The sequence below is a fragment of the Scardinius erythrophthalmus genome, assembly GCF_964197995.2.
Source record: "Scardinius erythrophthalmus genome assembly, chromosome: 19".
Taxonomy (NCBI): Eukaryota; Metazoa; Chordata; class Actinopteri; order Cypriniformes; family Leuciscidae; genus Scardinius; species Scardinius erythrophthalmus.
Genome location: NC_138239.1, coordinates 11,373,816 through 11,443,697, shown reverse-complemented (window position 1 = coordinate 11,443,697; position 69,882 = coordinate 11,373,816). Strand labels below are relative to the sequence as shown.

The following is a 69,882-nucleotide window of genomic DNA, read 5'->3' as shown; positions in this document are numbered from 1 at the left end:
ACATATGGCTTTATAGAGTTAAGTCCTTATTCACTGATAAGGTATTCACTAAAACTGTTTACTGGATTGAGTCGGTGAGTTGAATCCGAAAACCAGATCTGCAAACAAATCTTTCTTTTGAGTTGGTTCTTTTCTAGGAATAAGTTGATCTGGCTCACCAATCGAACTGATGTGGGCTGTTTCCCAAAAGCATCGTAAGCATGAGTAGATCTTTGAAACCATTGTGGTCAATTTACAATCTACTAATACACGCAGCCCTAAAAGTTGTTAAAAACAACATTCCTGTACACATTTAAGTGTAGGCTATTTGTGAACGTATATTGTAGATCACAGTATACTACTAGAAAACACCAGTTTCAGCGTGTCATATATCCTGACAGATTTTCTGTGTAAAATGGTACTGGAGCGTCTCCTCAGAGACAGATGGGGTTTGTGGGTGGCAGGGCTGTGGGCAGTCCTTCCTGACTTAAGGGTTAATAGCCAGTCCACAGGGCTGATCCACCTGCTTTTTAATTAGTGTTTTCAGTGCTCACTCGCCCATGCCTATGTGGCAGGTTTGTGCTAGTATTACAGGTTCAGCAGTCAAGATTAAGTTATAGGCTAAATCAGTGTGACAGCTGAAAATGATAAATAAAACAAATAAAAGACAATAATCAAATCTGAAAATACTCATCACTGTGGAGCACAATGAAACAGAGTGGCATAGGTCGTGTAGCTTGAACCCTGCTGCCATGATTTTATTTATGCTAATCACAGTACATTAATTATGCCAAAGCATAAATTCACAGCTACATGCTTAATGCAGTGATATAAAAAGAAATCATTTTCAGCTATTAAAAACATATTGTCTCATTTTACTGCTAGGTAAACTGTTTTGCCAATAAATGTTTGAGTCAACAATTATGTATCATTTATTTATTAATTTACTTCTTTATTTATTATAGCTAATTTAATAATAAATAATAACAATTTAATATTTTATTTATAGAATTTAATGAAATTGTATTAATCTAGCATTTTATTACATTAATTGTAATTGATTTTGTGTTAATTTATTCATCACTAAATATGCACAACTTTACTTCCATAACAGTAATTGTGCAGATGTAGCCTCTGTGTAAATGCATTCATGTCAACGCTGTGCAGCAATAAGGAGTTTATATATAAGTTTGGTATATATATAATGCAATAATGCACAATATTGGAATAAACAAAATCAACCTCAATATATATATATATATATATATATATATACACTTCTATTCTATCTAGAGCTATACACACACACACGCATATATATATCATAGCTGTATCTAGAGTTGCATATATATATATATATACAGCTCTAGATTCTGTACCACTTTTACTTGTACAGAGCAGAACAGCTACTAACTGCCTGTGTTTAACTGCTTCCATTAATCACAGGAACAAGTTGAATATTTTATTACAATATTGTACATTATTGTAGTCTAAATATGCACAAATTATAACCAGTTAAAATAAATCCAGACAATATTTAGGTTTGTATATTAAAGTTTTCTTGAGTATTTTTTCAACATCAAACCATCCTCATCACACATACCGTAGTACCTTTTCATTCTGTAGCACCATCCTTACAAACAGGATTTTTGTTTCATTTTTTTTTTCTGCAGAGTGCCAGAGGGGTACAGGTGAAACGCTTGCCCTATGTGGCACTAAATAAATCAGCACAACCTTTGGCTTGACCTTTTTTCATCCTGCGAACTTTTCCTGACCTTACAAGACATGCTCGGATTAAAGGCTCTTTTCTTCTAGCTCACCGGTGACCCAGCACCTCCGCCCGTCCGCACCCTACATATCTCCCATCTGACTTCACTGCCTTCCCTCCCCTGTAGGCAGATGAAGTTCAATCCATCCCTACTTTTGTTTCATATCCTTAAGATCTATCACTTCAAAAGCCGTGGCTCACTGCGGCCACCACTGAACGCCGCGAGAGGCCACTCAAGAATCAACTCCATCAACGCTGTCAGGACCCTGAAGACCTTCAGCTCCACACTGGGGGCCCCTCCGTCTTCCTCAGGGGGCCCCCTAAGCCCTGTGGCACCCGGGGGCCCTGTAAAGGATATCAAAGATGAAACATCAATGGGAGCCACTTGAAGGATGCGCAACAGAACTGGAGAAAAGGCCACACCAGAAAATATGACGCCAGAAAACTCACCGGAAATCGAAGCGAGAGGAGGCGTTCTCCTTTTTTAAAAACCCATCATAATGCATTAGATAAATCACTTGTTAAAAGAGCTTAATGCTTGCGTTATGTCAAATAAGTTATTCAATAAGTCAATAAGAATTTTTTATTAAAGGGGTCATATAATGCCATTTTTGTACAAGCTAATATGATTCTTTAGGGTCTAAATGAAAAGTTTGTAATATACTTTAATTAAAAATTCTCATTAGTATTGTAAGAAAACACTAATTTTACCTGGTCAAAAACAGCTCTGTTTTCAGCACGCCGTTTCAGTGCATGTGTCTTTAAATGATAATGAGCTTTGCTCACCCCGCCCCTCTGTTCTGTGGGTACACCGTATTAGACATTCTCTGACCGTATCTAACACAATAACCACGTGTTATTCGTTATAAACGTGGGATTATGAATTATATTGAGAACGTCGTACATAGAAAACATGCCGTAATGTACCCCGAGTGTAAACCTTAGACGCATTCATCGTGAAGCCTGCAGCAAGGTTAGCAAATTTCGCAAAGATTAATATAAATACTAATATAAAGGTTAATAAAACATTACACTCACATCTTCTGGAGGTTCAGCAGAAACACGTTGGTACCGATCCGTTTTTTCTCGTTTGTAAAGCTGTCTGGTGTGAAATGATTCACGCAAACATGAAAGCACAGACGATCGTGGGGAATCCCCATGAGGGAATCCCCGCGTCAATGCTTCAAAAACAAAACTCAGCCACTGCTTCTTCAACGGCTCGGATTTAGGAACATCCAAATGACTGCTGTGTTCCTTATTACATCTAAGAACAGAACACCACAATCGCTTAGACGCCATTCTACTCCAGCATATCAACAATGGCGGACTACTATGACGACGGCTGTCACAGCTTGCTCAGGGCGGGTCTTGTGTTGAAACACGGCTGTCAATCACAATAGCGGGAGGGGCGTACGATCTTATGACGTCACAATATCGAACGGCTTGATTTCAGAGATGGTCAAACATATAAGGAGATTAAAACAAAACCACTGGATGGATTTTTATCATGATAGGATGGTTGTGTACAGGCACTGCCAACAGACATTTCAGTACAATCAACTTGTAAAAGTGCATGTACCATTATATGACCCCTTTAAGAAATTGATACTTTATTCAACAAGGACACATACAATTTATCAAAAGAGAGAGTAAAGACATTTATAATGATAAGGTTTCTAAATAAATTGTGTCCTTTTTAACTTTCTGTCTTTCACAGGATCCTGAAAAATATATCTGTTTCCAGAAGAAGAAAAAGAAAATATAATAATATGATGATAATAATAAGAAATGTTTCTTGAGCATCAAATCAGCAGATTAGAATGATTTCTGAAGGATCATGTGACACTGAACACTCACACTGAAGAAAATTCAGCTTTGTCATCACAGGAATTAATAACATTTTAAAATACATTAAATTGGTAATATTTCACGATACTGTATTTTGATTATTTTCATGATTTAGTATTTTTGTATTTTCTTCCAAAGATATTACAAAAGGTTACTGACACCATACCTTTTGGGCAGCTGAGTATGTGAAATATAAAACTTAATTTCATATAGTAGCCCGCAGGATTTTGAATAATTATGATTTACAAGATACATTAGTTTAATAAGTATAGTGCAAATTAAAACGAATTTAATATTAGGGCTGTCAATTGATTAAAATCAAATGAATTATGCAAAGTAATCAGAATTAATCGCAAATATCAATATTTCCTGAGAAAAGTCACAAAATATACAATAATTCAACAACATGTATGTGACAGAAGAAAGCACAAATACACATTACAAAATGTCACTGGCTGTCTGTCCATTCTGCACAGCATGAGTTTTTATATATTTCATATTTTCTTTTTTCTTTGGTGGTTTACATATGCAGATGGACGTTTTGGGCTGTCGAGTCACATCTTATATCATGACATTTCCACGTTATTACATAGGTGTCAAGAGGCACCATTAATTGTAATATATATATATACTGTATATAATTTAATTGGAAATCATTTTATTTAGTTTTATCTATTATTTTAATTTTACAGTTGAATCCAATTGAAATATTTTATTTGTTTATTAAAGCTGCAGTCCGTAGTTTTTCCTCTTTGTCGCCATCTCTGTTCGAAATCTGCAATTGCAGTTATTCGCGGAATTATTTATGTGCGTTTTGCCTCGGCGCGGCACAGCGCGGATGAATCCAATGTGTTGAGGAGAATGTGCGGCTGTCAGTCACCGCGCCGGTGTGGATACTGTCATTCGCAATCACAGATTCTACTTTTTGGAAGTATGACCAACCTAAGAATTTTCACCGGTTAATGTCATCTGAACAATTAAGTAACATCCACTTTTGTTCTGACCAACTAGGGAAATTTAAGGCTGCATTAAATCTAACGATCGCTTATCATATCATGTCAAACCGTGCAAATTATACTTTGTTCTCAAATTGTTAATGTTAACAACATCAGCATTGCGTGACTACATTTAACGCCTTTCCGATATTATCCTTGTTTTCGCATGAGCCCGGTTGCAGTCTGTTTTTTTCTGTGGCCACTCCGATGTCTTTTGCATTCTACAATGGGTGAATCTTCAATTGTCACTGGTGATTGTCTTTTGAACCTTTCTGGATCCGCCATCAAGTTGATAAGTTTAATTATATCAAGTGCTGTGAGAAAAGGCTATAAATCTCCACCTCCAACATCCTCACACGCAACATAGCCTACTAGCCGAGACGTCTTCTTTATGTGTGTACAGATGTGACGTAATGACGCAAAGACATGCTCGAATTTCCAGCGGAATTAAAAACATTATTACAAGCTTACCGTTTTGAATCTAGCTAAGGCAAGCAGAGAGTTTTGAACACTGGCTGGTTATGTACTTGCTCACATTTATTTTGGATAATTTTTAACCCAAAAAAGTTACGGACTGCAGCTTTAATAAAAAAAAATATACAGTATATATTTTTATTGCAGACTTGTATTTTGTTTACAGAAGAACAAGACGAAAACCATCTGTCACATAAAAATGAAAGAAAATAAAACAAAGAAAATAAGTCAATAAGTGATTCTAAACATGGATTACATCTTCCGGAGAAAACAGGCGACAGCTCTGTGCTGAAAAGGCAATCCTCTCAGTCTTTTGTGATGGCCTAGTTTATCTGAAAGTTGTCCCCAAGCAGCGGCTAAAGGAGTCTGTCCGAGCGATTGGAAAGCGACTAAAGGATCAGGGGCGCCTGATTATGATCCTCTGCACTATTCTACTCCAGCCTTCTGGGCCGCCCTGCTTACTTCCTTTTTTGCATTTAGGCAAGTGAACAAAGCACAGATCTGGCATTATGGATTAGCAATGTACCTTTTTTTTTACCTGACTTGGAAGCTCGTAGCGGAGAATGTTTTATCTGACAGCGCTATCCCATTAATATGGCTTCTTTTGTTTCTGTAGCCTTGTGTCCTATTTAAACCGGAAGGCCCGGACGATCTGCTTGGCCGGTCACTGCACCTCCCCACAATCCTTTGGAGGGTGCAGGAGGATCACCACAGAAATACACTGATTAGCCGATTGCTAACACCTTCAGGGGTGTCGGAGAGTCTCTCTGAGAGAGCCTGAGAGAAAATCTTCTACGTTGTCTGCTGCCGTCGTGATAACATTGTTAGCCGTTCTGAATGTGTCAATAAAAGCGTTGCTCCAAATTTGCAGATCGCTCGAATGCTCTCAGCATTGCTCCTCAAAAGCAGCTCATGATTTAGCGAAGGAGGGTGGAGGGCGGGCAAGTGAGCGGGCCATGTGTTTGCGAGAGGAGATGGCTCCCTTCGCGCCGCCACACTCACACACACAGACACACTAGCCAGCCTGCACTGGCCAGGATGAGCGGCTTTTTTGGAGCCAACGGAGAAAACATGGCACAATATGCTGCGAAGTCTGGAGGTGACGGGAGAGCGAGCTGATAAAGGATGACCCGTGAAATCCTGCATTTGCAAACAAACACACGGCTGTTTGATAAAGCTTAGTGAAACACAGCAGGCGGGGAGAGGGAAAACAGATATTACGATCAGGCCTCTTTTTCAGTATCTCTCTTGTGATGCAGAGATAAAGCTGTGCTTCTGATACCATGCCCAAACTTCCAGCCAATGAGAGCAGAGCATAGTTTTACACGCTGAAATTGAATCTTCTTCATTAATTGTGACATATCAATTGTCGTCGGTGCGTGCTTGTGTGGGTCAGGTTTGGCCTACAAGGAAAACAGCCTCATAAACATATTAAATAATGTCTTCATTTAAAATCTGAAACTCCAAAAAGAGTTAGGTTTAGGACACAGAAAATATAATTAGCTCATTACGAAAAACAATAGGATTTAATGATGTCAGCACTATGATGAAAAAATATACAGTGATGCACCAAAATTTTGACAACCAAAAATATTCGGCCAAACCGAAACAAGTTTTGGCCGAAAAATTACGTTTAATTAGCGCTTCTCCAATTATGCATTTTAGTGTGCCGCCTCTATTTTAAAACCCACCAGCCGCCACTAGTAGCAATAACTGTATATTGGCGGCTCATTGCATAAGACCTTTATCAAAAATGGTTTAATTTCTCACCTAGTACACACCACCCTGAACAGCAGTCTGAGTTTAGATTCCCAGTTACCCGAAATTCATTGCGGTTATGATTTCGGTTATCGGTTTTCACCTAAATGAAAACTTTTGGTGCATCACCAAAAATAAATGTGTTTCTGCAAATAAAATGTGACAGGAAGACCCCATTGTCTTTCATATAATGTACAGTACCCACTACTCCCAAATTGTAAATTTTGCTGAAAGGACTACATATCCATAACCCTGAAATGTAAAATCCAAGCAGTGCCAACGGTATCATTCCTCCTCATTCCTCTGGCTGCCTGGTGCCTCAGCCAAAATGGCTGCCATTCAGAACGGGCATGAAAGAGTAGCAATATTAGCATTCTATTACAGACAGACGACCATCAGATGAGTGAGTGTGTTTGTGAGTAGCATTCACAAAAAAGATCCATTGTCAATAGTGTAGTGATGAATGAAGCATAACTCACACAAACCAGGCATCTCACAGTTGGTCATCATGTTGAATCCATATGACCAATTTGAACATAAGCAAAATGTGTGGGAAATTTTTTGCCCTCGCACGAAACTCCCAATCACGCAAATTCCTATAGGAATGGCTGAATTGCGCTTTCAAAATTTCACAGAGCAACGGTAAATGTGACCAAACATTTATTGATGTGATTTTGCATTTCCGTTTTGTATATCACAACCTTATATTTATAGGGTACTTTTTTGATGCAGTATGAGGGCCAGTCTTCAAGTGAAAATATCAAACCATGGAGATTTGAATACATATTTAACATAATTATTCATTAAGTTAATGTGTTGGAATCTTTGGGGTGTAAAAAATTCACAGACAGCAGCCATTCATTCAAACAGAGTTATTTCAATTCACAAAATAATAACAAAGCTAAATGGGACATTTCTCATTTGCCAATGGGCTTCGTGATGTTTGATATATATGTGGTTGTTAAAGTCGGCATGAAACGGAAGTTGCGAAAGTCTTCCCTTATTGTGACGTGCTGAGCGAAGCAGCTTTTCGAAAAAAAATGTAGGGTGGGACTTGATTTTATCCACCAGGAATTGATTGGATGGTTGTGGTTTGTGATCTCATATGATTGACAGGTTGCCCCGCCCTCACGCTAGTCATCAGAGAAAAGATGGCGCTGCAAGAGGGAGAAGACATTTTTTGGATTAAAAATTACAAAGGCACATAAATTTTAAAATAATAATAACGATGTGCACGGATAAATAATTTAAAGTAAAAACTGCAATATTCCGTTTAAAATTTGATTTCATGGTGACTTTAAATAACTGATCATGTTCTATCATTATTAATAATGAAAGGGAATCAAAAATGTGTCATTAAACATGTATGTTTAATAGAGGTATAGGTATATGTATCACTAATGGCAATAATAAAAAGAAAAAAAAACTAGTTTAAAACCTAACAAACTTTAAAATAAATGTTAATTTCACTTGAAAAGAGTACCGTGTGATCTTTTATCTGATACAATGACAACAGTTCATTACATTTTAAAGCTGTTTATGCAAGAAGGGCACCTGTTCTCTTTCTTATAATGGCGAATTTGATGACATGTTTTTTTCTATCCTCTTTCACGCTGTTGTTTTCCAACAACATTCACATTCACACAAAACGCATGCTCCCATCCTCCACAAGGACGTCTAGAAGGCTAAAAGGCACAATCTGTTTCCCTTTGTTAAGATCGGTGTTAAAACAAAGCTGTGTCCGCCATCCACTTCGCCATGGGAAAAACAAAACGCGGATCGCCCGCATTGCAATTAAGATCTTTTAAAAGAAAAGCAGCAATCCTTCAACTGCGAGGCTTCACTGAGCACCTACGATTTGCACAAATAAGCATAAAAACAAACAAATAGTCCATTATCTCCTTTTGAAATCTATAATGTGTAATTTCTTTATCTTCCTGATTATGGTACTTTGTGATGCTTGAATGGGAAGCCTTGCAACCCTCCCCCTTACTCGCCACTACAACAAACCGCCAAAAAACAGAGTGCATTGAAATCCACGTGGGTAGAAAAATTGAAGGGGTTAGGGCGAGGAGCAGGGTGTAATGATAACCTTGTTGGGATGATCCTTTCGCTTCGGCTCCATTTTCTCCAGCTGCATCTATTCGCTCTCTCTGCATGAATGAAGGTAAATCTGCAAGAAACCTCCCACTTATTTTATTTTCAGCTCACTTTCCCATAATTCCAACCCCTAAAATTGTTTGCACAACAATGCTGCAAAACATCTGCAAAAACAGATAATTAATGTGTCAAGTCAAACTAATGCATTTTATATGAAGACTATGCTTCACTGGTTGTAATTATAACACATTTCTCTCCCTCAGTTACTCTCTTCCCACACACACCTTCCACCCCTCTGAAATGATTACTTGTTTGATAATGCCTGGCGTCACATGGAAGCACTTATTCATGGAGTGTGTGTGCGCTCAAATGTGTTAGCCACCTCCACCTTGATGGTTCGCTGAGCAGAAAATACAGTGTCCATCTCCAAACCTGTGCTCTGTGGTCAGTCTGGCCACCCATCATAGAGGACGTACTACAAAAGACAGAAGGTTTTTACAAAAGGTTTTTAACCATTTTTGTAATAAACTTTCATTTTTTTATATTAATATTCAAAAATGACTTTAATACTTTAAAAAAACATGTTTCTGGATATTTCTGAACTTAAACATTTCTATTATGTGTAACAGACTATTGTACAAGACATCTCTTATGCTCAAAAAAAAAAAGTCAGTAAAACGGTAATATTAATATTGAATATTAAATGTAATGCATTCCTGTGATGGCAAAGCTTTCAACAGCCATTACTCCATTCTTGAGCTCAGATATCATTCTAATATGCTGATTTGGTACTCAAAAAAAGAAAAGAAAAAAATTATAGCCTAATGATTATGTTGAAAACATTTCTGCTGCTTGCTATTTTTGTGGCAACCATAATAAAACAAAATCCAGGATTATAACGGAATATAAATATTGTCTTTCACTTTTTTTCAATTTAATGTGTCCTAGCTGAATCAAAGTATTAATTTCTTTAACCCTTTCACACGTAAGTTTAAAATATTCTATCTGACCCTCATGCTTAATTTTTTTTTTACGTAAAAACGTTTAACGTAACGTAACGTATCGCCTTATTATTTCCATGGCGATGCGTCATGCTTGTCACGTGACACACCACAGCCACAATATGGCTGATGTATCGCTTTTATTTCCTTTTTTATTCAAAATATTCACAAACTTTTTGGCATTGACTACCTGATATTCTGATTCTCAAAAACGTGTAGGTCAATGTGTTTATGTAACACACTAGAACGAACCTCATTGGTTCTTGCGGAAGCTCAAACGTGCTGCGTAACACGAGAACGAACCTCATTGGTTCTTGCTGAAGCTCAAACGTGCTGCGTAACACGAGAACGAACCTCATTGGTTCTTGCTGAAGCTCAGCGTGCTGCGTAACACGAGAACGAACCTCATTGGTTCTTGCTGAAGCTCAAACGTGCTGCGTAACACGAGAACGAACCTCATTGGTTCTTGCTGAAGCTCAACGTGCTGCGTAACAAGAGAACGAACCTCATTGGTTCTTGCACGTCAAGCAAGCATGCTTGAGCTTCCGTTTTTACCATGTCTGTTGAATTTTTTCTTGCGAATAAAAGCCTAAATTAAATCTGATCATCATATAAATTGATCGTGTCTCTTCAGAAAATTAGGACTAAACCGCTCAATTCATTTGAATTAGTTTTACGATCGCTTTATGAACCTTTTGAAGCGTCAAAATGGTAGTTGCGTAGCTGTCAATGGATGGACAGAAATCTCTCAGATTTCATTCAGATATCATCATTTGTGTTTCAAAGACATGAGGGTGAGTAAATGATGACAGAATTTTCATTTTAGGGTGAATTAACCCTTCAAAGCATGTATAATGCATTATAAAGGTATTTATAATGTACGTTATAATTCTTTATATCCTTTCATAAATAATTGTAACCAAAGTTAAAATGCATTATATTCACAGATTCCTTGTTCCATCTGAAATAGTTTTTTTTGTCATGTTTTTTAATGCATTATACTTTAATGTATATAAAGGCTTCAAGTAAAGTGTTACAAAAAAAAAAAAATCTTTTGAACAGTAGTGTAAATATAATAATAAATAAAACTCCACTGTACTTACTGTAATAGCAAAGCCTCAACAGCCTGATTCAAGTTATCTGAAGTGCGGCCTGCATTATTAAACATCATACAACAGTGCCCATGAAAACCTCAGATTGTCTCTGTATCAAAAATGCCAACTGCTTCTCATATCGCACAAATAATAGAGTTCAGACAGAGTACAAATTCACATCTCCAGGTGTGAGAGGCATTCAATGTGTGCAGGAATCTGAGGCGGGCAGGTCCCTGGCGAGTGGCTCCTTTTCACCCGGTCAGCAGGACAGGAGCCGAGCGAGCCAGCGGACCAGCAGGAGTGAGCCCCTCCTGGGGTAAAAAGCAGCTCCTGCTGCCCCTGTTGCGCAGCACGGCTCCAGAGCTGGGGGCGAGACAGGGGGAGGACACTTCTATTGGGCAGGAGTCTCACCGTCAGCCAATAGGACAGCAGGGAGCAGTCTGATGCCAGGTGCCTCATCTCCAACTACAGGTGGCTGCAAATACATAATCAATTCTGTCATTTCTCACCTACAACTGGGAGTTTGGATCAGTGTTAGACAGCTTGAGGTTCATGTAATGAGCTTGTTGGAAGGACATCGGCTTTATTGTGTGTTTTAAGATTCCTAAAGCATATTTATCATTTTCAGGCCATTGTCCTTCATTCGCCTTCATCAGTACAAATGATGCAGGACGTATCAGCTTCAGAATCAATTAGGAGAGTGAAATCTGATCTAACCTTTGAGATTATTTAAAATTTGACAGGAATATGATACGGGCTATAATTGCCTTATCGTCTCGTCTTTCCTTTTGAATTATATTCATAATGTTTTGTAATAGCTTTCTATAGCAAACACAGCCTTCATTTCTCTGCCCTGCAATAAATTAATGTTTAGAAAAATAAGAAATAAATGCCGGCACAATATAGTTATGTTATCCGGGCCACTTAACCAATACACTGTATATTTTTTTTTTTTTTTTTTTTTTTTTTGCTGCCTTAAATCTTTAAGTACAATCAACTTGGATGTTTAAGTAATTTCAACTTACATGACATTATACTGACTTAAAAAAAATAGTTTCATCTTGTTTAACTTGTTTAACCTTTTAAGTAATGCAATGTCTTAAATTAAGCAAAAAAAAATTATATTTATGTACAAAAAAATATTTAGCAAACCAGAGATACAAACCAGTCACAAAACAGTCTGAAAGCAAACCTACATCTAAAAATAATTCTAAAATGAAATCTACAGATAAATAAATGAATCCTTTTTTTTTTATTTAAAAAGGAATAGTCTGTTTCAGAATGATTTTGCTTTAAAATGGGTTTCAAATTTACATATCTCAACCGGACTGATGTCTACACATCAGGAACCACAATAAATATGAAGCTATGTACTTTACTGATATAATACACTCTGATGCCTGTCAATTAATGATCCGTTCTGCATCAAATACCCAAATACTGAGGTCACAGGCAAATTAATGAAACACAGCCTACATGTGTTAGCCAATTAAAGAGGAGGTCAACCTCGAGGGAGGGCCTTTATATATTAATGGACTCCTCTGGTCTGTTGTATAACAAGCTTATAATAAGCTACATAGATGTGCAGTGTGGAGATTTTTATTAAAACACAGTACACCAGGTATTTTTTTCTTTTATTTACAATGCAAAATCAACTCAAGGCATTTATAATTAGTACACATTTCTGGTACACATACGAAAATTAAATGTGCACATCAGCATAAGAATGTCCAGCATAGTCGCATAATATTTACTGAAGACACTGACGAATTATGTATATTTGAAAGCACTTTGTTTTGATTATGAAGCTTTGTGAACTGAGAGGTAAGCTACAGTTTTATAATTAAAACTATTGTTTAGGATGTTATCACATCTGTGATGAGCAGCTGTCTTCAAAACAGTATAAAACACAATGAATATTCTTATTCTTTAAAAATATTTCATTCTTCTGTGTGCTTAGAAAATGATAAGGAGTGCTTAAAAAATTAAATACAATACTTGCGCAATAAAATTTGCAATAATATTAGGGCTTGACAACAGATCACAGCTGCCATAAAACATGCACACACACACACACACACACACACACACACACACACACACACACACACACACATCACATATACGTGCAAGTATGCACAAAAGCATCTCTAAAGTACAGACAAATACTGCCCTTTTGTCATTCACCGGGAAATGTTATTTGTCCTCAAAACAAAACTTTATAAATGTATAAAAATACATTGTCTCATTTGTCAGTTGCAAGGGTTTCTGTATGACTGGCTGTGAATAATATGTGTATAAGTTTACATTTGCGCCAGCATTATTCTGAACGTATTGATCAGTCACCAGGATTGCTGATCAATGATGTTCTGAACTACGTTCCTGCACAATAAACATCTCGCACGAAGCAAAAACTAAAGTAAATGAAACCATAATTAGTCTACATCATTACAGCAGTATTCAAAAACTGTGAGGGAATTCAATGGAAGAAGGGAGGGGTTTGTTTATTGAGATTTCCGATCAATATGAAAACTTTGCTTTTAAACATGACGTGGGTTGAAGAGCTTTTTTTCTGCAAGTAGAATTTTTCTGTAATTGTGGGACTTTTACGGCATTTCCACGAAATGAGAACCACTTAAACTTACAGCTGGCTGATATTTGATTACTAAAATTCTGAATGTACCTGTAAGTTAAAGGGTAATAGAGAAAGAGAATTCTTTATTTATTTTAAAAATAAATTTCATTTATTTTCTTATGTCTGGTTTACCTTGCAAACAAACTAAAAAGAGCAAAAGGCAGCTCTATATAATGTGTCAAATCTGGTCTGTTTTAATAGGCTTTATGCTGAACGTCACATGAACAAACATGAAAACAGGTCTCACTGCACTGCATCTAAATGTTAGTGAGAAAAATAAAACACACATTTGAATATCAATCTGCATATGCAATGGACATCTGAAGGAATCTTGAATAAAACTGCTCTATTATTTAACAAAGCACATAGGCCTAAATACCTGAACCCGAAACTTCCGGTTATTAGCAGAAATATTTGGACATTTAACACTTAATTTAACATGTAATTACATTAAAAATGATTGTGAATACATGGGGTAAGTGCAAATGTGTGTATAAACTAAGCTATCAGGCTAATTCATGTCTCTGTATGCTATGCTAGTACATAAGCTAGCTAATACAGACATTAATGGTCATTATAACATAGTTCAAACAGCATTTTCCCATCATAACATGATGTTGTAGGAATTGTAATCAGGCGCTAAAGAGAGTAAAAGTAATTTGAGCCAATGGGATCGCTTGGGGTCCTAAAAGAAACCCGATTTCGAGGAGGACCTGATTTGTCACCACACCTGTCTTACTTTCTGCTGTCGATTTTTCACGAACCCCCTCTCATAATATGGAAGTTTGTTGCGGATCTTTTACTAAAGTCTGTCAGAGTTTAGTTTGTAAGCAACATATTCAAGTAGGCCTATGAATAAAGAATGAATAGTGTAAAATAGTGTTTATCTGGACATGCGACGTTTAGACTGATCAATAAATAGAAAAGGACCAAAACCACAGCCTCATTAGGCTACTATTTTGCACCAGCAAACTGCATCCATTAACCATTTAATGAAAATCTTTTCTAATCTAAATGAGTGTTGATTTATTTGATGTGCATTAGCCTTTTCAACGCTAAAAGAAGAGTATACACCTGTGATGCTCTCAAAGATATCCCATTGACACAAGTGCTCTGAAACTGAGCACAATGAACTTTTTGGCACACTCCATTCACCAAGTAATTCATGACCTCTGAACACAGAGTTTTCTTTGGCAACACGAGAGCATTGATAATTAATACGGCTGGGGTAATTTGCAGGTGCAGATCTTGATTAATTCTTAGCCCTTTCAGGATACAAAACCCCTAAAGGAGCAGGGGCAAATAATCAAAGAGCAACATTTCTGAGTCAATTCATTCAGGTTATATATAAATATATATAAAACCATTTTATCTGAAGAACACTTTAATAAACTGACTGTCCACCCTTTATTTGGGATAATTTATTGTGATAACAGAGGTTAAGCGACACACTCAATGTTTTATTAATCAACAATATGCAGATAGTTACCGACACATTAAAAACTAGAAGCAGTTCATTAAATCAAATTAAAGTGCATACTTCATCTGTTTTTGTAAGCTATTAACACCTCATAAATAATACATAGTACATGCAACTCGTGCTTACGACCACAGAGACTGAAAAGACTGTGTTATAGAGACCTCTACTGTTCCATGCCTGTAAATGCATTTTCATTTCACCTGAGGTTCGTTTTCACTCGCTGAGTGAAATATTACATTACAACAAACATTCTGTATTATTAAACAATGATTCTATAATGTAGCTTTGAGTGAACTTTAGGGAAATAAACTCATTTTTCACTCTCTCACTAGTTTATTGACATGCATCAGGAGAATTCTGTTTTTCTTCTCTCTCTCTTTTTGAATATCATGAAATTCTCCTGATATGCGAAGGACATTGTATATTTATTTATGTATTTATTTATTTTTAATATTGAACATTTATGGAATAAAACTCATTTGTCTTGCTAAGGCTATTTTCATAAACTATACCTTTTTTGTACGCTTATAGATACAATAATAATATTTTCACACTTTTTGTATAATTAGATTTCTCTTTATTTTCCTCACACATCACATTTAAATTCATTTGCACATGCTCATATTTTTAAGTTCTTCACTGTGACTTGTCTCCTTAATAAATAAGTACACTATCTTTGAAAAAACGTTATGATTTTAGCTTGACTTTTTTACAAAATAGTTTGACGCGACGGAAACAATGCTACAACCATGACAGAGCTATATATATATATATATATATTAGGCTTTATAGGAATTTTACTTTTTTATCATTATCATTTAGATTACTATTCTATATTATTGTTTATGATGGATTTTCACATTTTAATATTGAAATGTAAAAAAAAAACAATAATATGATCCTCATACTTATGTAGGCACTATAACAAAAAAAGACAAAAGCTGAAATTTGCGTTCCTTAATGAATCTGTCTGCACACAAGTTCAGCTTCTTACTGTATATTATTGGTATAAAGATGAAAAAAATGTCACATTTTGTATGCACATTTGAAGCAGTATATAATCATTATGTGTTCAGTCAGTTTTCAGTCTGTGAAACTGGATATAATCTATATTATTTTTAAAAACGCATCAACCAAGAGTGAAGCCATAATTGATAGAAAATAAAAACAAAGTCTGCTGTTAATTTGATAATTTGATGTTGGAAGCAAGTACATTCTTTGTGTAGAAGTCAAAAAATACCAAGCGATACAGTTAAATATAGTTGCCAATGTGAGTGATATTTCATCATCTTTTTTTTCTTTTAGGCAAAGTTATGCACATTAACCCAGAGAGGAACAAATAAAGATCACAGAATGTAAAGGGTGTATTAAATTAGCAGCACCCCAGACGTCCTGGAAGATCTTCCAGCACCTGCATCTATCTCTCATTGACTCTCATCTCCCCTCACTCATCAGTATTCCCACACAAGAGAGAGAGAGAGAGAGAGATCATCTCTGTTTGGGTGTTCTCCCTTCTGTCTCTCCTCAGGCTGATGTGGAGGACAGTGAACAAAAGTGGAACACAATCAGTACTGAGCAGCTGCTGGCATCCTGACCCCCAACCCACCCAACCCCTCTGTCTCCCACTCCCTCACACACACACACACACACACACACACACACACACACACACACACACACACACACACACACACACACACACACACACACACACACACACACACACACACACACACACACACACACACACACACACACACACACACACAAAGCCTTGAAAATGACCACATAACCTTCACCAAACTGGGAATCTCCCTAGGCAACTGAGGGAGTTCTACTCAGGTGGGACTGTATTCCAGTAAATCATTGGTGTCATGAGCTTACAGTACATGCACACACATTCACCTACTTCAAGTCTTTCAAAAGTGCTCACACTCGCTGCTCTCAACTTTACATGGATGGATAGATAGATAGACAGACAGACAGACAGACAGACATACAATGTTTTTCACTGAAAACACTTCTAAAGTTCGAAAGCCTTTTCAAAGTTCAATTTTGTTTTAAAAATGGTCAAAAAGAAATAGCTTTGTCTAATATTTGTTGTTTTGTTTTACTTTTTATTGTCAAACTGAACTTAAAAAATTCAAGCTGAAGTTAGGTGACGGCTTCATCAAAAAGTGTGATAAACACAGTATCATCTGAAATTCTTCAATAAAATTCTGTTTCTTTTTATGCCTTTGCATGCCACGTGTTGTCCTAATGTACAGACTCAATCAACCAGCATAAAAAACAACAAATCCACACAACATCGATGATGAAATCATGGACCGTAGACACTATAAAATGCTAAAGAATAATATGTTTTAAGAGCAACCGTGCAATGAAGAAGAATAGGCCTACAGCATTTTGGCTGTAAAAAAAAAAATCAATTTCTTACTGTACATTATTTCTTCATAGGGGCAACATTTTTAAATAAGCAAAGTTTACTTCAAAATAGAGCGTAAATGACATAGTGATTCCAAACATTGACTGTACTCAAACAAATATATTAATAAGTGTGTGTGTGTGTGTGTGTGTGTGTGTGTGTGTGTGTGTGTGTGTGTGTGTGTGTGTGTGTGTGTGTGTGTGTGTGTGTGTGTGTGTGTGTGTGTGTGTGTGTGTGTGTGTGTGTGTGTGTGTGTGTGTGTGTGTGTGTGTGTGTGTGGTTAACAGTCCTAAAAGGAACTCAATGGAATAGGCTAGTGATAAATAGAGCATTGGATGAAAACACTTGCTTGGGAATTTGACTTACCTTTTAAGACCAGTAGATGGCAATCTTACCTCAACATGGGTGTACACATATTTGGTGCAGTTTCTTGCTTATTTTCTATTTTTTTTCTCACCGCCTTTTTTACCTGCATAGTGCCAGTGGCAGTGAAGTCCTGTTTCTGAAGAAGCCGTTCCTTCGGCAAACCTGCTCTGGGCTCTGACACACCTCAGCACTGTCACAAAAACACTGTTTCATTACTACAAAACAAGGATTTCAAATTAAACCTTTTGCATAAAAAGCTTAAATAATAATAATATTAATTAAAATGCCTGGTACTTTTTTTTTTTACAAAATTTGAATAAATGCTGAAATCTAATGTTTCATTACATAATGTCTCTGTTGTTTACTTGAGCTTTTACTGGGCGGTGTGTGAGTTGGAGGAAGAGCTGCTCTGACAGCTCAATAAGTCATACATTTTGAGGCCAATGTGCCAAAGTTTTCCGGGTCGGAGTTAGGGAAAGAGGACGAAACTTCTACATTTTCAACGCCCATATCTCGTTATATGGGTCAGATAACTGGATTTTATCGAGCTATGTTTTGCTAATCGAGAGCGGCCACTGCTGCATTAGCCTACACAAAAACAAACGCGTATTTTTCGCTACATTTAGGGACAGAAAGGTTTGTTTTTACTACGTTTTGTTTATTTTATGAGCTCATATCGCATGTTAATGGTGATTAAATTATTGATACCACGATGGCAGTGAAGGTAAGTTCTGGCATAACACTGGGATGAACACTACTAATGAAATGAATGTGGCGCATTATGTATTTGTCTCATATGGACTACAGCGAGCAATAATTCATGTTGCATCGTAGCTTGTTGTAGTTCATCGGTGTAGTTTATTATATACACTGCATTTTACACTAAAATACCACTCGAAAAATGTTCAATATAACCTAAAGAGTTTTATTTGACGAATTCTACCGAAATGGGTTTATTAGTTAGCAAGAAAAACCTGTGGTCATTTCGCTGGTCTTGAGACTTGTATAAACTTTACAGTACTGCACTGTGTGTCTGTTGCTAAAACAGATGCCCTATTCGTGAATGAATTGTTCTATTGAGCCGGATCTTTTCAATGAATCGTTTTCTGGTGGGGGGAAGATGCCCCCCTTAAAAACCATATGCTACTTTTAAATTGTAACATATTTAGATATTTGGTTCAGCATGTGCAGGATGATGATGCATCAGCCAATGTGTTATTATTGGAAATAAATACACACATTTGCTAATTTTTGTTTTTACAAAATGTAAAATTATTCAGAGGACATCAGAGGCGAAGGCTAGCCAGTAGTTTAGCTAATTTTTTTTTGTGTGTGTGTATTTTTAAGAAAGAATTTAGGTTAAATAACTTGGATTTATGCGCTGTATCGGGAGTAGAACACATGGAACTAGAATATAAATCTCAAAAGCAAGAGTGTGCCTTTTTGGAACTTTTTATTTGGAGCATATAACACTGGGATGTCAGGGAACACGTGCTAAGTTAATTACGTCATGATGTACAGGAATTGCTGAAGGTGTTTTTCTTTTCAAGTTTTCAACATAGTGAAATATTAGAGGAGGAAAAAAAAATTTTTAATAGCTTTGGAACTATTTTCACAAGTACGTGATATATTTCAAAACTCTCAATACAACATTCCAAACTGATCACACAGAGTATTTCATTCAAAACCTGCTCTTCTGCTTTCATCAGGGTTGTATATGTTTCCACACGGTCAAAACACAAGATTATTGTGACATGTACAGGGACTATAAATGATACTGTAAGCCTTTTGAAACAAGTAAGTGCTTGTTCTAGTGCATTGAGCAATGGCATTATTGTTTACTACTGTGCTGTATACACAGAAAACAAATTGGTGTATGATAATAAAACATACTCAAATAATCAATTGTTTTAGTTACAACTTAGAAAAATCTTTTTTTTTTTGCAATGTAGCCTACAGACTTTGCTGGTTTTCTTTACAAAATGGTTTTACAGTATGACTTGATGAAGTCTTGAATGATGACTTGATACAGTATGAATTGATAAGTAGTTGACCTTTTCAGACTAGGGTGAGTTAGAGTAATTTGTGTTTATCACATTTTATAAAAATATGACTTTATTTGATTCATCAGTCTTCATCCTTTCAATGGGGCTCATGCCCACCTCTTTAGCATTTCTTGTACACAAAGTCATTGATTGTTTCCCTTTGCTTGCAGTCTATTCTGCATCCACACACACACACACGCACTTTGAAAATGTACTTTGAAAGTATATTGCAAACAATTTGATAGTGTTTTATTATGAAATAAATTGGGAATACTGTAACAAGTTAATTTTGTTTGGTTTCAGACATGTAATGTTGAAACACAAAATAATCAAACATTTTGAAAAAAGCATGATTTGATGATAACCATACAGATCTATTAGATTAAATGAATACATTTGTTAAATTGGTTAAATATATTACAACAAATAAAAAGTTGTATGTGCATTATGAAAAATAAAAAATAATTGTTTTAATTGTGTGCATGGATATTATTAGGTTTGAACAATCTCTTGGGGAATTCATCACTTCAAACCTAACTTGAAAAAAAAAATGAAAAGAAAAATAATAGCAAAAATTGTCTGTCTCTCAAACCTAATGAGTTGCTTAAATAGCATTTGTGGAAATAGATGCAGGTTCTGAGTCAAATGTACACAAACGGTTAGCTGACTTGAAAGCCACCCAAAAATGCTGTCTAGGTAGGCAGATCACTAGATCATTATGGCACAGTTCTTTTGTGTCGCCTGTGTCCACCTTATTGCTGTGAACAGGAACATGGTGCATCCTGGCAGGAACAGAACTAAGGGAACATGTCATTCAGTGTACAATGATTTGTCAGCATTATTATTCAAGTGAACACGTCCTTTTGGTATGGATAAACACTTGGCACACCAAATATGAAAGATGAACTTGGTTAGAGGTGAAAACCAGAAAACCGGTTTTAATGTTTTGGTTTACATGTTGGCTGTGTTGTGTGGTGACTGGTCATGTGGATGAGCCTTCATATGCAGAAATAAGGGTAGTAAATCTTCCAGCATTAAGATGGATGTTTTTGGAAGATAAGGTGACATTGCTGTGAACAAATGTGTTTCATCATAATATTCTCATTTGGGAACTGTGTGGATGCATTATCAAAAATGGACAAGTTTATATGATTCTTGGAGTTGATGCTGTAGAGTTTTGCTGAATATTTGTCTTTATAATTTGATATAACATTACACATTTCGCCTACATAGAGGATTAAACTGAAGTTTATTAGTCTTAGGAATGTTTTTCAGTATCAAAACACAGAAGTGAAAGTTTTATTCGTGCCACGCTTAAATATTAATGCTGTTGCTGTTCTGTGTTACCCATATGTTTGCTGTGGGCTTTGTGTTCAGGCTCAGGTATTATATGACTTCACCGCGGAGACGGGCAACAATGAGCTGAGTGTTCAAGAAGGTGAAATACTCACAATCACTAACCAGGTGAGGATCAGCACTAATGTTTCAAGATTTTGAACATTTTTTCATATATATATATATATATATATATATATATATATATATATATATATATATATATATATATATGTGTGTGTGTGTGTGTGTGTGTTAACGTATACTTAAACATTAATATATATGTTTAAGTAACTGTAATTTAATTACACTTTTTTTCTCAGTAACTATAATGGATTACAGTTGCATTTATTTTGTAATTAAAATACATAACTCCATTACATGTAACTAGTTACTCCCCAACACATGATAGATATATATATATATATATATATATATATATATATATATATATATATATATATATATATATATATATATATATATATATATATATATATATATATATATATATATATATAAACTGCCGTTTTTAGAGCTGGCATCAGTACACAAATCTGTATTTCATATGCATTTATATTATTATTTTTGGTAGAATGTAGGCGGTGGCTGGGTAGAGGCTCGGAATTCCAGAGGAAATGTAGGCCTTGTGCCAGAGGACTATATTGAGGTAAAAAAAAAACACTAATCATGAGCTTTTTTCTTCTTATACAGAGCAATAGATGAAATGAGAAAAGTGCGTGACATCATTTTTAGTACTCAAGAGAGGGGAAGTGCAAAATGAAAACTTGTTTCTGCTGTCTAGACCACATCAATGAGCAGAGTGCTAGTGTGGCCTTCCTGTAGATACACAGTCAGCGTGCCTCAAATTTAATGTAATTTGACTGGAAATTTGAGAGTTATGTATGCATAAGCAAAAGGCATGGACTGGATATGACAAAAATATACTAATTATATATTATTTAATTTTTACCTTTTTTACATATCAGGCTACTTTTTTATGAATATATTCATGAGTATATTATAATGTTTGCAGGTCAACTATGGTTCCAAACAAGCATCAGCGACACAGAACATTGGTGCTCACAGCCAAGGTTACAACAACAGCTCAGCAAACACTCAGGTACCACATCAACTAAACCATTTGTATTGGCCATGTCCTTACAAATTTTTCTCTCCGTTTTGCCCTTCCGTCCACACTGAGACGGCGTTTTTATTAATGAAAACGATGCTTTTTTGAAAACGCACTCCAAAGTTGATACATTTGCCGTTTTCACGTTTAGTGTGGACTGTGAAACCGGTGGTATTTAAAACATTTAGGCATGTGACGCATATTGTACCAATATATATTCATGTTTATACCAGTATTGTGCCTGTTATGTGCTATTCACTTTCACACTGTCGCTAAAAATATTCTACATTGCACACTCTTCATATCACAGTCCTGCAAAGATGACAGAATTTACTCACACTTGCTGTCCTGCGGCAATACATGAGAGCAGTCGCGTTTTAGACCAAACATATGGTAACTGCGTGCAACCTGGACCGCATCAGTGAATGGTGAGATATTTTACTAAATAAATTTATCCTGTCAGAAGAATTGCGCAATAACTTCATTATTTATTTTTACGCATGCGCAGCAATGTGAATTTAGCGTTTTCAGGCGTTTTTCAAAAGTTTCTCATCCACACTGAAACGTCCGAAAACGCTAGTGTGGACGGAGAGCGTTTATAAACAAAAAAACGCCGTTTTCAAATGTATCCGGATTAATGTAGACGTAGTCTAAGTTGTGGTGAGCATGCACTATATGAAATATGAGGAACAGTATCTTCATGTTGTTACAGTTCCTCAAATGAAATGTAAAGCAGCGTTCACCAAAAACAAGTAGCCACAACCAACAAAACCCACTATTCAAATCAAAGTTTTTCTTCCTCATTTTCTCAGCCACCTTTTACTAGAAATCCACAGTCATTTAATGAGAGTTCTGGTGAGCATAACATGCACAAAGGCCCTATGTGTCGTCTGCAGTTGAAATCCATTTCCTGTGTAAGCAGGAGAATGAGAGTAAATGGGCCTCATTATAGGACCCGTCTTTCCTCGTCTCTCTTTGTCTTATTAGGTTGTCAGATGTCCTCACTTTGCGTTGTGCACAGTGCCAGTGTGCGTGTAACAGTGTTTTAATGCCTGGCAGTCTGCAGATAGATAAAAGTGAAATCTATCTCAGCATTAATCTTACCAGGAAGTCCAGGTTCACCATCTGTAGAAAATTTTGGCAGAATTGTAGCAAGAATAAAATGCAGACGATGCCTAACAATTAACTTTTCACCAGTGAATTATACACTATAAGTTAAAATTTGGACATGTTTAACCAAATTTAAGTCCCTTATGATCTTACTAACCTTTTGATTTAAAGGTTTATTCTTAAATGTTTTATTTTAGTCTTGTAGACAAATGTAAATGTATGAATATATATATATATATATATAATTTTTTTTTTTTTTTTTTTTTTTTTACAAAATCTAAATTTAAGTGAATAATATGAAAATAGAAAATATATTATTATATATAAATATGATGTTTTATTTATATTTAATTATGGATGAGTTGCATTGTTAAGGGAATGTATTAGAAAATTGTTTAAAAAAATGTGTTGCCACATAAATCCCATTCCCATGTGCTCCAAAAAATATTGAACTTTATATATATATAGATCGAGGGAGTATGTATGTGTGTGTGAACAAAATTTAAGGGTGAACTGTTTGTGATTAAATTCAATTTACTATGAATATACAAGGGGCTCTGGTGGTAGATTTTACACATTGGATGTCCATATACTGAATTTATCTCCATGGGATGAAGTTTGTCAAGTGTATCTTGAGTACAAGCACCCTTACATGAAAATTGAGCAAATGGTACAAGTGGAGAAAAGACGATCTAACGACTTAATGTTTCCATCAGCCTTCGATGACTTTAGAGCGATCCACAACACCAAAGTACTAATAACAATAAACACATCAGTAATGTTGTGCTCAGGGAAAATGGTATAGATGCTCTTAATTGGCGAGGCCAGGAAGCACGAAAAATGTTTTTTCTTAGCTGGATGTTAGTCTTTAGCAGGATCAAGGTCAGGTCTATTGATGGAATTGGCCATTAAATCTTAGACTAATGGACTGTGACAAACTCAAGAGCCTTTAGCCTTTTAGTTCTTAAAGCGCATCCAGGCCTTTTTTTAGTGGATAGATTTGAGAGAACTATATTTTTATACCTTATATTCAGTTCAATTGTGACCATCAGTCATTTGTCCAAGAAGTTTTCATTTTTGTGATTCATGGTTTGTAAAATCTCTAAAATGGCAGTTAGATTCTCATTAATGTTGTTTTACATTGGTAATTCAAAAATTTTTATATAAATATTTGTTCTATAGCATGTGCTTATACTGAGTGTCTACATATTCAAATCATGTATAGTTCTGCAAAGAACCTTTGTGTTTCTGAGTGTAAAGAATATTTGAATACGACTTTTCTACTATTATTTGTGCAATGGAAAGGTTCCTTGAATGTTAAAAGCTTTTCATGAAACCATCAATACCAATAAAGGACCTTTATGTTTAAGATTGGTTTTAGGTGACAGGGCCAGCCTGTTTTGTATGTTATAGGTCAGACATGGTGTTACGGAGCGAATGGTGATTCACAAGCAAATATTATGTGTGAATTTGAATATGAGCCAGCTGCATTTCTGATGTGCTTCAAATGTTACATGGCCAACCCAGGAAGAGTGAATCGCTGTAATCTAAATCTAGTTGTGAGGTTGATGGAGCTTAAAAATGGTTCCTAGTAAAAATGTGTGTATTCGTAATTTGAGCAGACACCTTATATTCAAATGGGTCAACTGAGGAATAATTCAAGCACAGGTATTGGCCGGGGATTGTGGGAATGAGCTGAGAGAATCCACTTTAAGCTTAAGGCAACTTCACTACCTACAAAATGCCAAATCAAATGTCTTGAGGGTAAGCATGGATTTAGATTTGTTTAAAATAATGATTTAAAGGGGTGGTATAATGCCCTTTTCACAAGATGTAAAATAAATCTCTGATGTCCCCAGAGTGTGTATGTGAAGTTTTAGCTCAAAATACCCCACAGATATTTTTATATAGCATGTTAAAGTTATCAATTTTTAAGGGTGAGCAAAAACGCACCGTTTTTGTGTCTGTCCCTTTAAATGCAAATGAGCTGCTGCTCCAGGCACAGAGGGCGGAGCTTCAACAGCTTGCACTCACACAGACATGCACTGAAAATTTCAAAAACGTTTAGCCTTTTATGTTCAAACCGGAGTCAGAAAGATGGAGAGACTCAAGTGACAACATGTAGACAACATTACTGAATGGTTAGTTGATGAATTTATGTAGCTTATGTGTAGTTATCTTAGCATATTCTGTCTTGATAATCTATAAATCGTGTTCAGGGGCGGGGTTTATGTAAATTTTAGGTTTAGTGATGTCACTAACCCAGGAGGAATGTCGTGTAATCCCTACCAGCCATTTGTTGTAGTCCTTAAAAAGCAATTTCTTTAAAAGAAAATATCTCTCTTTGCTTTGAACTTTGAGCGTCGTAACTTTGCAGATTTATGCTCAAACAGCAACATTACACACTAACTAAAGTTAGAAAAGTGAAATCATAATCAACCACCCCTTTAATGTTGTCTTTTATTTAGGGGGTTAATGGAAATGAGGCTTGGACTGCCACGACATGGTCTAACAACAACCCTGCCGACAACTGGAACTACACTGAACAGGAAACAGCAGGCAATAATGGTAAAAGAAAAACATTTACAGTACATTATCTTTATCTTTATGATTATCTGTCTATCTACAATATTGTTCTAAAGTTTGGGGTCAGTAATTAAGAAATTAATACTTTTTTCAGTAAGGAAGCATTACATTGATCAGAACTGACTGTAACACCATTTATTTTGACCATAATTTTATATAATTACAAAAAAAATGATACTCAAGGCTACTATAGGCTAAGGGTCATGTGACACTGAAGACTGGAGTAATGGCCACTGAAAATTCAACTTTGCCATCACAAGAATAAATTACATTATAGAACATATTAAAATGGAAAAATGTTATTTTAAATTGTACTGTAATTACATTGCACAGTTTTAATGCATTTACTGTATTTGAGGTCAAATAAATGCTGAATTGTTGAGATTTAAGAGACTTTTATCAAAAACATAAAAAAATCTTACCGACCCCAAACCTTTGAACGGAACTGTATAACGTATCTCAAGTTTAACCTCTCCTCCTGTGTGAAAGCGTTTCTTATTTGGGCACGTACATTCTGTAACAGGTACAGCGCATGAATGATTTTGCTACTTTACTGTCTACAGCTCTACGTCATGTGGTCTGAAAAACCATCTGCTTTGTTATGAGGACTTTGAACTTTCTTTAATATATCAAGATCTTTTAACATGCCATAGTTAAAGCCATAAATAAGCTCTGAATGCAACTGAGGTAGCCAAGTATTGTATGTGGAAGTCACTGGGTAACTGCATTGGTATTTTATAATAATCACTACAGTTTGCTTTGTTGATGCCTGTTATAGTTGTTCTAAAATAAGCTGAGTGTGATATATTTACATTTGTGCAAGGAAGCAGATCCTTTTCTGGCCCCTCCATATGCGTTCAGTATGAATACCGTTGTGAAAAATAATTTCACTTTAGCATACTTTTTTATGCAGGCTTTTTATTCACCACAACTGTAACAATAACGGCACAGAGAAACGAAATTGTTGGAATCATTTTCGGAACGATCTTTTCCAGCTGATGAACGATAAAAATACCGACAGCCAATCAGAATTCATCCTGTTTTAAGAGCTTGAACAAGCGTTTTTCGGTCTGTTATTCTATTATTGTTTATGATGATGATTTGCTGTGTCACGTAGGTTCTGTCTATTCCTTTGATGAGGAATGGGACGATGATTCCGATGATGGAAAGTCAACAGGTGGTTATGGAGGTTCCCAGACGGAAGAGGGCGGAACGATGCAGCGAGGCGGGGGTCACTCTACAATGAAAATAGCACTCAACAAGTAACGTTTTAGTTTTGATAACTGACAATAATAAGATTTCATTAATAAAATTAACTATAATAATGCTCTTCTCATCTTTTCCCATAGGTTTCCAGGGTTCTCCAAAACTCCAAATCCAGAGCTGTATCTGCTTACCAAGCACATAGCTAAAGGAAATGACACATTGCCCATTTATGTAAGTTATTTGACTTTGTTATGTGATTTGATTCCATGCCTGAAGAGTGATTAGTCTGAATAACAGAATAATCAAACAACTCTGGGTTTGGATACATTAACACGTTTATATTTATTTGATTAATGTTTGTTTTGCAGGCGGGTGAGGTGGGTCCAGTATGGCTGTATCCACAAACTCCGTTAGATTGTGTAGTGGCTGATCCCAAAAAGGGTTCAAAAATGTATGGCCTGAAGAGTTACATTGAATACCAGGTCACACCTAATGTAAGTTTCTTTGAAACTCCTCTCAGGACTGCTTGATTAATATTCACTTTCTGTAATTGTTTTGCTAACGTGTCTAGGATTATTTTTTCTTTTCTTTTTCAGACTACTAACAGACCTGTCAATCACAGATACAAACACTTCGACTGGTTATATGAAAGGCTTGTGGAGAAGTTTGCTTGTGCTCTACCCATCCCGTGTTTGCCTGACAAACAAGTTACAGGTGACATCTCTCTGGTCACTTTAGACCAGCTTCTTGCTCCATCTTCCATTTTGTTCACTTTCTGTAGGCCCATTCACACCAAGGACGATGACTATAATGATAAAGATATAGTTCTAAAACTATACCACAACTATAACGGTAACGATAAAAACATTGACAGGCAATCTCAACCCATCCTTCTTTAGTAAGCTCAAGCATTTAAAGCGGCAGATTGGGGTGGATGCTAATATAGTTATCTATATAGTTATCGTTCTTGTGTGCACGCCTGCCCAGGCCTTGTTTTTGGCTGGTAGACTCTCTAGCATCTGTCTTCCATTCCTCTTTAGGCCGATTTGAAGAGGAATTTATCAAAGTTCGCATGGAACGCCTGCAGGGCTGGATGTCCCGCATGTGCCGGCATCCGGTGATCTCAAACAGTGAAGTTTTCCAGCTGTTCCTTAACTACAGAGACGAGAAGGTGCATTTGCTTAAATATTTGTAAAGTAATAGACGTACAGTTTTATATACTGATATAAATGCATAGTCAAATAATGCATACAAACAGTTAAGGAGCTCTTCTGTTGAGTCTGCTCTCCATGTGTTTGCTGATATTGAGATCACATACTTTAGAAGTGTTTTACAGTGTTATATATTAACTTTGGCTAGTGAATAGGTAAGTTGCGCAGTGTTGTAAGACATGTTTTATTTGTTGTTTCTATTAGGAGTGGAAACTAGGGAAGCGGAAAGCAGAGAAAGATGAAACGGTGGGAGTGAAAATCTTCTCCACCATAGATCCAGAACTCCCAGAGATAGATCCTACTCAAGTGTGAGGCAATATTTTTTTTCCTAAAATTAATACAATTCATTTTTAATGTTGAATTATATAAAAATCATCAAATATTAACCCCTTTAATTATATCACAAAATCTATTCAATTAATATTTTATTCAAAATGTTGAATTATATAAAAATGCCAACTATTATTTATATAAAAATATAATATTAATTATGATTTATAATTATTGTAAATGAATAAGAATATAATTATTATATGAAATCTATACTACCATTCAGATTTTGGGTTTGGGTTGTGACACTGAAAATTCAGCTTTGCCATCTATTAATTACATTTCAAAATATATTAAAATAGAATATATAATATATATATATATATAATTTTTTTTTTTTTTTTTTATAAAATAAAGAGACATTAAATCTTACCATCCTCATATATATTATACACTTTTAATAATTTCTTATAATTTAATATATTTATTTAATAAACAATGGTCTTGTCTTGATGTGATTTGTAGGGAGCAGAAGTTTGAAACGTACAGCCAGTTTAGTAGATCTATGGACAACAGTGTTAAGGAACTACTGGCTGTTGGGAATCTTCACTGGAAGAGATGTACAGGCCGTGAGTTCACGTATTTCCTCATTGCCACAGTAAATCTATATTTACTATACTGTCAAAAAAGATATGTTCATTATTTCATTACTGTTATTATTTTGTGAAAAAATTCTGTTTTTAAACCAACAGCATTGCAAAAGGAGTATCGGCAGATTGGAAAAGCATTTCAGAACCTGTCATCAGTTTTCAACACCAGTGGATACCAGAGTAAGAAACTACAGCTTTGTTTATTAAAATGCTTTCATATCATGCTCACAGTTCAAATATTAATACTTAATGATTACCTAAATTTGTACCTTATTTTCAGGGGAATCAACTCTGACAGAGGCATTAACTGCAACAGGGAAAACATATGAAGAAATAGCAGAAATGGTTGCAGCACAGGTATCAGAAGTACATTTCCTCAATATAAATACTTTAAAAACTCTTCAGTCCTTGAACCTCTGCCAGTGCCGGTCACTCATCATTAGCATGTTCCCTTACATCCTCTGCTGCTATTTCCTCAGTTTGATAGAATTGTAATCATCAAGGTTTCCCAATGATAACGACATCCGTGATTTCTGTTTTTAGTTTTATCCATGAGTTTAAGCCATTGTTTACGGATTCAATAATGATAACATTTGTTTATCAGCCAAAAAAAGATCTACACTTCCTGTTGGAAACAAACAACGAATACAAGGGACTACTGGGCTGCTTCCCTGACACAATAGGAGTTCACAAGGTAAACCTTTCACCTTTTGCTTAAATTCATTTAGTCCCAGCTAACAGGGAACGTTCTCAGAACTTTGGCTAACGCAAGGTTCTACTAAAGTTATGAACAAACATTATTCCGGTAACATTGATAGAGTGTTCATTCAAAGTTATCTGGTCTGGTCAAAATGTTAGCACAAGAACATTCTTTATACATCATTCATGGATTTTTTTTTTTCTGAAATGTTACTACCATTACTTGATTCAAAACGTTCAGAGAACATCATAAGTAACGTTCCCATAATGTTTGCAAAATTATAAAATGTAATGTTCCCTTAGCCTAATAACCTAGATTTTTTATTTTTTACATTTACAAAAAACTGGATGTTTTGAACGTCTACCATTTTCATAAATTAATTGAAATATCAAAACATTCTTAGAATTTATTTATGTTATTTGTGTTAGGTGGGATTTTTCATTTCCATGTGTAAACGTATACTAAAAATGACTAAAATGCCTTTTTTCTTTTCTGAATTTATAAATCTGTGTTCAATAATGTCATAAAATGTTTAAGATAATGTACATTTGGGTTTAAAAAGCGTTTTTATTTTACAACTGGAAATAAATCAAGTTTAAGGATTACCAAGAGAGTATACTTTTAAAAAAAACAAATCAAATTTTTAATTTCAAGATGTATATTTTCAGTATTTTAAGTATTTCATTTTATTTTATCGTTAATTATATTTCAATAATTAATTTATTATCATTTGTTTTTCAGTGCATCTTTTCTTTCAAATTCTTATGTTGAGAATGGAAAATAGTAGAAATAATTCACAATTTAAGTATTTTTAATACTGTTCTCAGACTTATCTCATAATGTTATTGTTTAAACTATTATTTATTTAAATGAGTATTTAAACCATTTTTCCCCTTCAGGCTGCCATTGATAAAGTGAAAGAGGCTGATCATTTGGTGGCAACAAATAAAATTAGCACACAAGATAAACACACAATGGAAAAGAATCTCAGCACCATGTCTTATGCATTGCAAGGTACGTTAGTAAAGTGTTGTCTATCTAAGACCCTTTGTCACAGTGGTCCTTTATATGTGAACCTGTGTCCGTAATTGTAGTGTTAGTCACACATGTAATCTTAGACTTGCCATCTGTGTGTTTAGCGGAGATGAATCACTTCCATAGCAACCGTATCTATGACTACAACAGACTCATGCAATTCTACCTGGAGGAACAGGTGAAATTCTATGAAACGGTGAGTGGAGGCGGGACTCTAGTTTGTATGGACACCATATAAACGATGAACGCAATGCAGTATAGTATACATGTAACCGTTCTGCTTTGTTCTCATTGGATAGATTGCTGAAAAGCTGAAGAAAGCGCTCGGTCAGTATACCACCATGTGAGGACACACTCTATAAACAGCAATACTCATCAAACTGTGGAACATCAAGAAAAAATGCTGCTTTTGCTTTTTTTATGCTAGTTCACAATTAGCCATGTTTTTACGGAGCCCCTAAAGGGACATGGTGAATGAAAAAAATATACGATAGGAGGAAAAATGATGTAATTGCTTTTGCGTTCCCTTGAGAAACTTTGCGTTCGAGTTTCTCGGGGGAATGTAAATCCTTTGCAAGCAAATGCAATGTTTCTTGCATATTTTTTCCATCACCATATCCCTTTATGGGCTCAGAATTAATTTTGTATTACTGCTTTGTAACATAGAAAAAAAATAGGTTATAAGGGAACAAACAATGCACATCATAAGATGTTATTCATTAACCAAATATTTTGTTCACAAGAACAAGAGAAATTCAAATCTTAACTGTCACGTAAGCTAATGTAACACTCCCTAACATTAAGATTTTTCATTTTCTCTGAGTAAAAAGGTCTCTCAGGGATGCATACGCTCAGACTGGGCCTTCTAAACCAAAATGGGGTTTATTCATGTCTTAATTAAATTGTCTGGTAATATATTGTTTTCTTGTAGTATGTAAAATTAAATATGTCAGATTTAAAAGTGGTATGTATTGGATAATAGCAATAAGGACATTGTCTTTTACCTGTGGTAAAATGTTCTATGCAAAACAAAACTAAAATGTCATATATCACACTCAGTGTATAAAAAGTGTTTTTAACTAGCCCATTAGTGTGTAATAAATCTTTCTTTATACCTTTCCAAGTCTGCGAGGAGAGTTGTGATGGTCGGCATTGCTCTGCATTTTTGGCCTAGTATCCAAATTGATTTTGCAGTTCAAGCAAGATTACAAAAATATCATTTTGGAGAGATAGTAGATCCAGTATTTATGCTAGCTCAGAGTCAGTTTTTTCCTCTTCTAAAGAGGAAACAAATCTTTGACCTCAAAAAAGGAAAAAAAGGAAATGAGCATGATGACCTCAGCGTGTGTTTGAATTTCAAGGGAAAGTGATCTCACGCAAGGAAACACTGGCTGCTTCTAAAATTGCATACTTCCCGACTATATAGCGGGTGAAATGAGTATGTGAAAATATTAGTATGTCCAAATTCACTGCATTCATTATAGAGTAGTCAAAAAGTACACGGATGACCTACTACTTCCAGCGAGATGCTGAAGTATGCATACAATGGACACTTTACTATCCCATGAGGCCACGGAGAGGAGCTGTGAATGGCAGTGAAGTGACGTAACTGACACCGGTAGGTCACATGATAATGACAACATGGTGAATGTAGTACATCCAGATCACATTCATACTATATAGAACATCATTTTTCTCAGTCGCAAAGTAATTACGTATTAAAAATAAGTACCTACTCAAGAGTATATGATTTCGGACACAGCCACTCTTTCTCTCCCAAATCTGTTTCCTTCCTTTAAACAAGGGACGGCATACATTTTGACATTATTTTTCTTTTCATTTTTGACCATAAGGTGTCTCTTAATTTTGTCTCTCTTCTGAGAAGAACAAAATGCCCCTAAAACCCTGTTTTATTCCAGTACCATGTTTCATTTGCTGATCTGTTCCACCCTTCCTGTTAGTGTGTGATAGGCAGAACGAGTCTTTATGGATGGTGCAGATATGTTTATCTCATGGCAAAGAACACAGAAAGTCAGCTGTATGTAATAAAGCAATACATTTGTCAAAAACTAAGACATTTTTATACATTCTTAAAGAAGTTACAAAGTGTAAACAATGTTGTGAAATATACATTTAGGCATTGAAAGGATGTACATTTTGGGATTATTTGAACACCCGTTACCTCTACATTACACAGAATTATTGAGGCTTAAACAGCAAACATATTTACATGTGCCATGTGTGATAGGATATCTATTAATAGAGCTTTCTCAAATGTTCTCATAAACCTCTAGGGCTGGTTGCACTTACCCTTACGATTATTGAACATAATATTTTTAATCTTTTTTTATAATAAAGATTATTTTTTAATTTCTTTTATTATGATGATTGAATTTATTTTATTTTTACATTGCAACAATCAGATGAATGAATTAAAAAGGTTTTCTTAACTCAAGGGGTTTGTTTCAACTGGGACTTAGTATCTTAAAAAGATTTCCTCTGAATATTTCTATCCAACAAAATAAATTTACAGTAACACCAATTCAAATACGAAAAGTATACCAATCTTATATTAATCTCTGAATTATTTCTAATTAATGATTATCCAAATAATTTTTTTGTGCAAGTTAAAAAAATATTGATAATCTAATACATATTGTTTTATAAGATTATCAGACATGATTATACAGAATGAGAAATTTGGATATTTTATCTTGGATATCCAGTTGGGACTTTCCATTTAACCACAGTTTAAATGCAGAGAACCAATAATGTCCCAATGATGTCACAACAGTGTTGTTTTACGCAGGCCTAAAGCGGTGTTATGGAGAGAGGCGGGGCTTGTATATCCGTGGGCGGATCATCATGCTCACCTTCTTCAAGGAGTAGTAATCTGAGTCCTTCCATGAGTACCACACAATCCCATCAGGCCCCAGAAGATTCTTCCCTTTGGCAGAGTAACGCCCCCCCTGGTGGTCAAGATAAACACAGGACACAGTTAAACTGGTTGGGCTCATATTTTATATCTTGGAATGATTTCATTTTTCCTTTATTTGTATACAACCTTATAATACACTCCGTTGAGGTTGGCAAAGAAGCACTGATGGTACCACCAGCCTCCGTGAGATATCTCGGCACAGATGTCACCCGTGTCTGGAGTGCTGAAGCTTTGCTTGTCATGGTACCAACCGAACGAGTCCTCGACTGTACCACTGAATCCTGATACATGGAGACGGTAGTGGTTGTCCTCATTCTCAATCCTGCCAAAGCAAGAAAGCTATTTTTGCTTGAGTTGTTTACAAAAATGCATCTCATTGTCAGAGCATCTGTAAGGAACTTATTTTCTTGTAAGAAAACTTAAGAAATAAATGCAAGGCCTGCACAAATTATCATAATTTAGGATTAATATGGAAGCTTGTTTCCGCCACAGAATTGAAAATAAAAACGGTAATTGCGGTAGTTTATTCTTTTTTAATTTGTGAGATTATATCTCATAATTAAAAAGAAAAAGAAAAAAAAGGCAAATTGCAAGATATAAACTCTGAATTGCAAGAAATAAAGTCCGACCTGCAAGATATAAACTCGCAATTGGGAGAATTGTGAATAATATACGCATATACTCTCTCTATCTCTCTCTCTCTATATATATATATATATATATATACATACTCTATATTGTGAGATATAAACTTGGAATTGCAAGGGAAAAAAGTCAGAATTGTGAGATATAAACTCACAACAGCGAGAAAAAAAGTAAAAAATTTGAGATAATAAATTGCATTTACCACAGTTCTGAGAAAAAACTGAATTTCTGGTTATAAAGTCTGAATTGTGAGATATAAATCGCAATTCTAAAAAAAAAAAAGTCAGAATTGTGAGATATAAACTTCCTTGGCGGAAACAAGCTATTATTTATATATAGCTTCCATATTATTATTATTATTAATTGTAATTTGTTTCTCATTTAAATCTATTAATAATATTTAATATATTTAAAAAATATTTGATCAACTGAAATCAAAAAGTAAGTGTTCTTAGTTGAAATATTCAGACCATCTTTCCAAATGTTTACCGGAAGTTCTGGTACAGTGCGTGTTTGTGCTTGCCATTCCAGTCCTCGAGTTCAATGCGAAGGGAATACTCTCCCTGGCTGGAGATGTCATGGATGTGGTCATTTCCCAGCCAGAATTCTGCATGTAGATCTCCGAAGCCATCCCTGTATTCTGTCCATTTGCGGTTAAAATTGACCTTTCCATCCTGCCGACGTTGAAACATGGTCCATCCACCTCCTGGTCCAAAGAATGATTCTTTAATCTCAAATAACAGCCTCTAATGCTCATAATTTAACCTGTCAATGAGAACTTTATTAGAAAAATGCAAACCTTGAGTCTCCATATCACAATAAACGTCGACTGGAGTCGATCCCAATGAGGGGACAACAGTAAAAATCCCAGATCGGTGGACTCCATTGTAGTACAGTGATGCACAGTCAATTGGACAGTTTCTTACATGCTGAACCTCTGAGGAAACAAATACTAAATCAAATCAAGCTATTGTTACAAATGTCCACATATTTCAGTACTGAGGTCTGAGATGCCAGTGACTTTAAATATAGCATAGTTTTTAACTTTCTATGACTTTCTCAATATGTTACTTCCCTGTAAGCTCTTCAGTACCTATATTGCTGACCTGGGTGAAGGGTATCTTGGGGGCTGAGAAGCGGGGTTGTGCGGATGATATTGATCATACAGCCAGGATTGCGCCTCACGCGCTCTACTATCATAGTGAGGTTGCGAATCTGTGTTTGCATGTCATAGATGAGTGATCCGTGGATGTGCAGCAGAGCATTGGTCTCTTCATAGATCTGCTGCAGCGTGTGAAAGCGGTGCTCTAAAGACGAGTTTATTCCATACTTCTCCTCGCTCTGCCAGCACAGAGAAATAACATTCAGCAATTCAAATATATTTTAACATTGTCAACCTGGGAATGATAAAAGAGAATAGGCCATTTCCTCTTCAGTATAAAGGCCAAACAAACTTCTGTTTTTGCAATGCAATGTATAGCTGTTTTAATTCAATTGATATCTACGAGAAACTACATTGTTTGGTGTTGCTCACAATAATAAGAAACATAAATTAATTAGGGCTGTCAAATGATTAATCGCGATTAATCGCATCCAAAATAAAAGTTTGTGTTTACATAATATATGTGTGTGTATGGAGTATAATTATGTTCTATATATAAATACACACACATGCATATATATTTAAGAAAAATTTGTTATTTATATATAAAATATTTATATATAATATAAATTATATATAATATAAATATATATACACAGTATATACATGCAAATATTTCTTAAATATATACATGCATGTGTGTGTATTTATATATAGAAAATAATTATACACCGTACACACACATATATTATGTAAAAAAAAACTTTTATTTTGGATGCGATTAATCGCGATTAATCGTTTGACAGCCCTAAAATTAATATACAATTAACTGCTTGCACATATTTCTGTTGTACAAGAATGAAAAGCATTGTTGGCAATGTGCTCACTACTGATCATGTGTCTATTGGACAGGTTCCAGCACTAATCCAGTAATTGATCAGGGTTAAGGAGGCATTAGTACAGAAACAGTGCACTACCAAAACATTTGTCTCTGCACAATACGGAGGTGTAGTACAGCTGTTAATCAGTAACGTGTGATATACTTTTCTAAGCAAATAAACAATGAAAAAGACTTAATCTCAATTCGGAATAATCCCAGGTTGCTATGGACACACAGGTTTGTTTATGCATTAAACTCATGGCCTTGAGAAAAGGACGTTGTTCCCTCAACATAGGATCTCGAGGCCACAACTTCAGGATGTCGTTATCCCGACAAAATGATCTCGTGGCCACATGGTAATGTGTCGTGGTCTCGACAAAGCTAAGTGAACCGAACATGTCCCTTCCCTTCTTTTAACTCGAGGGCAGCAAGGGTGAATTCCAATTCGCTTTTAGACATACACTCAAGAACATCCCTAAGCACTTCCCCCCTCGCCTGGGGGAATCTCTGCCACTAGTTTGAAGTGATTTCCACTTTGTCATCCGGGTGAGGGAAGTTTATGTGGATAGGCCCTAGTCTCTTGATTTTGACCGAGGGAGCGAGTCTACTCTGATATACACTTCAAGCAGCTCGATTATTTTGAGAATGAATCGTATAGTGTATAATATATTACTTATGTTGAGATTTAATCGCATAATACTTGTAGCCACCTAATGTTTATACTACTGATTTATATATTTTTTTTCTCCAACATCTATTTTTGCACCAATGCTATTTTTCTATATATCCTAATTGTTAACAAACATGAATTAATTAATTCAATTAGCTCATTGTTTCTGCCTAAAATTAATACATTGTTTAAATGAATACATTATTAAATAACTGTGTGATTTGTATGTACATTTCTGAAATACATAGTCACCTCTGATAACAGATCACTCAAGACATGCATTTTCTGTAAAGCTGCTTTGAAACAATATGTATTGTGAAAAGCGCTATACAAATAAATGTGAATTGAATTTAATAAACCTATTGGATTTTATATATTTTCTCCAACAACTTGCATATTGAATGGTGCATAAAACAAATTCATTAGTAAAAAAGAGATGCGAGAACAACATTCAAACACATCCATCTAGCGCATGTTTACATAGAAAAACAATGGAAAACCAGTGCAGTGTAATGCAAAAACGTGTTCTGAGTGCAGAGCCACTTAAGGTCTAGAGACTTCTTTTAACGTTAGCTCCACCGTTTTAGAACGGCGTGTCATGCACGAGACTCTGCAAGAGACGTGAGACGCAAGCGCATCAGTCAAACGCGTCCGTCTAGCATGCGAATGCATAGAAAAACAATGGAAAAGTGCGCAGTGAAATGGAAAAATGCATTCTGAGTAAACAGCCCTATAGGCTATATATAGGCTATAAAATCATTATAAAAACACGTAATAAACAGCAATATGTCCCAATATTGCTTTGGGTGTCATGACATCCAAGAACCGAGAACTGTTTCATATCTCAGAAATGACCCATTTCAACTTTTAAAATATAGGATGACATAAGAAATATATGATGAAATGAGGAAGGTGCTTGACTCATAGAAACACACTTTACTTGCTAAAAGCCTGTAGCTCTTACCTGCAACTCCAGCACTTTGATTCGATGCCTGTGATTCCTCAGCTCTTCTTGAAGCTCTGAGATGGTCTCTTTCAGGTCCTGCATCTGCTGCTTGCGTTCTTCATTCTCACGCAGCCAGTAGGAGACCTCATCTGTACAGCGGAACATGTCAGGACACCGCTGTTCCTCCAGCTGGGGTAATGTGGCTATTAAACGACACTGTCCATTTGGCATCACTTCATTGCTGTATTCACCACACTGCATTAGGCCACTGCTAACTTGATGTGTGTTAGTCTGAGAAGTGTCTGTTTTAGGAAAGTCTGTGAATTTAGACTCTTCAACAGGGTCTTTGGATTTGACAACAAGAAATTGGGCCCATGCTGCCCAGAGAAACAAAGAATACAGCAGAGACAACCTCATTCTGCAAAAGACTGAAGTTCTCCAGAAAAGTAAGGACTAGGGAGTGAAATCCTCATCAGACCCTGAAACCTGTTTGCGTTCTCAGACTGGTAAAGCTTATTTCCTCATGGTTTAATGATGCCACTAGACCTCTCTGGAGAAGATGGGAAGTAATTGAGATCCTAAACAGATTGCCACCCAGCATTCTGCGTAAAGAAATAATAGAATCAATGGGTAAATGGTGATACTCGTTAAAAATATATAAAAATGCAATTCATAAATGTCTTGAATAGACAATATCATTTCTTTGAATATGCTGGGAGGGGATATTCGGTTCACTTGATAGCCAGTGAATGGATTTAAAAGACTTTAGGATGAGATGTAGGCCTACACACACGCGTTCAGTAAATGGGTTTAAAAGACTGGTGGATGGGATAGATAAATGTACACGCCATATTATTTTAACATTTATTGATAACAAACTTCATTCGATTGGTGCTATAAGCACCATAACGTGCAATATAATAGGCAATATGTTAATATAATAATTTCTTAATTCCGCGCTTTTTCTTTATTAAATAGGGGTGTAACGATATTCAGAGCAGACCGAACCGAAAAACCGCGATACACCACCCACGGTAGCCTACGTATGGCGCTACTCTCATGGCGTACCGAACGCGCCCCGCCCCCTGCTGTCCGCCAAGCCCTGGCCCGCTAAGGTTTACCTAACTTTACCGTTATAAAACTAATTTGTCTTCCTTGAGATTTGATTAAATAGTAGCCTAATAAGGGGTGTAACAGTACACGTATTTTTCCCCGCGAATTTTCGTGTGTCTTAAGTGTAGCCTACAAGACGAACGTTACAGCGTTGTAACCTAACCACCATTAAACCACCACCATTAATCGCAATTAGCACCGCGTTTTGTTACTTTCGATAAAAAATAAAGTGTCATTTTTCAAATTATGTCCATTTTATCACGAAATTCAAACATGCTGTTTTAACGCTCTTTAGTGTGGCGTGACAGATCTAGGCGCCTCAGTTGCAACAGCGCGCGCAGACCGCGAGTGAACGCAATCATCTCTTACCATGAATGAACAACTGAAGGTATGTTGAATGATACAGTACAACTTACTTGAACGTATTATATCTCGTGTAATCGCTCAATCAGGGTTTCAACGGCGGAAAGACATCCATAAAACAGCTTACAATATCCCCCGTAGCATTAGCCTACATCAGGTAACTTAGCCTAAGTCATTTAGTGTCCACACAGTAGTCAGCTTGAGAAATAAACTCTTTTGCTAAATATATGCACGATATTAGCTATAGTCATTATATTTTACTTAACCTGTTAGTGATGTCTTGTGGATGTGTTTATCCTTAAGAAACTTAATTGTAACTAAATTCATTTAAAATCAGAAACACAATTTGTTCAGTAAACCACTGTTTAATAAAAATAAATAAAAGAAGAAGCAATTTTGTGTTTAATTAGGTGGTAAAACCTGTGTGGTGCAATTAATAATAATAATAGTAATAATATGTGTTATATGAAAATATGGAAAAGTCTGTTTATCAATGAAGAATAGTTTTCTATAAACATTGATGATTCCTGAACATTTATAAATTATGTTAAGTTTGTAACAGTATTTTTGTATAATAAGTACAAATATAAGCTAGATGTAATATCTTGACTTGAGTAAAGTGGTTATGTGCGTTCACTTAATAATGAAATGTCAGTGATTATACATTCATATCCGAATGGTACCAGGCGTGTGTACAGTTGTGTAGCCCACCAGTATTTAAGAACTGGTTTAACTGTAATATTAAGATAATTTATGTTCTGTTGTTTCAAATTTTTTATTTAAATCATGTGATGCATATTTTGAAAGATTGTCTAATGCCTATGTCCATATTTATTGACTCATATTGTCGAGTCTTAATTCATCAAGCATTTTGCCCTCAAAATGCACTGAAAGATCATTAGATGTACAACATGTCCTTCAACATTACTGCATGATCATGTCACTGAGAACAGATGCAACTCTACAGATGCACACATCGTTCATGAGCATAATGCATCCTGAAATTCCAAAGGCTAAAATAAAATGCCAGCAATTGAAAAATAATCAAGTGAACAAATGAGATAAGCAAAGTTACCTTTCGCCAGACAGGCAAATCTTCTTGTAATTAGGAATGAGGCAAGAAAGTATATGTCCCTTTCTCTCACTCACTGTTGGTAGGAAATGCTGTGCTGTGAACAGTGTTAGAATGGGCTGATAGACATCTTATCCTCTAAATCTTCTCTAATAGGATTACATTCACTGTGCAGTGCGTGAATATACAGCCTGTAGAATATATGCTTGGCATTTTTACTTATTGTTAGGTTTAGCTGGATGTTGGATTTTTTTCCCTAATTAAAATATCTATTCTAAAAATGTCTACAACTGTGATTTTTTCATGGGCATGACCACGATTTTAGTTTTTTACACTATTTATTATGTTTATTTGTTATTAGCAATAATTGGCATTTATCTGGAAAAAAGACATTTCATTTAACACTTGATTTATTTTATTTAAAAATACAGGAGCAAAGCTTGCACACACACTTTAGAATCCGGAACCTCTTTTTTTTCAGTGTTTTCATTTCATTCTAACAAATATTTTCTGTCTTAAAGTGGATTAGGTGCAGGAATAAATATTTTAATATTGCCGTTTAAGGCATACAAGATAAAAATGCTATAGCTATAGTTTCCAGAGGATTTTACAATCATGCAGGGTGGCAGTTTGATATAATGTTAATATAACAACCGAACAAAATAAGTATTATTTAAAAATTGTGATTGTAAAATACTTTTTTTACTGTAAAATATGCATGTTGCATAGTCAAATGTAACTAATACAAATAATATAATTAATTTTGTTGTATTTATATGTTTTAATAAAATTTATATAGCAAAAAATAACAAATACAAGATTTAAATATAATATATAATATAAATATATAAAAAATAATATATACACTGAAATTATAAACTGTAATTTGTTTAAAAATGTACTTTTTTTGCTTAAATTACTCACATTTTTATTCTTCCTGGAATAGTTCCTGTCTCCACCACTGAAAAGACATGTTTAGCATGCCTTATTTTCAAAGTGTTATATTTTTTACCTCCCTGAAGAGCTTGGCCCATATTTACTGTCATTTTTGGCATAAATACAGCAATAAGACCATGCATATAATACCATGATTTTATGTTTTGTATTTGTCTGCACAATCTAATCTGCTACTGGCATTCAGTCATATCAGAACATGTTAATGGTGAAATTATGAGCCTTTGTTCTGCTTGTACGCAAACTGTGAATACACCCAGATGGCTTCCTCGTCCAAATCCCTCACCTTCCAGTTCATTTCAACACAAGATTAGCACAGGTGTTCCCTTACACACCAAAAAAACACATGCCGTATAATTGATTTGAAGTGCATTTTAACCTTTAATCACCAGTCATGTAAACTGACACGTATGCCCTTAAACTTAATAAAAAAGACCATAATGATTTGATAAGCCAGACATCAGAATGAAGGTATCGTCCTAATCCTGCACTCATTCACAACTGACTTTTAACTGTTGACTGACAATCTTTGATGGATTACTCATCTGTACCGTGGATGATGCGCCAGGGTTTCCAACCTGCACCAGCCATTAAAAGTGACAGAGTTTAGTGTCCTTGAGGAATTGACGCACAGATAGCTTATAAAAGACAACTAGACGAGGATCTCAGACATCAGAGACAAGCAAACGTGCACATAACCAGACAGATCAGAGAATCTCAGGAGAGAAGAACTTTGGTTCGGCGAACTTCTTTTTGCACAACAGGTGGGTAAAAAATCCATGCAGTGAGGTTCGGTTCACTTTAAACATTTTTGATTGGTTTGGTTTATGCACTTCTGATAATTCATGACGATTCATGTTTATTTTTTTTACTATAGTGTTATTTCACAGACATGCATTCTGTTCACATTGTCCTTTTAATTCTGGTGTGCAATGAAATAATCCTTTCGTTCATTTGTATTTTATTGTGAATACTGCCATGTTATTAATATTGTGTTCTATCAGACATGGTGAGGATGTTGTGTCCTGCTTGGCTCTTGGCTCTGGCTGTACTGTGTGCGGGCGGCTGTGAAGTTAGAGCTCAGTGTTGGGAAAACACTCGATGCAGAGACCTCAACACTGAGGAGAGCATCTTGGTGAGTTACAATATTCCTTGCACGACTGCTTTTCAGTCCACAAATTCAAATTGTGCCGTATATATTAGTGGTGCTTGCTAAGGCAAATATTACCATTGCCAACACTTAGAATTAGGAATTTGATCAAATCACAACTATTTCTTGGTTTGCTGAAAAGAGGTGTGCTATTATTGATTGATCGGGCTAATGATTTTTACCTAGCAAAAAATAGAACAGCAATACACTCCAAACACCCTACACACTAGATATGTTCTATACCTTTATATTGACCATTTTATAAATAATGGTAACACCAATTTTCTGTGTATTATTTTCAGCGATTACGTGTACCCTATTTTTAATGGCCCCGTCATTGTAAATTTTAATCATGTAAATACATTTGCTCTGCCTGAAACGCTCTGTTTTAGTTCCTTTCTCTTTAAAGCCCGCCTTACCGAAAGCTTAGTCCGTTCTGATTGGTCAACCAGCAGCTGTAAATTGTATTGAATGTGCATTCACACCATACAAGTTTCAAACTTGTAAAAAGCGTTTCACATCCTCATAGAACTCGTAATTACAGCTTGTAAACTGGGAATTTTCGGAGAGCTCCTACTTGTACCACCTAGCCTATGCAGATTTATTTTGCCATTGATAGTATTGCCATAGAAAGCATAATTCCCAGTCCGAGGATGTGAACAGCTTTGAGTACATCATGTATTGCCATATCGAAATGATGGTAATTACGACATGGTGTGAATGCAGCATCTACAGTATGTTGACATTGGTAAAGAAAAAGAAAAGCATAGCCTAATAGGTGCCATTTAAAAAGCTTCTCTGATTGGTCTTTTTGTATATTACATTGCTGAAAAGGCATGAGATGTTGTATTGCTGATGAGATGTTGCTGGATTTTTTTATTTTTACCATAAAATTATTTAAAAACACCATACCACTTGCATTTTCTTTGGAAAATGTTAACTTTATGATTTGTACTTATGTAAAGTACTTCTTCTTTTGCTCTTTCTAAGGAATGCATACAGCTATGCAAGTCCGATCTGACAGATGAAACCCCCGTCTACCCCGGAGAAAGCCATTTGCAGCCTCCCGAGCTGGAGCAAAACGAGGTCCTCGCAGCCCTGTCCCCAGTTGCCCTCGCACCGGCTGAGCAAATGGACCCAGAGTCCAGCCCTCAGCATGAGCACAAGCGCTCTTACTCCATGGAGCATTTCCGCTGGGGGAAGCCGGTGGGTCGCAAGCGCCGGCCCATCAAGGTGTACACGAACGGCGTGGAGGAGGAATCTGCTGAGAATCTTCCGGCTGAGATGAGGCGCGAGCTGGCAATCAACGAGGTCGACTATCCACAGGAGGAGAACGCTTTAAATCAGAAGAAGAAGGACGGCTCCTACAAAATGAGCCATTTCCGCTGGAGCGTCCCGCCTGCTAGCAAACGCTACGGAGGCTTCATGAAGTCCTGGGACGAGCGCAGTCAGAAACCCCTTCTCACACTCTTCAAAAACGTCATAAACAAAGAGCACCAGAGGAAGGACCAGTGAGGGGATTTTAACGGGACGGGTGGAGAGGAGTTAATGAGAGGGTCTTATCATGCATAGTCAAACAAAAGAGGGTGGGTGATGTTACCAATAGCACTTAATTCTTGATGCTTTAGAGTTTATTCACATTGTATTCAACAATAAATCCTGAATTCTGTACATAGAAATGCTGTGGTGATTAAACACTGGTTTAGAAGCTAAAGGAAAAGCAATTTTAGATTATTTATTGAAATGTAATATACTGTAAATTTTGAAAATGTGTCATAAAATGATCGTTTCAAGCAGAAAAGAACAAAATGGTTCATTTCAGAGAAACAAACACACACCAGATTCATCATTCAGCAGTATGTGCAGTTGCCAATAAAGCTATAAACAGAGGTCAGACTTTGAATTCATAAAATTAGTCTTTAATTGATATTTTCTTATTATTCACACCACATATGTACATCACTTAATGATTTCATGTAGGCAAACATTCACAGAACACAGTTCTGAAGTCATATCCGTTTGCAGTGATCTAAACACAGGTTGACTAATTACGATCCACAGTGTTGTAATGATCTCACTGATTAAAAATTTTTAATGGAAAAAAGGTAAAAGCACAGACAAAACACCCAGTGCATGCAGCAGCTGACAAGGAAAGACTAAACTTTGATATTTGATTTCATACATGCAAAATCACCTCACATGTAAGCAGTCTAAAACATTCCATCAGTTGAACATCATAGCCATATTGACAGAAGATAAAACCCACTTGTTGTTTTTATGCTGGTAAATAAATTCCAGGCATTACCAAAACAATAAACAAATGACTTCAAGAATTAAAAAAACTAATTTTACAACAAGAAAACATGGTAAAATTTATATGTGGAACCGGAACAATATGACATGACTTCACATAACACCATAAAATTTTAGACAAGAAATTTCGCACAACATGAAGTATATTCGGCATACACCACATTTACACAGTGAGCTTTTAAAGTGCTGCGATTAAATCTGGGAGAACAAAATCTTGACATACGTAACCCCTCCGGTTCTACTAAATACCGCAGCCTCTAGCGTAATTCGCTAGTGCGCCTCTTTAGGCCAGGGGAGTGAGGTTTACTCGCACAGCACTTAATAGCTAGCCTCGCTTACACTCTACCCCTAAACCTCAGTCCCATCCGGGTCACGGCACCAGTGTAACTGGTACTAAACGCACCGCTGTGAGCGGGATTCGAACCAGCGTCACCTGCATGGGAAAGTGGGCGCGTTAACAAGGATGCAAAAGACCGCAGCCTCCAGCGGCAGTCGCTAGTGCGCCTCTTGAGGCCAGGGGAGTGAGTTTTACTCTCACTGCTCTTACTAGCTGGCCTCCGTTACACATAAACCTGAAATTATTAATTCATTTTTGCAAAAAGAAAGGAAACACTGTACAAGCGACAAATGAAACGCATATCATGGCAAAAAAGGGAGATAACTAATCCCTTTAGATCCATTTGGGAAATTTGCATTAAAAGTGTGGTCACGTTAGCGAAACTTCGGCAAATTTTGCGAGCAAAGTAGTGATGTATGAAGTGCCGCTTACTCAGTGGTCACTTCCAAACCAAACGGCTTTATATTGGTAAACCCGGTGAATTCGTGTGTTAAATGTTCAACAAACTTGAATTAGTTGTGTAATCCGTATGTTTGCGTCATGTGTCCTATTGCATTATAGTCTGGGACTAGGCCTTGTCTGTGAAACCTGGGGCTTAACTTTTAAACGCAAATACGTTGCATTTACCAACATAAAGCTGCTTGTTTGGAAGTGACCTCTGAGTTAGACAATGACCTGTGATAACATTTACCGTTGCTCTGCGAAATCCAGTCATTCAAGTTGGCCACATGAATTGGCTACGCTTGGTTTGAAAGCGACTTCTGTGTGAGCAGTACGTTTTTGCCAGTGAAATTTTGTTAATGTGATTTTGTCCTCGAAATTTTGCCAGTTTTACTAATGTGTGACCGTGTGCCCTAAGAAGCGTTATCACTTCACTCTGGTTCAGAAAAAAAATATTTATACAATCAAACAAATGAAAACTCGTACCCTTCACCTGTTAGTGAGGTACAGATGTAGGAAACTGCAGCGATTATAGTAATAAATGATGATACGGGACTGACTTTACTATGTGAACATTCATTTTCTTACACAGTGTCATTAAAGGTATACACCACCAAAAAATTATAATTTTCTCATCATTTACTCACCCTCATGCCGTCCCAGATGTTTATTGCATTATATGGACTTTTCTAAAAAATCTCCATTTGTGTGCCACAGAATAAAGAAAATCATGCATATGGGGTGGCATGTGGGTGAGTAAATGATGAGAGAATTTTCATTTTTATCCCTTTATCCATCACTTCTAATTGGAAACCTGCATTCAGTTGAACTGGAAACTTACTATTTGCTATATTTTTTCTTCAGCTTCTATCCAATAGTTTTAATTTTTAAATTCAATAATTATTGCTTTAAATACAACTGTTATTGCAGCATGTAGAGACGTTTAAACATGCAAACAAAGCTTGTATTTAGCTAAACTGTTTGCACCCACACATTGAAAAAGGTTTTGGAAACATTAGGACATTCTTAAACAAATGTTCTTAACTTAAGATACAAAATTTAAGGCAGCTTCACTTTTTAGTAGTACAAGAAAACCAATCACTTGCTCTGAACAACAGACTGAACAACAGACTCTCTACGCAGACAAGCTACGATCATTTGTCAATAAATTCTGCCCTTTTTATCTAGACTAAGTGTTTAAGTGCATATTTAACCAACACATGGTATATTCTCTTGGTTTGTTTGTCTTTGTTGGCATAAATAGACCTCAGGATAAAGTACAGCCATAATCCTTATCTAAAGTCCAATAATAAACTAGACTAGTGTTTCTCAACTGGTGGGTCGCAAGACCGTTTTGAGTGGGTTGCGGAGTGTGCAGTCAAAGAAACAACAACAAACGTAATTCTATGTTTTTCTGATGCAAGACTTTTATTTTGAAAGACGTGCGTGAAAGCTGTTGACACTTCTGTCAGATGCAGAAAAACATGTTGTCCTGATTCAGTATCTGCGGTCAGATGAGATGTTGTCAGTGTCATTATTCATAACTTGTTACGAAATAAAAAGTCTCACCTCAGAAAAACAAACTTTCCTGTCCTGTCAGACGTTATACTATGCTTGTAGCACGCAAATGCGGCGGCACGTGCTGTTTATAACTTATCAAAGAAATTATAAGCATGCAATGTCGTAGTTATGTTGTCAATTAGTAAGTCATGAAAAAAGTACCAATAAATTATGTAACAGGTACTTTGTGTGTAAGTTGGGAAAGATTTGCATGCTGTTCTATTATAACACTTTGTGTTATTTTGTATATTTTATTTGTGGCGGCTCTTACTAGCTTACTTTTATTTAATAGTCTTACCTTTTACTGTTTATTCATCAGTATTAGTGATATTCTTACAATTTATGTGTGTAAAGTGGGATGGCACTTATGTGTGTGTTGACCATTTTTGATGATTTATAATAATTTTTATGGGCTAATTATATACACACACACTTTTTTGTATATACTTTTTTAGGAATTAGGTCAAATTAAAAAAAAATAAAAATAATCGGGTCGTGGGTTAATGACCATGGGAAAATGTGGGTGCCATGGCCAAACCAGTTGAGAACCACTGCACTAGAGGACATGGTTTAGAAGACAGTTACACCTGGACATTGAGAAGGAGTGATAATAGATGGATGAAAACAGCTGTATGAGGTGACTGGGACTCCAGGGTATCTCAGTATACACAGAGGTCTGGAAAGTTCATTTCATACACTGGTATGGAGCGGGTCCGGCCGTGACCGTTCCCGACAGAGCCAGACGGACTAGGCGGAGGCCTATCCAACCAAGAGAGAGAGAGAAAGAGGAAACAAATGTCAATAACACATGATACAGCCTCTTTCCATTGTAGTCGATTCATACTGTATGTATTTTTAGGGGTTCAAGCATGAAATGCTAAAACCCTATTGTAATTGTAAGGATTCGTAAAACGCATCGTGCAGGCCAAACCCTAAGGCCTAGAGACCTGAAACCTGGCCAGATGGTAGGCCTCAATTTGGGGACAACCTATTAGAGTATGACCCCGAATGGCCCATAGGTGGCGCTACAGCAACCAAAAGTACAAAATCGCTCATAACTCTTCGGCCGTTTGTCAACATGGCCGCTTACTCCACTGTGATCCCTGGCTCAAGGCGGACAAATCTCCAAATTCGATTTAGGCAGGAAAAATTTTCTGCTATGTCACATTTTGTCCAAAACCTACTTTTGCGAACTTGTCCCTGTTTTTTTGCCCGATCGAAACCAGACCAGTCTAGGACAATTCTCTGGACTCTCTAGATCAATAATTCTCAAAAAAAAGTTGAACTTTTGCATTTGGGTGGCTGTAACAGGGTAATTTAGAAAAGGGGCGTGGCAAAATACACTAAAAAGCCTATAAATCCCAAATGAAAACTTCACCAAAATTGATGAACATATGTGTCATAACATGGTGAAGAAGCATGCTGAGTTTCATGCAGATCAGACCAAAGGTGGCGCTATAAATGGCAAAAAGCTTCCATTCTTATTAGGGGTTCAAGCATGAAATGCTGAAACCCTATTGTAATTGTAAGGATTCGTAAAACGCATCGGGATTTATGGAGTCATAGGTGGCGCTATAACTGTTAAAAAGCTTTAAAACCATATATTTCCTATGGTAAATTGCCTGTATTGACTGTAAATGGTGTTTTCCATCTATTATGTCAGTGGTTAGATGCTTGCTAAATAAAACTTGATAACTTTTGTGCTTAAAAACCCTTAAAGGCCTTAATAGCTTGAACCCCGATAAATGCTGCTTGCAGCTTTAATTATATATGATATTACATAGTATATATATCATCCTTTATGCACAATTGAATGTTTAGAAAAGCTAATTTATAAACTGTTACAGAAGATCATGTACCTGATTGTGATTTCGAAGATTTGGTTGAGTTTATTCTGCAGTAGGGAAGCCTACAAAGATAAAAAAACAGTACAGGTTGAGAGTTCATCCACAATATAAAAAGAAACGAACAGATGTAGGCACTGAACAGAAGAGCTGTGTTTGTGCTTTTTGATGCTAAAATTAGAGCTAGAGAGTGTTTGTATACAGGCTTGCTGCATTAGACTCACCCTGGCCCCGCAGTGGGCTGCTATCTCCTCAAATGGAGCGTTCTGAAACCTCTCCACCACCTGCCTTCTGCGCTCTCTCTCCAGCTCCTCTACATTCACACTGTCTACTGAACACACACGCACACACTCACGGGTGATTCTGTGCTTACTGCCACAGACCAGCCTACAAAATGTCCTTTTAACCCTTTAAAAGTTTAGTTAAATTTAACGATATAACTACAAATAACAAGTTTTTGTATTGTGTCTTCTCTAGACGGGTAATTTCAAATCAGATTTTATAGAAATCAGTAAAGGGTTATTTCACCCAAAAATTCTAAATTCTTTTATTAAATACTCTCAGGTCGTTCTAAACACGTTAGACATTTGTTCATCTTCGGAACACAAATGAAGATCTTTTTAATGAATTCTGAGAGCTTCCTGTCCCTCCATTGACAGCCTATGCAACTACCACTTTCATTGGTAGTACCACTGAAGATGAACAAATTGCTTACGGGTTTGGAACGACATGTGGGTGAGTATAATTTATTAAAGAAATTGTATTTTTTGGGTGAACTATCCCTTTAATCAGAGAGACAGTTCTGCAGCATTTCTATAACAACACTTAAAGACATAAGCATAAAAATGAACGTTAAAAAGTTTAAGGTCGTAAGATTTTATGTTTTTGAAAGAAGTCTTATGTTCACCTCGGCTGCATTTATTTGATCAAAAATACAGTAAAAACAGTAATATTGTGAATTTTTATTTTACAATTTAAAATACATGAACAATATTTTAAAATTTAATCTATTAATGTAATGGCAAAGCTGAATTTTCAGCATCATTAATACATGACTACAGTCTTCAGTGTCACATAATCCTTCAGAAATCATTATAATATGCTGATGTGGTGCTCAAGAAACATTTCTAATTATCAATTTTGAAACAGTGATACTTTTTTCAGCATTCTGTGATAAATATATAGCTCAAAATATTTTTTGTATTAATGTCACTTTTGATCAATTTAATGTATCCTTGCTGAATAATCATTACTTTAAAAAAAACACAAAAGGTACCCAACCCAAACTTTTGAACGGTAGTGTACATACAATGTCAATGCAAGTAAACTCTCAAATCATGCAAGACTTACCAATGGCTTGTTTAAGAGTTTCAAATGTTATTTGTTCTGCTGTGGATCTCTGTAAGGATACAGATCATAGATGAATAAAAATATAGCTGATAGTAGATCCAATACTACAAGGTGGCCACACACACACACACACACACACACACACACACACACACACAAGCACGCACTCACACGCACACACTAGTGTAATGAAGATGTTACCTGTTCTTTCTCTGGACTGTTTCTAGAATCCATCTCTAACTGCAGAGAGACAGTGTCTCCAATGCTCTTTCTCTTGGACAGTCTGTCTTCATCTGAGTTGCAAAAACAATATATTTTTTATATATACTATGAAGAATACAAGAGAAAAAAATTAAAATCTCAGCTGTAATATAATATTAAACTGTGAAATGCCGCCCAAAAAAGACAAAAATACGATCGGACATGCAGTTTCAGTGTATTTAAATGTCAGGTAAAGGGTCAGACCTGTGATCTGTGGGATGTATGGTGTTGCCAGTCTCTCTGTGTTGTATCCACTGCCGCCCAGCATCTCTGCTATCTTAGCCTGCAAAAACAGCACCTCTCCTTCCACCGTCTCCAGCTTCTCTGGGATCCTGAAAGAGAAAGAGGCTAAAGCTATTCTTCAGCTTTCTGAACCAGACCCATGATGATCATCGAGTGAAGGAGCACTGGGATTATTTAACCATAACTGAAAGAATGAAAAAAACTGTACAGTACGTTCCCGACCCAGCACAGATGTTCATAAGAAATGAGACAGAACTACACATTTCTGTCGGTCTGTCAGTGTGGACCATGGCAGAAAAGTTGTGTCTCTCATAATGGTGAAAAGAACATTATGTTAGTCTGAACAGTCTCTACAGTGGTTTGAAGACTGCAAGGTGTTGCTTACTTAAAGCTCTCAACAAGAACATCCTCTGGAAGCAGGAAAGGGACAATTTTCTTTCTTGACTCAATCACCTGCAGGGAAAAAAACTTGAACTGTCACTGTATAAAACAGACAGATGGGTAGATGGATGGATGAGAAAGACAGACGAGATAGACAGACAAGATAGATAGATAAATAGACAGACAGACAGACAGACAGATCACCTCATGGACGTGTTGGCAGAAGGTGGGCACAGTGGTCAGCTGGCTGATGAGGTTCAGGTAGGCAGCTGACAGGGCGTGGATGGCACAGCGGGTATATACAGGAAGAGCCTCTTCAGTCGAGGCCAGGTCCTGAAGAAGAGGATGCATCAGTGGAAAAGGAAAAAAAAAGCTGAGTACTATTGTTGTTATACCGCAGGTTGATAGACATTTTAATGACTTGTCTGTAAGACACACACTTAAATACTATACATTACTTGAACATATTGTAAAGAGAAGTCGACTTGTGTTAGCTTTTAACATTTATATTTACTAGCATATATTATTATGCCACTGGTGTGTCCACAGTCATGTACATATGTGACAGAAATACCTGTAAGGCCAAAGCCAGTCGGATCAGGTCCACCACCACCTCCTCATTGGCCAGTTCCACACAGATCAACCCCAGCAGCATATGAAGAGACTCAAAGTGTCGCTGGACGCTGCTTTCCTCTTTGCAGGCCAGGTAAATGTGGCGGTACAGCCTGTGGCTGTGCTTCTTCATGAACAGGTTATCCTGCCTTGAGCATTTGTCTACTTTCAGCTTTAGTACTGAGATATCTGATATAATTCTGTAGAAAACAACACAAAAATATTTGAAAAATTCAATAATATATAATTGCAATTATATTATATAAAAAATGTTCCCCACTAAATACCAATTTCTGGCATGAAACTCTAGATGGTGCAGGCCGATAGGTCCTAACTTAATTTAGTAGCGATCGCATTGTCATTTCAGAAACCCTGCACCTTCCCCAGCAGCAGCAGCATGTCTTACATGCTCACAGCAATGTCTGTGAATGTATTGGTGGCAGCGTAGCAGACCTATTCCGCCAAGACCAAATACATTAACATGGTCATATCCATTACCATGCTGATCTCTCCAAGAGTTGTCATGGCAGAAATATAGGCTAAAACTACATATAAGAGCAATTCACTAACAAAAATGACCAAAACTACCATGGTATTACAATGTATCACTACAGTACATTTAACTTTACTCCATATATCAAAATACAGAGTAGAATGTAAATGTTTTCTCAGGTAACCTTAAAATGTGCTTCATACTGTAACATATGGTTTTATTACTTAGTACTTTTTTAGAGAACGACAACACTACAACAGTAAAATGTTTTGAGTCATGGCATGACATGATATTTCAAAGCATGGTAGTTTGGTCATTTTTTTAGAGGTACATTGTAGATTCCTAGAGTCTTGAGTTGGTCAGCGTGCCCGAACCTGACAGGGGTGAATTTGTGCCGGTTGTCATGACGATCAATGATGCTGACGAGGATGTCGAGAACAAGTAGACGGATCTCTGCGTCCTCCATCAGAGTAAAGGACAAGAGAGGGTCCAGGAATGAGGTGGGAAGTGCTGTCAAAATGTTCGTAGACTGGAATCCTGCTGTTACCTGAAGGAGAAAGAGAGAGGCCGACGTTTAAAAGGCACATGAGACCATTAAACTTTTGGACTGCATCAGCAACTGTGGATATCATGAAACAGCAGGGAGAGTAAATGGCCCTCCGCAAGGCACAGCGTGTGATTATGACTGACACAAACCAGCTCACCTGCAGCAGAGACTTTAGCAACATAATCTGGATCATCCTACTGCCCTCAACCCTGAAACCAGAAACAGACAAAACACATATTCTTGCTATGCTGGCGTTTATCTGTGTTAATCCTCAGCTAATTTGCATTTCATCTCTGGCCAGCAGAAATACATTATAAACGTGTCTAATATATCAAGTCTAGGTTGTAACCCTGTCTCACCCGGTGTTGGCCGACCCCAGAGACGGATACATGCCAGGCACAGGAATTTTACCAATGATGAACAGCATGACTTCCGAGCGCTGGTAGGTGGGCAGCGTGTTTGCAAAAGAGCCTGTAAAAAAATCAAGTTAAGTGAGAGATTGTGCACAGTCAGCTGGTTAAATAAATCCCTTCAGGGTGGTACAAGACCACTCATGGGAGTCCCGATAGGCTCTATTTTGTGATAATGACTAGGTGACTGTACATTAACCCACTCGTTACACAGCTACTTAGCGAATAAATAAATAAACAGGCATGAAATATCTATCTATCTATCTATCTATCTATCTATCTATCTATCTATCTATCTATCTATCTATCTATCTATCTATCTATCTATCTATCTATCTATCTATCTATCTGTCTGTCTGTCTATCTATCTATCTATCTATCTATCTATCTGTTTTTGTCTGTCTGATCCATCCATCATCTATCTATCTATCTAATTATCTGTCTATATCTGATCTATACATCCATCCATCCATCCATCCATCTAATTATGTTTGATCTATCCATCCATCCATCCATCTAATTATCTGTCTGTCTGTCTATCTATCTATTTTTGTCTGTCTGTCTGATCCATCCATCATCATCATCATCATCATCATCATCTATCTATCTATCTGTTTTCGTCTGTCTGATCCATCCATCATCATCTATCTATCTAATTATCTGTCTGATCTATACATACATACATCCATCCATCTATCTAATTATGTTTGATCTATCCATCCATCCATCTAATTATCTGTCTGTCTGTCTATCTATCTATTTTTGTCTGTCTGTCTGATCCATCCATCATCATCATCATCTATCTATCTATCTATCTATCTATCTATCTATCTATCTATCTATCTATCTATCTATCTATCTATCTATCTATCTATCTATCTATCTATCTAATTATCTGTCTGTCTGTCTGTCTGTCTGTCTGTCTATCTATCTATCTATCTATGTTTGATGGAGTGACAGTTAAAGTTTTTTTTCTATTTAGAAAAAAAATCAATTACCAATTAATCAATTATCAAAAAAAAATTTTTATCTAAAAATATTGAGATAGAAATGCTATTTGAGACGAAAGAAAATGTGGAGTGATATGAAACTGAGATCAGCTATGTAGGAAATCAGTTTGACAACAGTCAATTATAGTGTTTAGCCACGTTCATTTTACCAAAATATTTGACCGCTGAACGCCATGACTGCCAGATTTACTCACAAACATTCATTGTTCACCCACCAATAGTTTTAATGACAGATTCTTGGAGTTGTCTCTCCTCATGTACTGTAATGACCTTGGAGCCCATGTTTGCAAAAGAGTCATAGGATCCAGTGAGTTCGTAGTCCACACTGAGCCTGAGCTGCTTCAGTAGAGTATTAAACACCTCCAGTACTGTGGGCCCTGTGGAGAGGTACGGCACACAGCCGAAACTAAATTAAAAGGAACAATGCAGATGTGTATGATTTCTACAGTATAAAATCAAATTATTTGTCAAACATATAAACATTGACGCATTTGAAATAATCAGCATGCATATCACTTTTACATAAAGAAGTAAATAAGTAATGAAAGAATAATATCATCAGAAACAAAATCATATAAAGTGCTTATTTTGTCTAATGAGGTGGGTTTAGTGCTCCCTCTTGTGGTCTAAAGACAGCCTGGTACCTATGGAGCCACTGGCTTCTATGACCGCTGCTTCTGAGATCACCTCCACTATCCCAGCACGCACTCTGGCTGAATTCTTACTGTTGGCATCCAAGTGGCCCAATAGCTGCTGAATCACCAGATGTGAATGTTGGGTCTGTCAAAGAAACAGGAGACATAGTTAATATAACAGTAAAACAGATGAACATGGAAATATCAAATCATATTTTCAAGCTTTAGAGTCACACTGAATGATAGTGTTCAGTTAGATTCAAAATACACTGTGGTCCAAAACTCTGAGGCCATTCAAAAATGTATTTAAACCTGTAAATAAATGTAAACAGATTTATAACACTAAAAACAGGGAGAAATGTTATGATGTAAAGTCAATACGTAATGTTAATACATCAATGTAATTTTTAACTCCAATTGCAAAAATAGTAATATTTTAGCTACTGGTATGAGACTTTTGAACCCCATTGTAATGTATAAAATATGTCCCCAAACACCCCATAATTATTTAGTATCAAAGGGCCATGCTCCACAAAAATAAGTCTTGTATTGTATTGTGCATACATACTTTTACGACCAAATTTCAGCAAAGCTGTTTGTATCTACCTGAATGGAGTACATAATGATTTTGAAACAGCGCACTGCGAATGTTTTGCCCTCCCAGAGTGAATGATTATCAAGGTGCCTGAAAATACAAAAGTAAATGATTAGCTTCAGCAAACAGAACTAGAGCAGGAAAAAGCACATATACTAGGTCATAAAATACACCGGCGTAACAGATACGTTATGTCATATTTCTGTACTGCTTTGTATTTGTGTCATTATTGAATAATAATAATAATAAAAAAAAAAACATTCTAGGACGACATAAATTAATTTAAATGGATAAATGGAAACCTCGACTAACAAAATAAAAAATCAGTTCATTTTCTATAAAATTTGTTTAATTATTAATAATTCATTCAAGCATTCATGTCCATTCCATTTACACTACTGTTCAAAAGTTTGCGATACAATTTAAAATAAATGTTTTCTAAATGAAAGTATTATAAAATGTAATTTATTCCAGTGACGGCAATGCTGAATTTTCAGCAGCCATTTCTCTAGTTTTCAATGTCACACGATCCTTTGATGAATAGAAAAGTTTAAAAGACCAGCACTTATTTGAAATTTAAATCTTTTGTAACATTATAAATGTCTTTAGTTACCATCACTTTTGATCAATTTAATGCATTCTTAATGCATAAAAGTATTCATTTCTTTCAACAACAAAAAAGAATGAATAAATAAATAAAATCTTACTGACCCCAAACATTTGAATGGTAGTGTATGTGCATATGTACTAGTAGTCCAGTAGATCATTAATGTCATCTAAATCATTAATTTATAAGTTTCATTTTATGCCATATATTGCCACATATAGGAGTATGTCCTTTATTTATTCAAAATTAATATTCAAAATAAAATTTAAAATCAACAATCGTTAATTAATATTGTCAAAATATTCATGCCTCACACATATGCTAAAGTATTTGTATAAAATGAACTAAAAAATGAAAACCGATGTGTTCCTTGCTGCCCTCTTGTGTTTGATAAGGTACAGGTGCATAAACACTCACATGAGCACAGGCTTCACAGCATTCTTGATGTTGTCGTAGGCGGCTCGTCCCAACAGCTCTCGAAAGCATCTCTCGGTCAGTTCCACTGGACTTTCCTTCTCCTTCTCTGCCCCTGGGGAAGGAGACCTATCGATTGGAATCAGAAACAGAAAACGCACATTAACCAGGGCTGAATTAATAGGCAATTGTTGTTGGCAATACCATTAGTGGTGGTCAGTGATTTCCCCAGAGGTGAAGATATGAACAGGTTTTATGGTTCTAAGTTCATCACACAGTTCAATTCATTGCTCATGGTCTGCATATGACCCTCGGGCTTTGGGCTTATAAGGCTTACAGTACAGCAGCTTCTAGAATGAATTACTTTCTTACTGCATTTAAAAGCCTGACACCTCAATTGTAGGCAGTCTGCTGTTATATCACACACTTTTCAATAGCATTCGATTAGAAGGTCATTAGCTTAATCACACAGACTGGCTAATAGTTTTTAGCAAGACATTGTTTCTCGGAAGGAAAATTCACACTTCCATTAGACTAAAAGTGTCCGTTTCTCTTCATGTGTGATTGTGTAAGCGAGGCACCTCTCTGCGGCTTCTTCCTGTTGGAGGTTGAACAAGAGAGACGGCACGATTTTGTCCATGTGCTGAGGGTCCCAAATATTTGCCTGCAGCTCGTCATTGACAGTCTTCCTCACCACCCCCTGAAGACCCCTGATCCCCGCCATACGAATCCTTACACAGAGATACACACACACACACACAACCCAAACTGACATTAGTTAGTCACGCTTATGAGACATGTGGATTTATATACAGTATATGGATATTTTAAGTGCACTGAATTATGCAATTCAGCCCCTGGTGCATGAATTATTAAATCAAAGGAAAAAAATAGTTTCCTTTTACTTCAAAAGAAGAATATATTATTTCTAATCTTGTTCCACTCAATGAGGCACAGTCTCACCCACACACTCATGCAGGCATGAGTACACACATGTGAATTTCCTTTTTATATACAAAGCTTTGAAGTTCACACTAAGTCATATAATTGTGGATAATATTGTTTAATTAATTGCAATTTAATAATAAATTTGTATAATTCATAAAATTATCAATTATTTTTATTATTTATTTTATATGTTATTTATTATAACATTATTATTTAATTTCAAATAGTCTAAGAAATGAAAGTCACACATTTTACATTTAGGCTACTTCTATCATTTTTGAATAAGTAATTTCTTTTATGTATTTGAAATGCATATACAATTTCCATCCATTTTAGATTACACAGTTTTAACATAAAAGGTATGTAGTTTAGTTTTTAACGGCTAGAGGGACAAAAGTTACACAGTGTACCTTTAAATATCTGTCCATGTTAAGGGACATCATGCATCAGAGGCTTAACCAACAAAAACAAGAAGAAACCAGATTTTGAAAATGCATATTTTTGGGTGTAAAAATCTTCCTCTATTGAAATGCTGGAAAGACATGCTCACTTTGTGCGAATATCTGGATCCTCGTAACTGGAATGGCACATCTCACTGAAGCGTGAGACAAAGAAATCGTAGCTACGATGGTATGACGGTGTATCCTCCTCTATGTTTGCAAACTTCACAAACTTAAAAGAGAAAGAGCAGAAAAATATAGAAAGTTTGGTTACACTTTATAATAGGTGCCCTTATCTACTATGTACTAACATTAAATGCCTACAATACTATGGATTTATTGTGTAACTACATGTTGTTCCAGAATTTTTTTGCATTTACTGCTAACAAGTTTGAGTTACGGTTAGGTTTTTAAGGATAATTAGGATGATAGGGGTTAGAATTTTGTTACAGATACGGTTAAGGTTGGGGTAAAGTTAAAAGTAATTACAGGTGTTAATTAAATAGTACTTTAAAGGGGTCATGGAATGCATTCTCAGATCTTTATATTATGTTTCTGAAGGTTAGAGTCCTGGGGGCTCTAATCGCACAAATCCATGCCCTCCTCCACAGTGTGTGTGTAAATATCAAGGACATTTAGATTTTCTGTTAAATGACCCCTTTAAATGCAATTATATTGCACCAACATGTATGTACATAATACATATACTGCATCAAATAGTTAAGAATATAGTAGTTACAGTATCCACCTAACATACACCCAAGTGTGACTGAAGGTTTTTTGGTAAATACACAGTTAGAGACTGTTTCTGATGCTGTGAAATCCAGATATTAAAATTATATTCAACAATCACTAATGAATAGATGAATAGATCAAACTCTACAATATTTTGGTGTAAAAAAATGTCACTGGATAGAAGCTAATCAGGCACATCCAACATGGACATGTTTTGTGACATGCCTTGATCCTCAAATTATGAACTAAACTATGTAAGATCAAAGAAAAAAGACACAAACTTCACTGAATACATGGTTTGTGCCATAACGTGTGTTGTGCGGTGAAACGTTCAAATTCAAAGGTCATTTAGAAACCAAACACATTTAGAAGTCAAACACCTGCTATTGCTGAAGCTTGATATTGAATATTTGTATATTAATGGGTCTATGCAGTTCATGGTAATATAAGACATTTTGTCAAAGTCTTGACAATTTGTGTCAATAGTCCTAAAGCAAAACCAGTTGAAGGTATGTTAATCCGTACTTTTTCCAGTACAACAGATTAGGATATTTCTGATTAGGATATCTTAAGATTTGAGAATAGCAAGAGTTACCCAGTGTGCTGCAACTGACCACATTGAGTTCCACACCAACACAGTGCCTACAGAGAACCTTCAGACTGAGATGAAAACTCTGTACAACCCATAAATTCTGTAAACATGCGCACTGCTTTCAACATTTATGGGCCACATGCCTTAAGCCCTGCCCCATCTGGCCTCTTTCTGTAAAAAGTAATCTCTTTTTAATCTTTAAGCCCTTATATTTCAGAAGCATCAGATGTGAGCGGTTTTGAAGTTGAGAACTCTTCCCATTAGCATGTGAGTTAGGTGGGTGTAAAGCTCTCAGGGATGATGTTGAGGTTTCATGTTACTGTACAGAGGATAAATTCATTTTTGTTTTGAATGCTTGTCATGTAAAATGAAATGAGATAAGTTGGAGTGGGCATATACATTATGAGAAGAACCATATTTCATGGTCTAGCTATAACATCATCTTCTCTATGAAAATAAAAACATTTTACGACATTTTAACATTTTAATTTCAAATCTTAATTCGATTTTCGATTCGACTCAATGAATATAGATTTAGTACAAATCCTATATTTATAAAAAAAAGAACAGTGAACTTAAGTTTACAAGTGGTTAATTAATAATAAAGAAATTAAGAGCCACAAACCTGTATATTAAACTATTTATTTTAGGTACACTTTGGTACATTAAAACAGAACCCAACTCTATATTTCAAATGCATACAATGAATAGACAAGATTTTGATGCAAGATGAAAAACCGATGCTGAAAATTGGACAAGTCAGAACAGTCGCATGCCTTGATCAAACAGGATAAGGTTATTTTACGTTTAAGATAAAGCAAACAAAATCTCAGCATTAGCTGTAACATGGAGGCTGCATGACTATGAACAGTGTAGGAAAACCAATACTGGCTTTTGGGTGATAGATAAATAAATAATATGGAAAAAATAGGGGTTTAAGCAGTTTAAGGCCTTTAAGCACATGCGTAAAAAAAACAAGATATTATGTTTTATTTAGCAAGCATGTAAACACTTAGAAAACTTAGGAAACCAAAAGCAATTTATGAAAGATCATATAACAGATTCAGTCAAGAATCATTTTATACAGACGTAAATAATGTATGTTGGATTGATGTTTATAAGGAAGTTCATTCTGATAATGCATTGTCAGCATTTGAAAGATTATTTTACCCTTTAGTGGACAAACATGCACCTATGAAAAAATGTACAGTGAAGAATGTTAGGGCACCATGGATTGTTAATGAGTTGAAAAACATTATGTTTGAGAGAGATGTGGCAAAGGGTACAGCAAACAGAACTGTGAACATGAAGGATTGGGATGTCTATTGCAAATTAAGAAAGAAGAAGCTACGCGGTTGAACCCCATATAAAAAGGGCCTAAAAAAGGCCTTTAAAAAAAATCGGGTCTCATTTAAATGTAATTTTGCATAGATAATATTTTCACCTTTATAACAGTTAAAGCGCCACCAATGGCCCGACGTCCATAAAAGTTTCCAAGCTTCTTTAGGATCACGTGAAGCATGTGCACGCCCCATTTTGTGAGGTTGTATGCAAATCAGGCAGGAAGAAGGCTGCTTTCAGCCATTTCATGGGATTTGCCATAGAAATACATAATTTTGACACCTTTTTAACAGTTATAGCGCCACCAAGTGGCCAGTCGCCACGTCCTTTTTCATGCGACCACAGAATGAGCTCTTACATAGGTGTGCTGAGTTTGGTGAAAATTTCTCGTTCCGTTCTCGAGTTATAGCCAATTTTGTAAATGTGGCTCCTCCCACTTCGAACGTTTTGGCGGCCCTTAAGGACCGTGAACCGAAATTTCCATAACTATTGACAATCAGACTCCAGATAATCTTGCTGCACTGGTTTGGTTCCGGTCGGGCCAAAAACCTAGGACTAGTTCGCAAAAATAGGTTTTTGGAAAAACCCAAAATACCCGAAAATTTTCCCAGGGTGACGGGCCAAATCTCCTAACGGTTTAGGAGTTATGAGCCATTTCATACTTTTGACCGGTGTAGCATCCCCGTCAGGCCGTTCGGGCGCGCCTTTGGTGATGTTGTAAGCGGTGTGAGTACTATCAGCTCTCAGAGTTTCAAGTGTCTACGATTTACGGTTCAGTCTGCCCGATCAGTTTTAGATGGAGAATACTGCATCATGGGAAAATTAACAATAATTTGCTACGCGCTTGAACCCCTAAAAATCGATTCGTGGCCTTTGAGAATCGATTTTGAATCAACCTCATTTTTTTGCCCAGCCCTACACCTGAACCTGTGGTTTTGATGCAGCAGCCGCACTGCAGAGACACCAGACTCAAAGTAGATTTATCCAGGGATCATTTTCACCCTGTAACTACATCAATAGGTCCGTAAGTAGATTTCACCAGAGAGTAAAGGCAGTAAATTTTACTCACTGAGTTAGTGCCCAGGATCTGTAAGTTGGGTTTGTCTGCCTCCAGCAGTTTGCGCACCATAGTAAGGAAACTCTCCACAAAAAGGTTTATACTCTGACAGTGACAGGCCATCAGCAGCTGGTCCAAAGCCTCCATAGCAATACAAACATACCTGTGAGGCACACACAAATTTGATACTGCCCTACCAGCGATCACAGACAAATATATAGTGACAAATCAGGTATAAATTATACAGTCAAAACAATCACTACATTTTTTCCAGTTTTTGTTTTTACCCATATCTATGCCGGGCAACATCTCTGGATAGTCTTTCTGACAGGTAGGCACCGATACGGTCTAGTTTCTCTGGAGCAGACAAGGCGTAAAATGTAAGCTTCTCCATGTTAGCTTTCACCAAACCGTCCTTTAAAGAAGAAGACAAGACAAGATGGGTAGACAGATAGAGAGACTATCAGAAGAACGTAAGATGAAAAATGACCATAAAATGTCACTTTAAACTTTTAAACTTTTTGCATAGATGATTTGTCTTCTATTCTGAGTCTAATACAGATCCTGAATCTTGTATCATCATTCAGAAGAGAGACAGATTCAGTTTTGTTCTTTAACCATGGTCAAATATACCAGGGGGTTCTAAAATAATAATTCAGAGCTAAATAATTAGCTTTTATTTGTAATCTGGAAAACTGTTTAATTTATACTTTGTATTAATGTGCAATTCAAATGTATTTGCATATCGCATTTCCAATAAACAATTTCAAAACTGTACAGAACATAGAGGCATTCAAGTAGTGAGAAAGCGAAGGATGAAAAAGACATTTACACAAATCATTTATGATCATATGCACGTTGCAAGAAATGACCCCCCCCCCCCCAAAAAAAGAATTACAATATTTCTTAATGTTAAAATTATTTGCGTAAGTTTCCAAAATCAAATTTTCCAAACCCCAGTCTAAAATCCCTGAAACTGAGAGCATGCGTGTCTGTGAAGACGACTGACTGCAATCGGGTGATCACGCAGCAGATCTGCCATGCCACAGTGGCTCTAAAACTAATAAATGTCACCATTGAAAGCCTATGTCTACACCACTGCATTGATCACTGATGACTGATAACCACTAGAAGCCTAGTGAACCATCCCTTTTTCATACTCAGTGCTTTTATTTGATCTGACCTTACCTCAGGGTCTTCTGGAAAGATGTTATCCACCAGCCGCTTATAGCGGGGTCTCAGGGCCCCACAGCATCCACAAACCCCTGAATCACATGGGGCAAAGTGAATTAAGCATGTAGTATTGATCAATAGTCTTTGTAATTATACTCAATGTGAGGTTTATTTATTGCATCAACACATTAAATAAATTAGACCTGTGTGCTGTGTAATCTAGTAAGTGAGGCCAGTCGATTCAGCGAAAGGCATTAATCTGTATTTAGGAAACGTCTGCAGCTTGGTGTGCTGGTTAAATGGATTTGAAAAGAAATCATTTGGAATTGTTTTGGTTTTACACCGCCACTTGAAAGCCTATAAAAGGCTTATGAAGACCAATAAAGGCACACATTGTAAATCACAGGGGGGAAAATAGTAAAAAAGGATCTTTTAATTGTCGTCGATTTGTTGGAAATAATTTAATCTTCATAGATGTTATTTTTTAAATAAAGTTGAATAAGATACAATTAGATATACGCATTGGGTATAATGAAATTACAATGAACAACATGATTATTTATTAGTCAGTGTTATTTTAGTGTTATTTATATACTGTTATAGTATTTATTAATATTTTCAATTAGTGTTATTTTTTTTCATTTTCAGTTTTAATTTTAGTTTAAGATTTAGTAATTTTGTTATGTGCTTTTGTCATTTTTAATATATATATATATATATATATATATATATATATATATATATATACATATATAACATTTTCATTCCAGTTTAGTTTTAGTAAGTTTAGTACTTCACCTTTATTTCAGGCTGCCATGGCAACAATTTCTTGTTGAAGTTTTCCATCAAATATTATATTTTATTTTATTTCAGTTACTGAAAATGATTTTTAATAGTTTTAGTTAATAACAACACTGAGGTTAATGTTCATAACCTTCTTATAAACTGTAGCAAAGTAACATAGTCTGCTATGAGTTTAATGAATCATATTAATTGAGAGAGGCTAAATGGAATTCATGTTCTTTTAAAATGTCATTGTTCACCACAGGAATATTTTAACGACCTGCATGAAAAGGTGATTAAAATTGTGAACAATTTGACTAGTCACAGCATCTAATATACAAACTTTTCCTTATAGATTCATATAACACTTAACCAAAAATCTTGATGTTGAATAAAATCAGTTTATGTCCATGTTGTTTGTCAACTACCCAATTAAAACTCCACAAACATGCTTTCTCAATAAACACACACACACACACACACACAAACCCCCTTCTGGGCGGATGAGTCAGAGGCAGCACCTTGGCAAGACCCCTGGGAAGGACGAGTCTATTTACACCATTACCATAGTGAAAGAGCTTCATCATGGAGGAAAGTAAACAAACCAGAGCAGGTGGAGCGATCAGACAGCAGCGTCCAACCACCCACACAATGGCTATTCATTCTAGTCAACAAATATTAAAGGGATAGTTTACCCAAAAATGAACATTTTGTCATTATTTACTGACGCTCAAGTTGTTCCAAACCTGTACAAGTTTCTTTCATCTGTTGAACACAAAAGAAGACATTTTGAAGAATGTTGGTAACCAGACAGTTTCTGGCCCCCACTGACTTCCATAGTAGGAAAAAAAAATCCTATGGAAGTCAATGGCTACCGTCAACTGTCTGGCTACCAACATTTGTGTGTGTTCAACAGATGAAAGAAACTTGTACAGGTTTGTAACAACTTGAGGGTGAGTAAATGATGACAGAATTTTCATTTTTTGGGGAACTACCCCTTTAAGGATCATATCACACACAGTATGACTGATACGAGCAATTTATATAGAATCTATCAAACAAAACGCAACACAAAATGTAGGTATATTGACTGAAGCCTGCTGTCTGACTAGCTGCTGTCAAGCTTGCGTTCACCAAGATCGGGATTGGCAATTATGGTGTGTTTGTATAGATGTGAGAAGAGCTGGAGTGTGAGTCACACATTGGCCCGTGCACCTGCTAGTGTTTTGACACATCAGCGTGACACCTCTACGCCTAAAGCATCACAAGCAGAAATGAAAAAAGAAAAAAAAAAACCTTGACAGTCAACACGAATATTTCCACCCACACACTCAAGACTGCAGTGAATCCTCTCACACTCTCACTCCCAGAGTGTTTCTGCTGTCAAAAAAGGGGTCATTAATGACTGCAATGTGTAATCACTTAAAAAATTACACAAACAAACAACTATACAGATTGCTGTGCATTTTAATTGACCTAAGTAGTTGGTTAGGAAAAATACTTTCAAAACAACAGGTTTAATGGTTTTTGACTGATAGCTCATTCTTACAAATAAACAAGTATATAAATATTTTTTGCAAAATAAAATTTAAACAGGCATAGGCTATGGAAAATAGTGACATTATAAAGACATGTTTCAAAAAATTGGAACTAAAAGCCAGAACAAATGATTAAAATAAATTAAAACTGACGACAATGTTGTCAAAACAATCTCGTTCACATGGATCCGCAAAAACATCTAAAAACGCTGTGTTATGTATGCCAGGTCAGTAGTTGGAGATGTCACTTTGTAAAGAAAAACTATGTGCCCATAGACTGAACACGTAACACGCATGTGCATGATGGCACTGTTGTCACAAATTCCCGTTTTTGTACTGTGGTTTACACCGAGACGATAACGGTATAGTTCAAAGACTTGCACTTTGAAACCTGTTTTCAAAAGTTAGCGTTTTCAGGCCCCCAAAATGCTGCTGTCATGTTAATGACCATCCAAAAAGCATAAAAAGTTTTACGATTATAGTTGAAAATGGTGTCGAGTAAAAAAAATATTATTCTAAATTTATCTTATTATAGTTTTAATAGTAATAATTTTTATTATTATAAATAATATATATTTAAATAATAATTTATAAACTGGTAAATCTCAGTGCATAAAAAATTATCTGTACCATGCATTTGTGCTTCTAAAACGAAGGACTTGATGAGCAGCCCTCCAACATAATCATCCAAATAGCAGATAGGCTAAACACTGAGTTCATAAATCCAAGCTCCATACAAGAGCTACAGGAACTGCTTTACACTGCATGAGCTATATTTATGAAACGCAAGCACTTTGGCATTCTGCTTCTCGGACAGGGTGGTAAATATTACCTCCACAGTTCCCTCTGGTTTACAACCCTCATAATTCTGTCTCTTATGTGGGTATGTGTACTCACCTATCATTCACCTGACAGAATCTATAGTCACACTGACTGAGCCCATGAGGCCAAAATATCTGCTTTTAGGTTTATTATTTTAACTCACTTTATCATAATGCTGTACATTTAATGACAATGTTAACAAATGAACTGTAACGCTCAAAAAGCCCAAACAACTATCAAATAATTTACATCAGAGTGTAGCATCAATTCTAGGGAAGTAAGTGCATACTTTGTTGCCGAGAACAACCTACATGCACATCTGCCCTTTGCAAACGCTGCAAAACAAAGGCTATCGCTGGCACTGTGACAAAGAGGATTAGGTCACAATAAAGAACTAGTCATGCTCGGATGTACTACTATATGGCTGATATGATATCCTCCGAGCTGGCAGGGATACTAGAAGACATCCAGCTTTAATAGGGCTTTGATAAGAGCTACTAAAGCAATTACATAACACGCAACTCACTATGTATGCGAATGAATCAAACTCCATGTTGTGGAAGCTACAGTATGGAAAATCAATCTTTCCGAAACACAAAACGCAGGGCACTGCCTCTCTTGTAGTGACGCATTCACTCTAAATACAGTTCCCCTGAATTGTTAGAGCTTCTTAAAATGACAGCTATATTTAGCACATCAGCCAACACAGTTGCCATATCCCTTCAGATTGCCCAAAACAGGACACAATATCAGACACTCACTCTCATACGACAGTGTCACAGTGAAAAAGCAGAACTACAGAAAGGGAACTTCATGATAGGAAGGAGAATGTAATCTATTGATTTACTTCTTTAACTTTGTCACTGCCATCTCTACTTCCATGAGCAGTTAGTTCATCTAAAACTATGATTTGCATACCCAGAAATCGTATGAGAATAATGATGTGCCTTTTTGTAAAAGCTTTAGGGTACAGTGAATGTGTTTCACTATTGCTATTAAAGCATTACATATTCCCCAAAATAGTTTGCAATTGTTACTAAAATGTGAATAGAAATGACACACAGTGATGTCCAAAAGTCTGAGAATATACTAAGAATAAAACATCTCATTTAACATATAAATCAAAAGAACATTTGGGGATTCAGAAAAAGTAAATAAAAATAAATACATTATGGCATACATTTAAAAAGATACACTACCATTCAAAGGTTGAGTAAGTAGCCTAAGTTGTAATGTTTTTAAAATACATTTATTTTATTCTCAGCAAGGCTGCATTCATTTGATCAAAAACAGAGTAAAAATATTATTAAATATTATTACATTTAAATAACTATTGTCTTAATTAACTATTTAATATATTTCAAAATGTAATTTATTTTTGTGATGGCAAAGTTGAACAGTCTTCTAATATGATCCTTCAGAAATCACTCTAATATGCTGATTTGGTGCTTAAGGAGCATTTCTTATTATCAATGTTGAAAATAGTTGTGCTGCTTAATATTGTGGAAACCGTGATACAATATTTTCAGGATTCATCAATGAATAGAAAGTAAAAAATAACAATGTATTTGAAATATAATTTTTTGTACATTGTAAATATTTGTTGTCACTTTCGATCAATTTAATGCATCCTTGCTGAATAAAACATTTCTTACTGATCCCAAACTTTTAAATGGTGGTGTATATTTAGGATTATCATGATTCTAGTGCACAAATAAAAAAAAAACAAGTATATTTGTAACACTGACCATGTGAACTCCTTTGTACAAAAAGCCAGATTTTGAAGCATTGAAGCATACAAGAATAACCGAAAAATCAATTATTTTTATACTCAATGTCATCAATGCCAATGTCATTTTAATTATATATATGTGTGTAGGATGTATGTAGGAAAAACATGATTTGTCATTGCTGATTTACTCCTTTTGAATTCCTTAAGTGTAAAATCTGAATAGCATTATCTATCATCATATATGACTGATTTAATCCTACATTCTCTCAAAACATGTGAGAGATGGCATGCGTGGAGAAATCTGGGTGAAATACTCAGGCCGTTAAAAATGTAATTGATCTGGTTTTGAAGTGCTACAGCCAGTCGCACATCCACGCTGTGAGAAATCAGAGTCGCAGCCTGACTGCCTGCAGCTCACTCAAAACATCCTCGACCATGCATGCTGGTCGGGCAAAATCATACAAATAAAGCAGGAGATATAAATAAAATAAATCAATATGTGTACATACATGTCAATGTATAGTTAAAGTAAATAACTGGACATTGCAGTAGTGTGTTTTAGTAGTGCGTGTTTAAGTATTTGGTGCAAAGTGTGGATGAACCTAAACCGGTGCAGTCTGAAAATGAAAGATGAAACGAAATATGCACAATAAATAGAGCAGAGCTGCATTGCTGCATGCAATCTGTTGCTTCAGCATCATTCTGCTGTCATTGCCATAATCTCTTCTGATGCACATGAATCTTTCCTTCAACACAGGGAGGGAATTACCATATATACACATAATCATGCACTCACACAATCGCCCCTTACCGTACATTGATGGAAAACCTGATGAAATTCTCTGTTCTTTGCCTGAAGCCTCTTTCTCTGTCACATAGCCAGAGAGAGAGAAAGAGGGAGAGACACACACACACACACACACACTCTCACAGACACTCAATCATACACGCACGCTCGCATACGCCGCATGTGACCGGGCTCCAATGACCTTGGATTTTCCAAACAACACGGCACAGCTTTCCCTCTATCAGGAACAATGCTGGTTTAACACACAGGTGCACACACACAAATACACACTCACACACAATCAAGCACGCACGCAGCCCCTCCTCAGCAAAGACGAACACATTCACACACCTCCTGACCATTCAACAATGAGTGGGAGGGAGATGAGGAGGGCGTTAGAGGGATGGAGAGGGTGAAGACACAGGATGAGAGGGGGAAGGATTCAATTGGTGCAGCCATGCGTCAATCAACTAGAACCCCTCCTCCAATTGCTGACTCTCTCTCTTTGAGCAGTATTTAATTGTTGCCTGTTATTTTTGTATGTCTGTTTTTTGCACTATATTTATTTATTTATTATAAAACATGACTTTTTCTTTTTGGCTGCTATAAAAAGAGTATGATTAAACATTGATTTTATCTAGAGTTTTTAATATTATATCTGGTTTAAAGAGAAAGAAATACTATGTAGTTCAGAAGAAAAAAAATACTTTGTCTTAATAACTAATGAAATTATTATTCACGCTGTTTAATTTTTTATTTACTATTTTTAACAAAAAATGATTTAAAAAATATAAAAATAATAAAAAATAAATATGTAATAAACACGTCTTGAAAATCTTTATTTA

The 69,882-nt window shown here is 36.0% G+C and overlaps 4 protein-coding genes across 5 annotated transcripts; 2 read left to right on the top strand and 2 right to left on the bottom strand.

Annotated features, from left to right (window-relative positions):
* The first annotated feature begins 18,279 nt into the window (after positions 1–18,279).
* snx9a (sorting nexin 9a) lies at positions 18,280–32,322 on the top strand. Its single transcript, XM_081347919.1, has 18 exons — positions 18,280–18,647; positions 21,346–21,432; positions 21,899–21,973; positions 22,340–22,426; positions 26,014–26,113; positions 27,249–27,393; positions 27,481–27,568; positions 27,706–27,831; positions 27,934–28,051; positions 28,378–28,508; positions 28,753–28,856; positions 29,344–29,447; positions 29,571–29,648; positions 29,749–29,825; positions 30,073–30,162; positions 31,068–31,182; positions 31,308–31,399; positions 31,503–32,322. The coding sequence occupies exons 1-18, from the start codon at positions 18,636–18,638 to the stop codon at positions 31,548–31,550; spliced, it is 1,677 nt and encodes a 558-aa protein (XP_081204045.1). The 5' UTR covers positions 18,280–18,635; the 3' UTR covers positions 31,551–32,322.
* Positions 32,323–34,025: 1,703 nt separating this feature from the next.
* LOC308707776 (fibroleukin) lies at positions 34,026–38,857 on the bottom strand (the record flags this gene model as incomplete). The annotated part of the gene is made up of 6 exons (XM_081394436.1): positions 38,403–38,857; positions 35,893–36,127; positions 35,586–35,723; positions 35,276–35,492; positions 34,268–34,463; positions 34,026–34,172 (listed from the first exon to the last, which is right to left on the bottom strand). The coding sequence occupies exons 1-6, from the start codon at positions 38,799–38,801 to the stop codon at positions 34,026–34,028; spliced, it is 1,332 nt and encodes a 443-aa protein (XP_081250562.1). The 5' UTR covers positions 38,802–38,857.
* A 691-nt stretch (positions 38,858–39,548) lies between these two features.
* Positions 39,549–44,932, top strand: pomca (proopiomelanocortin a). The gene is made up of 3 exons (XM_081394021.1): positions 39,549–39,885; positions 42,891–43,021; positions 44,027–44,932. Exons 2-3 carry the CDS (start codon positions 42,893–42,895, stop codon positions 44,549–44,551), a joined length of 654 nt encoding a protein of 217 aa, XP_081250147.1. The 5' UTR covers positions 39,549–39,885; positions 42,891–42,892; the 3' UTR covers positions 44,552–44,932.
* A 4-nt stretch (positions 44,933–44,936) lies between these two features.
* Positions 44,937–69,352, bottom strand: efr3ba (EFR3 homolog Ba). Of its 2 annotated transcripts, none has more exons than XM_081394020.1 (22): positions 69,062–69,340; positions 63,391–63,467; positions 62,490–62,617; positions 62,215–62,365; positions 58,588–58,709; positions 57,671–57,820; positions 57,093–57,218; positions 56,080–56,158; positions 55,483–55,618; positions 55,054–55,215; positions 53,778–53,889; positions 53,576–53,627; positions 53,246–53,418; positions 52,341–52,578; positions 51,971–52,099; positions 51,771–51,838; positions 51,347–51,474; positions 51,083–51,174; positions 50,882–50,930; positions 49,756–49,859; positions 49,547–49,596; positions 44,937–48,446 (listed from the first exon to the last, which is right to left on the bottom strand). In XM_081394020.1, exons 1-22 carry the CDS (start codon positions 69,066–69,068, stop codon positions 48,347–48,349), a joined length of 2,433 nt encoding a protein of 810 aa, XP_081250146.1. In that variant the 5' UTR covers positions 69,069–69,340; the 3' UTR covers positions 44,937–48,346. The 2 variants fall into 2 exon arrangements, with proteins under 2 accessions (XP_081250146.1, XP_081250145.1); XM_081394019.1 differs by having other exon boundaries at positions 47,542–48,446; positions 49,756–49,862; positions 69,062–69,352.
* Between the last annotated feature and the right edge of the window lie 530 nt (positions 69,353–69,882).

Excerpts from the sequence above, each read along its gene's own strand:
- snx9a (XM_081347919.1), top strand. Across the intron at positions 28,509-28,752 it reads TTAACTACAGAGACGAGAAG|GAGTGGAAACTAGGGAAGCG; the intron begins GTGCATTTGCTT and ends TGTTTCTATTAG. Across the intron at positions 29,448-29,570 it reads CTGGAAGAGATGTACAGGCC|CATTGCAAAAGGAGTATCGG; the intron begins GTGAGTTCACGT and ends TTAAACCAACAG.
- pomca (XM_081394021.1), top strand. The coding sequence starts at position 42,893 with ATGGTGAGGATGTTGTGTCCTGCTTGGCTCTTGGCTCTGGCTGTACTG. Across the intron at positions 43,022-44,026 it reads ACACTGAGGAGAGCATCTTG|GAATGCATACAGCTATGCAA; the intron begins GTGAGTTACAAT and ends GCTCTTTCTAAG.
- efr3ba (XM_081394019.1), bottom strand. Across the intron at positions 55,619-56,079 it reads TCATTATGTACTCCATTCAG|ACCCAACATTCACATCTGGT; the intron begins GTAGATACAAAC and ends TTTCTTTGACAG. Across the intron at positions 48,447-49,546 it reads ATCTTCGAAATCACAATCAG|GCCTCCGCCTAGTCCGTCTG; the intron begins GTACATGATCTT and ends TTGGTTGGATAG.